Source organism: Rutidosis leptorrhynchoides, chromosome 11 (assembly GCF_046630445.1).
Source record: "Rutidosis leptorrhynchoides isolate AG116_Rl617_1_P2 chromosome 11, CSIRO_AGI_Rlap_v1, whole genome shotgun sequence".
Taxonomy (NCBI): Eukaryota; Viridiplantae; Streptophyta; class Magnoliopsida; order Asterales; family Asteraceae; genus Rutidosis; species Rutidosis leptorrhynchoides.
Genome location: NC_092343.1, coordinates 104443986 through 104516074, shown reverse-complemented (window position 1 = coordinate 104516074; position 72089 = coordinate 104443986). Strand labels below are relative to the sequence as shown.

The window sequence follows — 72089 nt, the reverse complement described above, 5'->3', positions numbered from 1 at the left end:
TATTAATAATGAGTTATATACATTTAAACAAGACTACTAACTTAAGGATTTCGAAACGAGACATATATGTAACGATTATCGTTGTAACGACATTTAAATGTATATATATCATATTAAGATATATTAATATATCATAATATCATGATAATATAATAATTTAACATCTCATTAGATATAATAAACAATGGGTTAACAACATTAATTGAGATCGTTAACTTAAAGGTTTCAAAACAACACTTACATGTAACGACTAACGATGACTTAACGACTCAGTTAAAATGTATATACATGTAGTGTATTTAGATGTATTAAAATACTTTTGGAAGACTTCAAGACATATATCAAAACACTCATACTTAACGAAAATGGTTACAGTTATTTTTCCATTCTTTTCTTTCATCAAGAATTCTAGTCGTATTCTTACCCGTATTATACACAGCTTCAAAACGTACTTACTATGAGTATATACCAATAGGAACTAGCATGGGATTCCACTATTGATTATTTCATGTATGACTAATCAATTTTAACTTCTACCATGAGCTAGTCAACTAACTAGAACTCCTTTTAACCCCACTCACCACTCACCAATTACCACTCATCATTCACTTCATTTCACTTCCAATTCTCTTTCTAATTCTCTCTCAACACACACACACACTATTATGAACGTATTTTTCCAGTAGTTAATCATTATCTTCATCAAAAATCACTTCAAGAATCAAGCTATAATCATCATAGGAAGAACACTTCAAGAACACTTCAAAAATCCCTTCAAGTTTACTAATTTACTTCCAAGCTTTATAATCCATTCCAAGTAATCATCTAAGATCAAGAAACCTTTGTTATATACAGTAGGTTATCTTTCTTATTCAAGGTAATATTCATATTCAAACTTTGATTCAATTTCTATAACTATAAACTATCTTAATTCGAGTAAAAATCTTACTTGAACTTGTTTTTGTGTCATGATCCTACTTCAAGAACTTTCAAGCCATCCAAGATCCTTTGAAGCTAGATCATTTCTTGTCACTTCCAGTAGGTTTACCTACTAAACTTGAGGTAGTAATGATGTTCATAATATCATTCGATTCATATATATAAAACTATCTTATTCGAAGGTTTAAACTCGTAATCACTAGAACATAGTTTAGTTAATTCTAAACTTGTTCGCAAACAAAAGTTAATTCTTCTAACTTGACTTTTAAAATTAACTACACACATGTTCTATATCTATATTATATGCTAACTTAATGATTTAAAACCTGGAAACACGAAAAACACCGTAAAACCGGATTTACGCCGTCGTAGTAACACCGCGGGCTGTTTTGGGTTAGTTAATTAAAAACTATGATAAACTTTGATTTAAAAGTTGTTATTCTGAGAAAATGATTTTTATTATGAACATGAAACTATATCCAAAAATTATGGTTAAACTCAAAGTGGAAGTATGTTTTCTAAAATGGTCATCTAGACGTCGTTCTTTTGACTGAAATGACTACCTTTACAAAAACGACTTGTAACTTATTTTTCCGACTATAAACCTATACTTTTCTGTTTAGATTCATAAAATAGAGTTCAATATGAAACCATAGCAATTTGATTCACTCAAAACGGATTTAAAATGAAGAAGTTATGGGTAAAACAAGATTGGATAATTTTTCTCATTTTAGCTACGTGAAAATTGGTAACAAATCTATTCCAACCATAACTTAATCAACTTGTATTGTACATTATGTAATCTTGAGATACCATAGACACGTATACAATGTTTCGACCTATCATGTCGACACATCTATATATATTTCGAAACAACCATAGACACTCTATATGTGAATGTTGGAGTTAGCTATACAGGGTTGAGGTTGATTCCAAAATATATATAGTTTGAGTTGTGATCAATACTGAGATACGTATACACTGGGTCGTGGATTGATTCAAGATAATATTTATCGATTTATTTCTGTACATCTAACTGTGGACAACTAGTTGTAGGTTACTAACGAGGACAGCTGACTTAATAAACTTAAAACATCAAAATATATTAAAAGTGTTGTAAATATATTTTAAACATACTTTGATATATATGTATATATTGTTATAGGTTCGTGAATCAACCAGTGGCCAAGTCTTACTTCCTGACGAAGTAAAAATCTGTGAAAGTGAGTTATAGTCCCACTTTTAAAATCTAATATTTTTGGGATGAGAATACATGCAGGTTTTATAAATGATTTACAAAATAGACACAAGTACGTGAAACTACATTCTATGGTTGAATTATCGAAATTGAATATGCCCCTTTTTATTAAGTCTGGTAATCTAAGAATTAGGAAACAGACACCCTAATTGACGCGAATCCTAAAGATAGATCTATTGTGCCTAACAAACCCCATCCAAAGTACCGGATGCTTTAGTACTTCGAAATTTATATCATATCCGAAGGGTGTCCCGGAATGATGGGGATATTCTTATATATATGCATCTTGTTAATGTCGGTTACCAGGTGTTCACCATATGAATGATTTTTATCTCTATGTATGGGATGTGTATTGAAATATAAAATCTTGTGGTCTATTGTTACGATTTGATATATATAGGTTAAACCTATAACTCACCAACATTTTTGTTGACGTTTAAAGCATGTTTATTCTCAGGTGAATACTAAGAGCTTCCGCTGTTGCATACTAAAATAAGGACAAGATTTGGAGTCCATGTTTGTATGATATTGTGTAAAAACTGCATTCAAGAAACTGATTTCGATGTAACATATTTGTATTGTAAACCATTATGTAATGGTCGTGTGTAAACAGGATATTTTAGATTATCATTATTTGATAATCTATGTAAAGCTTTTTAAACCTTTATTTATGAAATAAAGGTTATGGTTTGTTTTAAAAATGAATGCAGTCTTTGAAAAACGTCTCATATAGAGGTCAAAACCTCGCAACGAAATCAATTAATATGGAACGTTTTTAATCAATAAGAACGGGACATTTCACTATGCATGTTGAATAAACGTACCCAATCGTTAAAAGTAGAATTACCATACCTCTGTGTAAGTAATTCCCTAATTGGCCCGGCTAATTCTACAGCTTCTAACGGTGCCCATTCTTTTACCCTAGGTACTTCAACAGCTTTAAAATGAAGAGTATGCAAACCCCTTTGGTATATTGGATAATCTATCCAACGTCTGTCAAATCTCAAGTTCGGGTACAAATCTTCCAAGTGCATATCTGAAAATGTCATGACTGGATGAGGTATATCTTGTTTGTAGTAGTTATCCACCTCCTATTGTTCCGTATTCTCAGCAGGAGCATTGCGAGCTTGGGATGAAGATTCACCCCTTTCAGTCGTTTTTCTTGAGTAATTCCTTGATAGCATCCTTCTCAACATGATTTTAGTAAAAGATTTGATGAAAAACGGTGAAAAATTTCGATTTTTGGAGGTTTTAGTGTGTGTTTTTCGGGTGTTTTGTTCGCAGTTTTTGTGTGTGGTGTGTGGACTGATCAGTTCCAGCGATTTTATTTTTTTTCTGTATTTTGGTCTCTCCGCGAGTCGCGGCGTTTGGCAGTTTCAAATACCGCGAGTAGCGGTGTTTGGTTTTTTTTTTTTTTTTTTTTTATATAAGCCTTAACTTATAAAACAAATATAAAATAAATTTAAAATTTGGTTTTCCTTTGTTTTAGGACGAGGTCGTTTCGGATCGATGTCCTAGTCCGTCCTTCGACAAAATTTTAAAATTTGTCTTTTTGTAGCGATTGTTTTAAAAGCTAAGATTTTTGGGTTTTTTTTTTAATGTTTTTGGCATACTTTAATTCAATAAGTTTAAAAATAATGATAATAAAAGTTCTCGTCCCTCCCTCGGGTAAAGCAATTTCGGTTCAAAGACTTAGTTTTCAACTCACGACGAATTTTAAAAATCATATTTTTAACTTAGCGAAATAAAGTAAATTTTTGTTTTTAAATTCACACCAAACTTAAATTTAAAATGCATAAAATTAAGAATTCATATAATAAAAATTAAAAATTCACACCAAACTTATATTATATTTTTGTTTTTAAACATACAAACTTATATTAAAAAGATTAATTTTTCAAATATTTACATTTTTAAATATATTAATTTTAAAAAGTTTACAATATTATTTTAATTTTTATATATTAATTTTTTAAAACATGGTAAAATTAAAAATCTTTTTGGCTTTTATCCCACTTTAATCAATCAAATATTATCAAAAATATACGCCCCTCTTTTCGGTAAAGTAATTTCGGTTCCATGACCTAATTTAACTCATGACGAATTTTTGAAATATTTTGGGTTGATTGATTAAAGATATTTATACCTTAAGAATAAACGTTAAATTTCGCAGTGATGTAATAAATTTTTGAATGATATCAATAATTTCGGTCGCCAAACCTAATTTTATTCAATACCAATTTAATACTTTATAGCGAACAAATTAGCGTTTATTATCAAAAGGTTAAAAATAAAAATAAAAAAATAAAAACTGTACAGACTTACCTGTGAGATAGTATTCTTAGTTATACGATCTATCCCATTCATAAGATAGTCGGTTTAATTGGTTTTCCATGGCTACATAGGCGTAACCTCGAGCATTCAGTGTTTTTTCTTCTAAACATATGAACGGTCCGTCTCTGAATAAAGTAACAAATTCGGTGTTTGAATAGGTTTGATTATTTGAACATTTACCTCCATGTGACCATTTTCTGCATTTGTGACATCTTTCTAGGTGTCGTGCTCTTCTTTTCGCTGCGGATTTTGATTTTCCTTTACCAAAATGTAACTTATTATCTTCGCATCTGGATTCTTTTTTTACTCCGTCCAATCTTTCTCTGATTACTGATACTATTTCACTCGAAAGTGTGTCATTATTACGTTTAGTGATCAAAGCGTGTAGCATTAGACCATGATTTAGTTCACAGGCAGTCTTCATTTCCTAAAAAAATAAAAATTCAGAATGGGGGGAGAAGACTAGTTCTTTAGGGTCTGCTAGGGAAAGACCATTCGGGTTCCATTTTCGAGAACTACACGAAAACAGACAATCTAACTCTAACAGAAATACATATTATCCTTTAAAAGACTTGATTCTCCTCACACTTAGTTAGCTGTGGTATCGAAATTGTGATTAACTTCATTGTCAACTTCCATTGGACTATCTATGTACTGTTTAACTCTGTGACTATTAACCTTAAATTCAATCCCATTTGAATTTATTAATTCTATCGTTCCGTATGGGAAAACTCTTTTGACTATGAATGGTCCAGACCATCTTGATTTCAATTTTCCAGGAAATAGCTTGAATCGTGAATTGTAAAGAAGAACTCTGTCTCTTTCTTTAAATTCTTTTAAACTTCTGATTCTTTTATCATGCCATTTCTTCATTCTTTCCTTATAGATTAACGAATTTTCGTATGCTTCATGTCTTAATTCTTCTAATTCGTTTAGTTGACTTAATCGTAGACGTCCGGCTTCATGTAAATCAAGATTACATGTCTTCAAAGCCCAAAATGCTTTGTGTTCAATTTCTACTGGAAGATGACATGCTTTTTCGTAGACGAGTCTGAAAGGTGTGGTTCCAATTGGAATTTTGTAGGCTGTTCTAAAAGCCCAGAGTGCATCCTCCAATTTAATGGACCATTCCTTCGGATTTGATCCTACGGTTTTTTCTAGAATACGTTTTAAAGCTCGGTTGGTATTTTCAACTTGTCCACTTGTTTGTGGATGATATGCGGTGGAGATTTTATGAGTTACTCCATATCTTTTAAGAACTTTCTCAAGTTGATTATTACATAAATGAGTTCCCCGATCACTTATTAAAGCTTTCGGTGTTCCAAACCTTGCAAAAAGACGTTTTAAAAAGTTGACTACAACTCGTGCATCGTTAGTTGGGAGAGCTTGTGCTTCCGCCCATTTAGATACATAATCAATGGCTACGAGAATATAGAGATTATTATGAGATTTTGGAAATGGACCCATAAAGTCAATACCCCAAATGTCAAATACTTCACATACTTGAATGACATTTTGTGGCATTTCATCACGTTGACTTATTTTTTCGGCCCTTTGACAAGCATCACAGGATTTGCAAAGAAGGTGTGCGTCTTTGTAAATTGTAGGCCAATAGAATCCAGCATCATAAACTTTTCTTGCTGTTAGTTGAGGCCCATAATGCCCTCCTGTTGGTCCTGTGTGACAATGGTGTAAAATTTTACTAGCTTCATCTCCGAATACACATCGGCGTATTATTCCATCTGGACAACTTTTAAATAGATGTGGATCTTCCCAAAAATAGTGTTTTATATCACTGAAGAATTTCTTTCGTTTTTGGTACGATAATCCTTTTTCAAAGAATCCACATACTAAATAGTTTGCATAGTCTGCAAACCATGGAATTTCATTATAATCTATATTCAATAGATATTCATCAGGAAAGTTGTCTTGTATGGCCGATTCATTTAGAACTTCTAATTCGGGATTTTCAAGATGATCAGCGGCGAGATTTTCTGCTCCTCTTTTATCTCGGATTTCAATATCAAACTCTTGTAAGAGTAAGATCCAACGGATTAATCTTGGTTTGGCATCTTGTTTCGAAAATAGGTATCTAAGAGCAGAATGGTCGGTATATACCACCGTTTTTGCTAGAACGAGATATGAACGAAATTTGTCAAAAGCAAAGACAATAGCAAGGAGTTCTTTTTCAGTAGTTGTATAGTTCGTTTGTGATCCTTGTAACGTCTTACTAGCATAATATATAGGTTGAAATCATTTTTCAATCCTTTGTCCTAAAACGGCTCCCATTGCAAAATCACTTGCATCGCACATTAGTTCAAACGGTAGATTCCAATTTGGTGTTATCATGATCGGCGCATTAGTAAGTTTCTCTTTAAGAATATTAAAAGATTTGATACATTCATCTGAAAAGATGAATGGAGCATCCTTTTCTAGGAGTTTATTCATAGGAGTGGCAATTTTAGAAAAATCTTTTATGAAACGTCGGTAAAAACCGGCATGCCCTAGAAAACTCCTAAATCCTCTAACATTGGTCGGATGTGGAAGTTTAGCAATTACATCTACTTTAGCTCTATCCACTTCAATTCCTTCTTTTGAAATTTTATGTCCAAGAACGATGCCTTCTTTAACCATGAAATGGCATTTCTCCCAATTAAGTACTAGATTTGATTGTTCGCATCTAATCAGCATTCGTTCAAGATTAGCTAGACATGATTCAAATGTATCACCGAAGATTGAAAAGTCATCCATGAAAACTTCCATGCATTCTTCTATCATGTCGTGAAAAATCGCCATCATACACCTTTGAAAGGTTGCAGGGGCGTTGCAAAGTCCAAATGTCATGCGTTTGTAAGCAAAAGTACCATAAGGGCACATGAACGTGGTTTTCTCTTGATCTTCGGGTGCTATTGGAATTTGAAAATATCCGGAAAATCCATCAAGAAAACAATAGTAACTATTTCCGGCTAATCTTTCCAATATTTGATCAATGAAAGGTAAGGGAAAGTGATCTTTTCTGGTGGCGTCATTTAATTTTCTATAATCAATACATACACGCCATCCTGTTACAGTCCTAGTAGGAATAAGCTCATTTTTTTCATTTGTAATGACAGTCATGCCACCCTTCTTAGGCACGCATTGAACTGGGCTTACCCATGGACTATCAGAGATTGGATAAATTAAACCTGCATCTAGCAGTTTAATTATTTCTTTTTTAACAACATCTTGCATATTCGGATTTAGTCTTCGTTGGCGTTGCACATACGTTTTATGACCTTCTTCCATAAGGATTTTATGTGTGCAATACGAAGGACTTATTCCTTTAATATCATGAATCTTCCATTTAATGGCTGGTTTATGAGCTTTCAACACAGAAATGAGTTGTGATTTCTCATTTTCAGTAAGAGAAGACGATATTATTACAGGTAATTCAGATTTACCATGTAAATAAGCGTATTCCAAATGGTTTGGAAGTGGCTTTAACTCTAATTTTGGTTGTTCTTCTATTGATGATTTATATCGATATCTGTCTTCTTCTTTTAGCATTTGAATTTCTTCTGTTGTTGGTTCATATCCATTAGCTATTAGTGTAGCTAACATTTCAGCTTCATCAATTGGTTCAGTTCCTTCTCCTAAAGAACATTCTCCTGTTCCTTGTAATTCTGGAAATTCTTTCAAACAATTCTGCATGTGAATCTATAGTTTGAATATAATAACATGTATCATCTGCAGATTGCGGTTGTTGCATTGCTCTATCAACTGAAAAGGTAACTCTCTCATCCTCTATACTTAGGGTCAATTTCTTACCGAACACATCTATCATTGCTTTAGCCGTGTTTAAGAATGGTCTTCCTAATATGAGAGGAACTTGAGAATCTTCTTCCATGTCCAGAACAACAAAATCTACTGGAAATACTAAAGTACCAACTTTAACTAGCATGTTCTCCATTATCCCTCTAGGATATTTTATTGATCGATCGGCTAGTTGTATGCTTATTCTTGTTGGTTTCAATTCTCCAAGGTCTAGTTTAGCGTATAGTGAATACGGCATTAAATTTATACTAGCACCTAAGTCTGCCAATGCTTCTATTGAACTAAGACTACCCAGAAAACATGGAATTGTGAAACTTCCTGGATCAGATAATTTTTCTGGTATCTTATTCAACAGCACTGCTGAACAATTAGCATTCATAGTAACGGCCGAGAGTTCTTCCATTTTCTTTCTATTTGAGATTAGATCTTTCAGAAATTTAGCATATCTAGGCATTCCTGAAATCACATCAATGAAAGGAAGATTTACATTTATCTGTTTAAACATATCCAAGAATTTGGATTGCTCGGCTTCAAGTTTCTCTTTCTTCATTTTACTCGGGTAAGGAAGTGGTGGTTGGTATGGTTTAACATAAGGTTTATCCTTAGCTGTGTTATCTTCATTAACCTTTTCAACTACCGGTTCTTTTTCCTTATCTTGATCAGGTTGTGGTTCTTGTGGAGTAGGAATAGCTTCATCAGAAGTTACAGGTATTTCAGGTGGTTTAAGTGTTGTACCACTTCTTGTGGTAATGGCTTTAGCTGTTTCTTTCCGGGGGTTAGTATTTGTATCACTAGGTAAACTTCCCGGTTTTCTTTCACCTATTAACCTTGCTAGGTTACTTACTTCTTGTTCCAAGTTTTGAATAGAAGCTTGTTGATTTCTAAATGCTTGAGCATTTTGTTCATTAGTTTGTTTCTGAGATGTGAAAAACTGCGTTTGAGTTTCAACTAGCTTCGTCATCATATCTTCTAAATTCGGCTTTTTATCATCGATTTGTGGTGGTTTATTTTGAAAATTAGGTCTTTGCTGGTTGTAAGTATTATTGGATACTTGTTGATTGCTAGGACCTTGTTGGTTGTTGTATGGAATATTTCGATTATAATTCTGGTTTTGATTGTAGATCGGTCTTGGCGGTTGATAATTATTCTGATAATTATTTCCAGGCCTTTGGTTTATGTATGAAATATTCTCTCTTTGTTCCATTGTTAATTCAATACTGAGACAATCTTTTGTCAAATGTGGTCCTCCACACTGCTCACAACTAATTCATATTGAGTGAATATCCTTAGATATCTTTTCCATTCGTCTCTCGACAGCATCTATCTTTGCAGAAATGGAATCTAAGTCATGGCTAGAATCGGCTCTAGCTGTTTTAGATAATCTAATGATATCTTTTTCTTGGTGCCACTCATGTGAGTGGGAAGCAGTGTTATCAATAATTTTGTAAGCATCAGTTTCGGTTTTCTTCATAATAGAACCACCAGCTGCTATATCTATGTCTTTTCTTGTAGCGATGTCGCATCCTTGGTAGAATATTTGTACTATTTGACAGGTGTCTAAACCATGTTGCGGACATCCTCTTAATAATTTTCCAAATCTTGGCCACGCCTCATATAGAGTTTCATTCGGTTTCTGTGTGAACGTAACAATTTCTCCTTGAAGTCTTACGGCTTTAGATGCTGGAAAGAATTGTTTAAGAAATTTTTCAACTAAAACGTCCCATGTATCAATCGCCCCTTCAGGTAACGATTCCAACCAATCTTTGGCTTCTCCCTTTAAAGTCCAGGGAAATAACATGAGATATATCTGTTCATCCTCAACTTCTCTTATTTTAAATAGTGTGCAGATCCTATTAAAGGTACGAAGATGTTCATTTGGATCTTCCTTCGGCGCACCACTAAATTGGCATTGATTAGTCACCATGTGTAGAATTTGTCCTTTGATTTCATAATCTGGCGCATTAATGTCTGGATGAGTAATTGCGTGACCTTGGCCAGTGCGTTTAGCTCTCATTCGGCCTTCCATACTTAAAGGTTCCATTACTTCCATAATTGAATTTGTTGAATCGGAATCACTAGAGGATTCTGATTTAATGGTTCGTTCCTCAACAATCTCTGTTTGAATGATTGGTGGTTCCGGAGGAAAATTTAATGGTTCAGGATCTATGAATTGTCCCTGAATATTCTCCGAATTCTCAATTGTGAGGTCGGGTTCAAAAAATGGATTATCGGAAATTTGAATTGGAGTACTTGGTCGACTGGATGACGATTCTAAAGAAAAATCAACGGCGGTAATATTTGCTAAATGTCTTGATCTAGTTACAGGTGGTGAACGTACAAAAGGTTGTGAACGTCTTGCTCGGTGCATTCACTGAATATCCTATTAGTTTTTAAAAGGAAAGAAAAATTATATAAGTTATCCAATTAATAGACTTTTCTGATTTTGCCCACGTTTCGAATAGCCAAAAGATGCAGCAGAGGGGCAGGATTCGTTTGGTCTCAATATAATTGAGGACTGTTTGGCTCCAATAACCCGGTCCACGTACAAATCCAACTATTACTACGAACCAGAAAATTTTGATGTCTATCAATTTAACCACTTAAAATAAATTTTCGTAATTTTAAAAAATTTAGATAAGAAGTAGAAAAAAAATCTATGTTCTAAAACTAGAATAGCAAGAAATAAGAAAGAAAAAGAGTGCGTCGAAAAAGAAAAAGAAAAAGAAAAATAAAAGGGTTGAAAAATAAAAGGCGTCGGAAAATAAGAAATAAAAAGAAATGACTTATAGAACTTAAAAACACTCGACTAACCCAACCTTATTACTATCACTAACTTAAAATTATAATCGCTAATTGAGATTACTAATTGGAATGATAATTGATACATAGGTAAAAGGTGTCTAAAAATATTAAAGCTTACAAGTAAAACTATATCCAAATGGCAATAACTTAAAAAAAAAAAAAAACACTAAAATTTAAAAAGGCGTCGCAAAATTCTAAAGCACCCAGATCTTAGTCTAAAGAAAAAGCACTTAAGGGATTTTACGACAAAGCCTAAAAATCTATAAGTAAAAATAACTATTGCAAAAACTATGTTTAAAACTAAATATGAACGAAAAACACAAATATTACGCTAAAATAATTAAAAAGGGACAAAATATAAAAATATACTAAAAGTTGTAAAAATTACAATTTTTATAAAAATATTATTTTTATATTATTTATTTTATAAAACTATTAATTTTAAATTTTAATTAAACTAATTTAACTAAAAATACAAAATAATAAATAAACTAAACTAAATTAATTAAAATAATTAAACCTAATTAGGGTTAAATTTAATAATAATAATAATTACCCCGTATTTAATGCCTGATTAGGGTTCTGTGTACCCGTGTCAGGGTTCCTCCGCGAGTCGCGGTTCCACGTGGCAAAAACCTCCGCGAGTCGCGGGGTTCGAAATTCCGGATGACAGGCTGTTTCGGTTGACACGTTTCGACGTAATTAAATTTTTTTTTTTAAATTATATTTTTCTGTTTTTAATTTAATTAAAATATTTATATAAATTTAATAAAACTTATATTTTAAAAACTAAAATAGAAATAAAAATATGTTTCAATTTTATAAATAAAAATCTTAAAACTAGATTTATATATAAATTTTTTTTTCGGTTTTTGATTTTATCTTTTAAATAAAAACAAAATATTTAAATAAAACTTATATTTTTTTTATAAAATAAAAATAAAGAAACTTTATAAAACTTAAATATTTAACAAACTCTTAAAAATATTTATATTTTTGTTTTCTTTTTATATTTTGGAATATTTAAAACGTATTTTTACAAAAGCGTATATTTTTATAAAAGTAAACTAAAAAAAATCTTTTTTTTATATATTTATTAGCGTTGCGCCTCCAGCTTTTAAGCTAGAAATTGAGTTCCCCGGCAGTGGCGCCAAAAATACTTGATGTCAAAGCTAAGGGGTATAAAATACTATTAAATTTTACAAGGAAATACTATTAAATACGATACAATTTTACACAAGATATTTATTTATTTATTGAATGGATATACTTAAACCTTGCTACAACACTTATAAGCAGTGTACCTAATCGTACAGTAGTGTAGTTTTTAGTAAGTCCGGTTCGTTCCACAGGGAATCTTTTTCATAAAGCTTAACGCTATATTAGTTTAAATTTATAAAAATACAAATATATATATAAGTAATATTATTATTATAAAGGGGGTTTTTACCGTTTAATGACCAGTTTGTCGATTTTAAAACCTTAGTCGCAGTTAAAACCAAATGTAAAATATTAAATAAATAAAAGACTTAATTTAAAGCGTAAAGTAAATAACGATAATGAAATTGCGATAAAATAAACTTGCGATAATTAAAAAGTACGATAATTAAAAGTGCAATTAAATACAATAACAATAAATAAAAATGCGATAATTAGAAGTGCAATTAAATATAAAATAAAGGAAATTAAATATGAAATAAAAGAATTATGCTTATTTAAACTTTCCGTAATCATGATGTTTGACGTGTTGATTTTAGTTTTATGCCCATGGGTTAATTGTCCTTTGTCCTGGATTATTTAATATGTCCGTCTGGTTTTTGTCCATAACAGTCCATCAGTCATAAATATAAAGTGCGAGTGTCCTCGTCAAATTATCCTTATACCCGAAGTCAAATATTCCAACTAATTGGGGACTTAAACTGTAACAAGATTTTAATACTTTGTTTAATAATTACACCAGGATGTCAACTGAGTGTAACCCAAGGTTTTAATACTTTGTTAACAATTATACCAAGTGTCCTTGTACATAATTTCACCCCTGTTTTAATAATTCTAGTGGCTATTAATTCATTCCCGTGTCCGGTTAAATGAACGATTATTCGTACATATAAATACCCCGCCCATCGTGTTCGATTGAGTGTATATGGTTATTTATAGGGATGTCCAATTGTAAATCTTTATATTAAAATTAACAAACTATCATTTAGTTAAACAAATATAAAGCCCATTAATAGCCCATAGTCTAATTTCCACAAGTGTCGTTCTTTTATCCAAACCCCAATTATGGTACAAAGCCCAATTACCCAATTTTAATATTTTTAGCCCAACATCATGATTACTTGGGATTAAATAAGCATAATAATAACTTAGCTACGAGACATTAATGTAAAAAGGTTGAACATAACTTACAATGATTAAAAATAGCGTAGCGTTACACGGACAGAATTTTGACTTACACCCTTACAACATTCGCTAACATACCCTTATTATTAGAATTAAAATTAAAATTAAATATATATATATATATATATATATATATATATATATATATATATATATATATATATATATATATATATTACGTATATATTGAGAGAGAGATAGATTATATGATATTTTTACGATCAAACTGCGTTTGCTTTTATAGGCATTTTCATTTTTTGGGGCTCCACGAGTCGCGGCCCTCTCGTTCCTCAAACTCCGTGAGTCGCGGAGATATCAAATCCAGCTCACAAAGCCTTGGCTCCTAGCTTGCCGACGGATTTAAATATAAATATAATATATAAATAATTATAAGAATTATTTAAATATTATATTATATTTATGTGCATAGTTGACTTGTAATTTTTAGTCCGTTGCGTCGAGCGTTGAGAGTTGACTTATGTCCCGGTTCCGGATTTTCGAACGTCCTTGCGTACTATTTTATATCTTGTACTTTGCGTTTTGAATCTTGTACTCTTGTAATTTCGAGACGTTTCTTATCAATAATTGGAACCTCTTTGATTGTATTTTGTACTTTTGAGCTTTTTGACCCTTTGCGTCTTCAATTCGTCGAGTCTGTCTTTTGTCTTCACCTTTTATTATTTAAACGAATATCACTTGTAAATAGAACAATTGCAACTAAAAGCTTGTCTTTCTTGAGGAATAATGTTATGAAATATATGTTCGTTTTTAGCATTATCAGCAGTCGAAGGTCAATTGAATATATGAAACAGTTCAATCTTTTTGAGACTCGGCCTTACAGACTTTGCTTATCGTGTCGAAATCATTTAAGATTTAAGTTTAAATTTGGTCAGAAATTTCCGGGTTGTCACAATCACCATGCTCGGTTTTGGTTGTAAAGTGAACTAGCCGGGTCATGAACTATATTTTGGATACGTCAAATGGGTCTCGGGTTGCATTCCCGTTTTGTAAACCTAATTTATATATTGTATGTTTTAAAGATGTTTAAACTTAACATTGTAATGATTATGTTTTCAGAAACGTACATGGACTAATGTTGCATATATTATTATGATATAAATGAAAAAAAATTATGGGCCGGAATTACGACGGGTTGGGTCGTTTCAGTTGAAAATAACCGAAAAAGTGTTATTTATAAGTCTTATATGTAAAAGTTTCAAAGTCTGAATCAAAACTTAAAAATTGTAGCAACTCAAAAAATACACGTAAGTCAGTTTTCCTTTCATCACAGCACGTGCATTTTGTGACGACCCGGAAATTTCCGACCAAATTTAAACTTAATCTTTATATGTTTCGACACGATAAGCAAAGTCTGTAATGTTGACTCTACAAAATTTTAGAACGATGTTCATATGTTCAAATGACCTTTGACTATTACCGAAGATTCATGAATAATTGTGTGTAAATAAATACGTAAATATATATATATATATATATATATATATATATATATATATATATATATATATATATATATATATATATATATATATATATATATATATATATATATATATTCTATACATATGAAATATTAAATATAAATAATAAGTAAATACTAAAGATTCAATATATTGTATTATTACTAAAAATGATAAAATTGATAAATTGTAACATATTAAAGTTAATTATAATTTTAAGTGTAAATACTATGCTAATATTATTATCAGTACTCTCATTATTAATAATATTATTGTTGTCATTTTATTAAGATTAGTATTAAACTTATTCAAATAATTAATTTTATGATTATTAGTTTTATTATTAATTACTATTATTAATGTCATCATTAGAATTATTAATATTATTATTTATCCTTTATTATTACTATTTCCTTTATCAAGAACATTAATAATATTAAGTGATATAATTATTAGTAATAATATAGATATAATTTTGTTAATTTCCAAAAAATTATAAATTTTACACAAATATATGAAAACGAATATATAAATAAATATACTGAAGATTTGCATATACAGTGCATGTTAGGAATCAGTACAAATACATATTTTATACAGATATATACTAAATATACATACAACTACTAGATATACATCTATGCGAACAGAATGGAATGTATCCCGTTTGTTAATCGTTTTCAAACTATTGATAACTTTGATTTTCTGTCCTCCAAACAAACACAAAACTTTAAATTTGGTTAGAAATCCTTTTCTCCTTTTACTTGTTTATAATTTTTTGTGTAACTGTCCACATCAAATTCCTATCTACTCCATTCCAGTGGATAAACGAAACTAATTCACCTATAATATTAACTATCATGTACACTCACCTATATCACCACCTGCAAATTTTACTACTATACTTGAACTACTACAAATGTACATCTCCTTTTTGTGCCATTACTTACTTCTGTTTTCACTTGAAAAGTGAACCGACACACCACCATCTGGTGTTGCTGAACAGACAAGAGCCATCATCATTATTAAAAATTTGAATCACCATAACAACTATCATTAAGCTGTACCTACTATTACTGCTACTATAATACTTCTGTTTCAGACCGAAAGTCACAACCACAAACACCCACACCACCCACAAACCACAACCATCGGTCAACACCTTTCATCACCCATACCATCTTGATCACCACTATCTCTCTCATCTTTTGCTATCTTAAAATAAGACCATCACTTGCAATTGCTCTATCTCATGAACTGTCACAATTAAACCAAACGTAAACTAATCAACTCAAAATTATGCTACTGCCATCTGTACCTGTTTCAAATACCATATACACCACAAACTCACCATAACTGATATTGCATTTTCTGCTGTGTTTCTTTTCGATTACCACCATATTTCACCCAGCATCACAAGCCATCATATTGGAATCACCACACTGCCACGATCCTATTTAACCACCCAAACAACTACCATTTCCTTTTCTGATGTACCTACAATGAAAATAACTCATAAAGAATCATCAATTAACCATCAATCAATTATCAGGAACAATGGAAATACTTGATACTAGTATTAACATTACTTGTCGAAACACCCATATAGTAGTAGTGGTAACAAGAAGTAAGGATTAATAGAAATACACCTGTGACCTTCAAATATTCACAATAGCATCACCACAAACCTGCAACAATTGTCTATGCCTCCTGTTTTGGTTAAGATACTACTATCTGTCGAGCTACTTGATATCACCTCTTTGCTACAACCAACAACTCCATACCCTTCCCTTTCCACTTTCTTTCTTGTTCATAAACCATCAAACCTTGTTACACGAATTGAACCTGTTCTCAAATCGAATCAAACCTGTTTTCAAATAAACAAAAGAACACAAAATACTCCAATCTTTCACCTATGAATCGAGCAAATAAATTACATCACAGTAAAGCTGGGAGAATTGATTAATAAATTACAAGGAACAAGGATGACTGATAAATATATATTTATTTATATAAATAAATAAATAAATAAAGAGAAATCGATTACTGATTCTGTTCTCCCTTGTTACACGGTGATGATAACAATCAAGATAACTGATACAGTACCTGTAATTACACTACTACGATTAGTGTTTTCTTTCTAGTGAACAAACCTTAACTTTTGCTTCGATTCCTTCTGTTAACGTCGATGATTAAGATAGATGAGGACAATTACACGATGATGATGATGAATTGTCGATGATGGTTATGATCGATTGATCTAATGATGATGAAGACGATCATCGATTGAAGGAAAGAGGATGGTATAGTGATGATGAGAGACGATGTTAAGGAAACAAAGAGGGACTCGTTGGTGGTTGCTACCTGGGTTCAGAAAAGAAAAAAAAACCTCGATTGACACAGATGAAGCAAGAGGGTTTTAATTGGGTTGTTAAGTGGATTTGTCAATTGGGCTTGTTAAATAAGATGGACCAAAATTTAGCCTAATTGATTAATAATGGTAAGATACTAAATTTTTTGTTATTATTATTAATGTTTTTAATATATTATTATTATTATTTTTATTATTATTATTATTATTATTATTATTATTATTATAATTTTGAAAACAATACAAATTATGATTATTTTCATTAGTATTAGTATCATTTTTATTATTATTATTAGTATTATTATTATAGATATTATAGTTATTATTGTTATTACTATTATTATTATAAAAATACAACCTTTTATTATTAGTAGTAATTTTACCAAATAAAATATTAGTTACATAAAAATATATTTAGTATATATAACATAAATATATTAATATGTTATAATAAATAATAATTTTTATATTTAAAGTATATATAAAATAAATGTACTTAATTAATTAATAAAACCTATAAATTATTAAACATAACAATTATATTATTATATCACTAATAATATATAAATTTGTTCGATTACCATTATATGTATTAATATATATATATATACACCTGATCTAGGTTCATGAATCCAAGGTCAACCCTACACTTGTTAAATGACGTCATATGTATTTTTACTACAAAATACAGTATAGTGAGTTTCATTACTCCCTTTTTATATATATTTTTGGGCTGAGAATACATGCGCTGTTTTATAAATGTTTTATGAAATAGGCACAAGTACTAAAACTAATTCTATGTGGGTTTAAACCAGAAATATACCCTTAGCTTGGTAACATTAAACTACTTGTCTATGTACGGTAGGCACGAATCCTAAAGATAGATCTATTGGGCCTGACAAACCCTATCCTAACTATGGGATGCTTTAGTACTTCGAGGTTATTTTAAACACACCTGATCTGGTGTACTTCAGAGGGTAAAACATGAATGTTAAGGCTTGTTACCGGGTGCCTACAACTTATAGAATACTTTTATACACTTGCGAGTGTACATATATTTATAAACGGAAATCTTGTGGTCTATTAATATATTGAAATGATTATTACGATAAACCTATGAACTCACCAACCTTTTGGTTGACACTTTTAAGCATGTTTATTCTCAGGTACGAATTAAATCTTCCGCTGTGCATTTGCTCATTTTAAAGATATTACTTGGAGTCCTTCATGCCATATTTAGGACAGCACCTCGCAATGGGACCAGATGTTGATGACTTCGTCCAGGTGGGTAAGGACGGGTCTTCACATGTGGTATCAGAGCTGGTTTAATGCCGTTTATTAGTGGGTTAATCGTAGAGGGGGTTCTCACAGTGTTACCTGTGACGAAGCATTGGCTCTTACTCCTCGCGGTCCCTATTAGGGTTGGCTGTACGTTGTCGAGAGGCGGGCCGTAAAATCAGTGTCTGAGGTACGCTCAGTGGTCACCAGGCGGTTAGCTGGGAAGGCACTGAGTGGGATGCGTCCCCACTATTCACAGGTGGTATCAGAGCGGTGGTCGTAGCGAACCAGGTCTTACATTAGTGTGTCTAACTAGTAGTTGTTAGGATGCATTAGTGAGTCTGGACTTCGACCTAGTAGTTGTTAGGTTATATTAGTAAGTCTGGACTTGAACCTGGTCTGCATGTTAAAAGTTTTTTCTTACCACCATTTGTCGAAAAATATCTACTTATCATTGTCAGTCTCGACACGTCTTATTGCAATTATTGCATAGATGATGTACAGACAAATTCATATCCCATCACATTAAATCTTGTCTGACAAGTTTCCTTAGTTCCCTCCGTAATCTACGAAATCTTATGTACTATATACAGATAGTCTATGTAATTAGGATATCATCCAATATTCAGTCCTCAATTCATATCAAGAATCATTTCATAACTTTCTGCAATCGCGTAAGATGGCCTCTTCGAATAGACTAAGTTCCTCCAGCTCCGAAGACAGCGTGACTAGAGCGCACCACCCGATCAACTACCGTGATTATTGGAGAAAATGGGGGTGGGTTCGTGACATACTCACCCTATGGAGAAGGGAAGAAGGTACTCCATATCATGAGCCGAATCTACCGCCTAATGTCGGAGTACTCGACCCGCTCACCGGCGAACCTGTTCGTAACACTGTTTATACCTTCTTTGCGAGAATTTTGCGTCTTGAGGCTACCATTTACAGAACTAGAGAAGATATCCAACCTCCACCTCACACTGATAACCAGCCAGGGTTAGTAGAAGAAGTCAACGAACTTCGTGCTCGAGTAGTAGCTTTGGAGAATATGGTGCAAAACTTACCAGCTTCAGCAGCATCACCAGCACCAACAGTACCACCAGTATCAACAGCTGTACCATCAACAATACAAGCCTCAACATCTCATTCTGTACCTCGAGCATAATTTTCATTCTACGTATCGTTCCACACCGACTATCTTTGTTCTACATATTGTTCTATATCAATTACCTTTGTTCTACATGACGATTATGTAATCTCTAATGTTTTAGAGATTATGTATTCTAGTTCTAACGGTAAATCAAATGAGTTTAATATCATATTAACTCATTAAATCCATAATTATATCTGAAGAAAATATATATGTATATATTTTTTCATAAAGATTGTAATTAAAAATTCTTTTGTACAAACTGTTAATGGTGAAAATATTTTAACGGGTAGGTAATACCCGAGGAATATTTAGATTTCACATTAATCAGTTACACCGTACATTCTTCAAATTTGAATTCAATGATCATTTACTACTCTGTTTACATTCACCGATATACGAATTTGTTCACCACAGAATAACCATTTTCATTCAATTTCATATTTAGATTTTAACCTATCAGAATCCAACAAGTGGCATAATGAAGAAAACATTGGATAAAATAAAATTTGTTAGAAACAAACAAATTAATTATAAAGAATTTTGTTAAGAATCCACGCTAACTGTTCCTAGCTAACTGCTCCTAGCTAATTGGTTACATTTTATTTACCGCAATTTAATTATCGTAATTTATATTCTCACAATTTTATTTATCGTCATTTAATTTCTGTTATTTAATTTACGCACTTTAAATATCGGGACACGTATACAAAGGTAATTGTATATATGTATAATAATATTCTTGGTACATCCTAACACAATAAGTATACAATACGTTTTGATAAATCCTAAGACAATACGTATACAATACGTCACTGGGTTGATGCAAAGACAATACATATACAATACGTCGTTGGGTAATTCTAAGATTATATATATATATATATAAACCAATTATTGGACTATCAACTAAGGACTGCCATTATTGGACAATTTAAATGGATTAAAATATTGATTATAACATATGGAACTAAACAATTCTTCAAGTTTGCCACTTGATTTCATCTTAAACCTCATTTGAATCTTGACGATTCCAATCCATGTTCAAATCTTTCATGATTCTCGAAAACACCTCGACCGAGAGGATGAACCAGCCGCACTTCATCTACGAAAGAAAAGATTTATGCATATAGTTATGCACCTGAAAAACTCTCGGAAACTGAGTAAACGTTTAACACATATCCGTGCTAGCTCCTTTGGCGTTATTATTACCCAAAATAACTTTGCAATTCCTTTCCAAATTAACCAATTTTTGTCACAGCCCCAGCAAGTTGATTTCGATTTTTCATTCAAAACAACCTTATTATAACCTCGGAATATATACGTGCTTATTTATTGTTACCGGAGAACCTTTTATATTCCACCACATTACCATCAGCGTTTAATAATCTAAAAACACAATTCTCTTAAAACCCCTAGGTTTGATAACCAATGATCCGGATCCGGAACTTTAAAAATGCTGACGAAGCAGCATGTAGTAAATGGTCTTAATGGCCAAAAGTTGATGATAAAGGAGGAAGTGTTAGGAACGCTCGATAGAAAATTTGGTACTGAAAATCGGATTGAGCTAACCATGAAGGAGACCATGGACAAATACAAGGACCAAACCCTATATTCATGAATCCAGGTAATTCTGGATCCGATGAAATCTTTAGAGAATATCATGCTTTCTTCATCAACTTTCGAACTTAGAAATTCCAAAATATTATCATAAATATCTTCGATATTTCGAAAGATATTTTCATAAATATTTTTGTCCGAAATTATATACCTCTTCGTGTTATCTGTATTCCATTAAATTGAAAACTTTTGTAAAGTCTAAGTATAAATTATGAATGAATTGTGGAGAAGTGTTGGGAACTGATGCATGAGTTAGTATAATATAATGCGCTTGGCTAACGTGATTATATTACAGTAAATCATGCTGAGTTTCTAATGGAATGTGATGATGCACAGATCACACCCTCATCATGAACCATGTTACACGACTCTTTCATTCTATTTAACCTCTAAACATATCAAGAAAATATTCTCTTGATATTTCTATCCTTTCCATAATTCTAACAATTGCTAATGAATCGTGCTATTAAATTTTCTTTCTGATTAGAAGATTTTCCTTAAATTCCTTGAATTCCGGAAATCCACCATGACTACGTCAAAAGTTAAGACGAAACTATTCACTCTTTTGTGATAGCTTCACACGTACGCTTCATATGATCGAATTATTTTATCTATAATAATCAATAATGATAAAACCCTAATTATCAACTCATATTCGTCATGAAAACATTTTTATTGTTAGCCATGACGACCTCGATCAAATTTCGGGATGAAATTTTTTTAACGGGTAGGTACTGTGACGACCCGGAAATTTCCGACCAAATTTAAACTTAATCTTTATATGTTTCGACACGATAAGCAAAGTCTGTAATGTTGAGTCTACAAAATTTTAGAACGATGTTCATATGTTCAAATGACCTTTGACTATTACCGAAGATTCACGAATAATTGTGTGTAAATAAATACGTAAATATATATATATATATATATATATATATATATATATATATATATATATATATATATATATATATATATATATATATATATATATATATATATATATATATATATATATATATATATATATATATATATATAAATTCTATACATATGAAATATTAAATATAAATAATAAGTAAATACTAAAGATTCAATATATTGTATTATTACTAAAAATGATAAAATTGATAAATTGTAACATATTAAAGTTAATTATAATTTTAAGTGTAAATACTATGCTAATATTATTATCAGTACTCTCATTATTAATAATATTATTGTTGTCATTTTATTAAGATTAGTATTAAACATATTCAAATAATTAATTTTATGATTATTAGTTTTATTATTAATTACTATTATTAATTTCATCATTAGAATTATTAATATTATTATTTATCCTTTATTATTACTATTTCCTTTATCAAGAACATTAATAATATTAAGTGATATAATTATTAGTAATAATATAGATATAATTTTGTTAATTTCCAAAAAATTATAAATTTTACATAAATATATGAAAACGAATATATAAATAAATATACTGAAGATTTACATATACAGTGCATGTTAGGAATCAGTACAAATACATATTTTATACAGATATATACTAAATATACATACAACTACTAGATATACATCTATGCGAACAGAATGGAATGTATCCCGTTTGTTAATCGTTTTCAAACTATTGATAACTTTGATTTTCTGTCCTCCAAACAAACACAAAACTTTAAATTTGGTTAGAAATCCTTTTCTCCTTTTACTTGTTTATAATTTTTTGTGTAACTGTCCACATCAAATTCCTATCTACTCCATTCCAGTGGATAAACGAAACTAATTCACCTATAATATTAACTATCATGTACACTCACCTATATCACCACCTGCAAATTTTACTACTATACTTGAACTACTACAACTGTACGTCTCCTTTTTGTGCCATTACTTACTTTTGTTTTCACTTGAAAAGTGAACCGACACACCACCATCTGGTGTTGCTGAACAGACAAGAGCCATCATCATCATTAAACCTTTGAATCACCATAACAACTATCACTAAGCTGTACCTACTGTTACTGCTACTATAATACTTCTGTTTCAGACCGAAAGTCACAACCACAAACACCCACACCACCCACAAACCACAACCATCGGTCAACACCTTTCATCACCCATACCATCTTGATCACCACTATCTCTCTCATCTTTTGCTATCTTAAAATAAGACCATCACTTGCAATTGCTCCATCTCATGAACTATCACAATTAAACCAAACGTAAACTAATCAACTCAAAATTATGCTACTGCCATCTGTACCTGTTTCAAATCCCATATACACCACAAACTCACCATAACTGATATTGCATTTTCTGCTGTGTTTCTTTTCGATTACCACCATATTTCACCAAGTGTCACAAGCCATCATATTGGAATCACCACACTGCCACGATCCTCTTTAACCACCCAAACAACTACCATTTCCTTTTCTGATGTACCTACAATGAAAATAACTCATAAAGAATCATCAATTAACCATCAATCAATTATCAGGAACAATGGAAATACTTGATACTAGTATTAACATTACTTGTCGAAACACACATATAGTAGTAGTGGTAACAATAAGTAAGGATTAATAGAAATACACCTGTGACCTTCAAATATTCACAATAGCATCACCACAAACCTGCAACAATTGTCTATGCCTCCTGTTTTGGTTAAGATACTACTATCTGTCGAGCTACTTGATATCACCTCTTTGCTACAACCAACAACTCCATACCCTTCCCTTTCCACTTTCTTTCTTGTTTATAAACCATCAAACCTTGTTACACGAATTGAACCTGTTCTCAAATCGAATCAAACCTATTTACAAATAAACAAAAGAACACAAAATACTCCAATCTTTCACCTATAAATCGAGCAAATAAATTACATCACAGTAAAGCTGGGAGAATTGATTAATAAATTACAAGGAACAAGGATGACTGATAAATATATATTTATTTATATAAATAAATAAATAAAGAGAAATCGATTACTGATTCTGTTCTCCCTTGTTGCACGGTGATGATAACAATCAAGATAACTGATACAGTACCTGTAATTACACTACTACGATTAGTGTTTTCTTTCTAGTGAACAAACCTTAACTTTTGCTTCGATTCCTTCTGTTAACGTCAATGATTAAGATAGATGAGGACGATTACACGATGATGATGATGAATTGTCGATGATGGTTATGATCGATTGATCTAATGATGATGAAGACGATCATCGATTGAAGAAAAGAGGATGGTACAGTGATGATGAGAGACGATGTTAAGGAAACAAAGAGGGACTCGTTGGTGGTTGCTACCTGGGTTCAGAAAAAAAAAAAAAAAAAAACTCGATTGACACAGATGAAGCAAGAGGGTTTTAATTGGGTTGTTAAGTGGATTTGTCAATTGGGCTTGTTAAATAAGATGGACCAAAATTTAGCCTAATTGATTAATAATGGTAAGATACTAAATTTTTTGTTATTATTATTAATGTTTTTAATATATTATTATTATTATTATTATTATTATTATTATTATTATTATTATTATTATTATTATTATTATTATTATTATTATTATTTTGAAAACAATACAAATTATGATTATTTTCATTAGTATTAGTATCATTTTTATTATTATTATTAGTATTATTATTATAGATATTATAGTTATTATTGTTATTACTATTATTATTATAAAAATACAACCTTTTATTATTAGTAGTAATTTTACCAAATAAAATATTAGTTACATAAAAATATATTTAGTATATATAACATAAATATATTAATATGTTATAATAAATAATAATTTTTATATTTAAAGTATATATAAAATAAATGTACTTAATTAATTAATAAAACCTATAAATTATTAAACATAACAATTATATTATTATATCACTAATAATATATAAATTTGTTCGATTACCATTATATGTATTAATATATATATATATATATATATATATATATATATATATATATATATATATATATATATATATATATATATATATATATACACACACCTAATATAGGTTCATGAATCCAAGGTCAACCCTACACTTGTTAAATGACGTCATATGTATTTTTACTACAAAATACAGTATGGTGAGCTTCATTACTCCCTTTTTATATATATTTTTGGGCTAATAATACATGCGTTGTTTTATAAATGTTTTATGAAATAGGCACAAGTACTAAAACTAATTCTATGTGGGTTTAAACCAGAAATATACCCTTAGCTTGGTAACATTAAACTACTTTTCTATGTACGGTAGGCGCGAATCCTAAAGATAGATCTATTGGGCCTGACAAACCCCATCCTAACTATGGGATGCTTTAGTACTTCGAGGTTATTTTAAACACACCTGATCTGGTGTACTTCAGAGGGTAAAACATGAATGTTAAGGCTTGTTACCGGGTGCTTACAACTTATAGAATACTTTTATACACTTGCGAGTGTACATATATTTATAAATGGAAATCTTGTGGTCTATTAATATATTGAAATGATTATTACGATAAACCTATGAACTCACCAACCTTTTGGTTGACACTTTTAATCATGTTTATTCTCAGGTACGAATTAAGTCTTCCGCTGTGCATTTTCTCATTTTAAAGATATTACTTGGAGTCCTTCATGCCATATTTAGGACAGCACCTCGCAATGGGACCAGATGTTGATGACTTCGTCCAGGTGGGTAAGGACGGGTCTTCACACATTTAAGTAACGGTCGTTAATTATTTAACGTAGAAATCGAGGTCGTTAAAGGACATATCCACCATCTCAAACATGGGGTATGTCCTCCATCTCCGTAACGTCCCCATAAAACTACTATGATGTGGCATGGTAATAAGAGGTCATAAAGTATGGTCAACGCCCTCTATATGAGATGTTTTTAACAAAATTCGCATTTATTTATTAAAAAAAATTGGGATTATCACTTTTTTGCCCTTTTTCACCCTTTTTTGCCTCGGAGCCCAAAAAAAATTGCCAGAATGCTCGCGCAAGGCGCAAATTTGCGACCTTACGCCTTGCGTCCTTGCGACCTTATCTGATCAGATTTTCTGGATTTTCTGGATAAGATTTCGTCAGATTTCCTAGATTTTTTCAGATAAGATTATATCAGTTAATACATAATGGCCCTGGAAGAGTTCATACACACTCTCATATTCCATTATTTCAAATTCATTTCAGAGATTATTGGCACGTAAAGGTACACATTTAAGCATTTTTGCAATTATTTTAATGTTAATGAATTGTCGTAATGATGATATTTTTGTTGTTCATCTATGTTGTGGGGTTTTTTCCAGTTTATTAACAACATTCCCATATATTTACCCCTATATTGTTTTGATAGTTTGGATGTAATGAGTTGACCACGTTGGACTTTGGGATGTTTTAAAAGTGAAATTGGACTACGTAAGGTAAACTGTCGAGTTTGAAGGGGGTTTGTCGCGTTCTGGTGTGTCGCGATCCGTGACAAACATGGTCAAAACGCCACAACTTCTGAAGATGACTTCTGTCCCTTTTGTCACGTTTGAGTGTTGAGTATCGCGTCCTGGTGTCGTGAAACGCGATGAAGTGTCGCGTAACGCGGCAGTTGTCGCTGTAATGACATTTTAACCCATTTTAATGGAATCTTTTGAGGGTGTTTTGGTAATTTCACACATGGACGGTTTTAGATCCTAAGAACTGATACAATCTTATCCCTAACACATTTATCACTTCTTCATCTACTCACATTCATTTTAGAGAGAGATGGAGTGTTAGTGAGAGAAAACTTACTTTGGGGAAGAAGAAGACCAAATCTCGCCCGAGCCCGAGTTTTAAAGTTGTTCCCTACGCCTCTAGCTATGTTGTGATAGTGTTGGTAAGTCTTAACTCTGTTTTTTGAGTTTAATTTGATTTATGGCTAGGGTTTGTTCATCTAAGGCTTGTAAGACCCATTTGGGGGGTAAATGGGTGAATTTGGGTTAAATTGATGTAAGGAAACCCTAAGGTTTTGTAATCTAGGGTTTGGTCTTATAATTTGGTGTTTGTAAGTATTAATTTTGTTGTAAATCACTAATACACTTGTGAGTTAGAGAAAGGTGGTTAATGGGTTCAAGTTTGACCAAATTATAAGTCTAAGTGTTAAAATGGGTCAAATGGGTGATGGTTGACCTAGTTGGATAAGATGGGTATGATATACCCTAAGTTTGAGTTAATTGGTGTTATTAGACTTTAATCACAAGCTTTTAGTGGTTAATGATAAGTATTGACCATGAATGGGCAGTTTTGGGGTGAACGGTCATTTAATGCAAATGGGTCATTAAATGCGCAAGTGTTAAATGTTGATGTCTAGTCCAACTATTTTGTGTATTGAATGTGTACTTAATGTATTAGGTACCTTGCATTGAAGCTTGTGGATTTGTAAAATCGTCACCTAGGCGATAAGGTGAGTGGAATATTTATACACGTATGTATGTAGTTTATTTACTCGTACGCGATGTGGGCCTTAGGTGCCACATCGTGAGTATTGGTGTTATGTCAAAAGACGGTGACTTATTGATGGTATGGGTGATGAGAACTACGGGTCGGTAGTGTCTTGATAGGTGACTCACAAGCCGGTGACACCTCATGGTGGTTTACAAGTCGGTGACCCCTTTTGTAGTGGCGGGTGATTCACAAGTCGATGACACCCTATAGTGCTTCAAAAGTTGGTGACACTTAATGGCGTTTCACAAGTCGGTGACGCCACATGGCATTCACAAGTCAGTGACCCATATGTGTTGGTGGGTGATTCACAAGTCAGTGACACCCTTTGGTGATTCACAAGTTGGTGACACCTTATGATGATTCACAAGTCGGTGACATCATACGAGTGAGACTCGACGTTATTGGTCGTCTACAAGTCGGTAGTGCCCTATCGGGGAATGGTTTGGTATGTTTATGCATTGTTATGATTTAGTATATTATTGTGGCGGTTTATATACTAATGTTGTTGATTGTTGTACGTGGTAATGCTACATTGCTTATACGTGTGTACGTGTTATGTGTTGGCTATGCGTGTAGGAAAACTATATATGTATGTGTATAAATGTTTTATTCACTAAGCAATTAGCTTACCCTCTCATTGTTTATATTTTTATAGGTTGCAAGTGGCAGCTCGGGTTTGCTTGGGGACTAGTGCTTATGGATTGCTTTATACTTTTGATTAGGATTGGGTAGCGTTCCCAATCACCATGCTCGGTTTTGGTTGTAAAGTGAACTAGTCGGGTCATGAACTATATTTTGGATACGTCAAATGGGTCCCGGGTTGCATTCCCGTTTTGTAAACCTAATTTATATATTGTATGTTTTAAAGATGTTTAAACTTAACATTGTAATGATGATGTTTTCAGAAACGTACATAGACTAATGTTGCATATATTATTATGATATAAAGGAAAAAAAATTTATGGGCCGGAATTACGACGGGTTGGGTCGTTTCAGTTGAAACTAACCGAAAAAGTGTTATTTATAAGTCTTATATGTAAAAGTTTCAAAGTCTAAATCAAAACTTAAAAATTGCAGCAACTCCAAAAATACACGTAAGTCAGTTTTCCTTTCATCACAGCGCGTGCATTTAAGTAACGGTCGTTAATTATTTAACATAGAAATCGAGGTCGTTAAAGGACATATCCACCATCTCGAACATGGGGTATGTCCTCCATCTCCGTAACGTCCCCGTAAAACTACTATGACGTGGCATGTAACAAGAGGTCATAAAGTGTGGTCAACGCCCTCTATATGAGACGTTTTTAACAAAATCCGCATTCATTTATTAAAAAAAAAATGGGATTATCACTTTTTTGCCCTTTTTCACTTTTTTTTTTCCTCGGAGCCCAAAAAACAAAATAGCCCGAATGCCCGCGCAAGTCGCAAGAAACCTTGCGACTTGACCCGCACTAGGCGCAAATTTGCGCCTTGCGCCTTGCGTCCTTACGACCTTATCTGATCAGATTTTCTGTATTTTCTGGATAAGATTTCGTCAGATTTCCTAGATTTTTTCGGATAAGATTATATCAGTTAATACTTAATGGCCCTGGAAGAGTTCATACACACTCTCATATTCCATTATTTCAAATTCATTTCAGAGATTATCAGCACGTAAAGGTACACATTTAAGCATTTTTACAATTATTTTAATATTAATGAATTGTCGTAATGATGATATTTTTGTTGTTCATCTATGTTGTGGGGTTCTTTCCAGTTTATTAACAACATTCCCATATATTTACCCCTAGATTGTTTTAGAATTCGGTTAAAACTCCCAATTGCACCCGAAAACCCCATGAATCAAAGAATATTGTTGAAAAATGTTCTTAATAAGCATAATATCCCACTCAATGCACCTGCTTCAATGAGATATTTGGTAGATAATCATGTTTTTGATATTACGGATGACTATGAAGACTTTCATAAGTTTTTACAATACGCGATTGCAAACGCCCCTATTGATATTTATATTGTCGATAGAGTACGAATGCACCAGCTTCAATGAAACCCAGAAACACACGAGCTACAACAAAACCCAGAAACACACCACCCACAACCAAACCCAAAAATACACCGCCCACAACCAAACCAAGATACACACCATCACCAACAAAACCCAGAAACACACCTTCTAGAACCACCTCCAAACGTCTATAATAACAATTTAGAAGAGGATCTACGTGAAATACCACCTCCAACACAGAAGAGTTTATTTTTTTAACCATGGTGTTGAGAACATATGTAAAATTAAAAAACAGACCACTCGTTCCAATCTGTTGTCGCATCTAGTGATTCTGATGACGCAAAAGACGGAGAAGATGAAGATGAAGATGAAGAAGAAATGCAAGATTTAATCTGGAATATGCCACGTCTTTTGAGTCAGCAAGAGGAAGAGCCTGAATTTACCACCCAAATACCAACCACGTATCAGGTATCTGATTTAATTAGTGTTCGTCAGACATTTTTTGAATAAGGATGATTTTTTAAACAAGCTGTTTAGAAAATCCCTTGAAGAAAACTTCCAAATCAAGCCGGTAAATTCAGACAAATCTCGATACACAACTAAATGTGTGTTGCCAAACTGAGATTGGAGATGTAGTTCTTACAAAATAAGACACACTGTGAACTTTATGATTAAAAAATTGCATGACGTACACACTTGTTCACACACACAAATTATGGGAAACAATAAACATGCAAGCAAAAAAGTGTTGGGTAGTATTCTTATGGATTCATTCAAATCTGCAAATCGAGAATATAAACGAAAGATATACGCGACGATATAGGCAACCGGTTTGGTGTGAGCATATCTTATAATCAAGCATGGAGGGCCAAATGTCATACATTACAAATGCTTCATGGCAGTAGTGCTGACTCGTTCTGAATGTTTCCAATTTACCTATATAACATCAGGATTGATATGGCCGAAACGGACGGTTTTTATTGCGCGGTGTCGTTAGGCCGCGGCTCGCCAGGATCAGCCACTCGTGGGAGAGGGTACTATTTTAAATTTATATTTAGCGGGGCCTAAATCTTACGACTCCTTATAAGCAAGGGAAGTATGACCTAGAGTCGTATTTTTGAGATATCAATAACATCGAACCTATATTTTAGCCTAAGATAGTTACGGAGTAGTGGATATTTATTTTAAGGATTTTCTAATTTAATAAGACAGATAAAGTAAATGCGATAAAATTTGTAATTCAGATAAGGTTAAAGTAAGTGCATACTATGATTTCGTCAGTTATGTTGCCGAGATTAAGGAATGTTGGCTCATGAATAGGCAGAGGCCCTGTATTCATTACACTGGTCCTAAACGCCCCTATCATAAGACATGTCACTGGGTACTGCGTTAGGCTTGAAGATTCTGAATAAACAGCAATGTCCCTTACCCCCAACGCCCGTGCAGTCTGACTACAGGCATACACGTTCAGACGGCTCATCCAATTGAGCGACTCTGTTGGGTGATGTGCCTCAATGCTTTCGTTAATGATTGGTAAAAGATAGTTAGGCCCTTAAAAAGAGTTCAACCATAAAGAACACCATGGCCAAGTCAAGTCGACTTCCATGAACACGTTCGATTATCCTAACGGTCCAATCCTTTATGTGTCTAAACAAACATTTCCTTAATTAACTAAGAATCCCTCAAGTGGGGTGCAATGCTTGAGACCGCGTTATGTGTGACGACCCGCCCAAATCCATCTGGACGAACACGTCATTCATTGATTTCATTGCGAGGTATTTGACCTCTATATGATACGTTTTGTAAACATTGCATTCTTTTCAAAAGGTACACAATAAATGAATATCAATTTCTAAGGTTTTCAACGTTTGATGATTTCTACATATAGACAATCACCATAAATAATAGTTTACCATAATACATCCATTGAAAATGAAGTCAAAATAAGATACACGGTGATGATTTTGTGAAAGCAAAGCTTTCTTGAATAAAGCATGTATGACTCCATGCACATAGCTTGTATCACATATAAGCAAACAGCGGAAGACTTCTAGAAACCTGAGAATAAACATGCTTAAAAGTGTCAACACAAAGGTTGGTGAGTTCATAGTTTTAATGTTGCGCATAATCTGTATATAAAGGTGAATCACAAGTTTTCAGTTGTTTCATCCAGAAACGTTTATCAAAATATTCTACGAAATTGAGCACCCTGGTAACTAAACTTAACGTATATATATTTTATACCCTTTGTATAATCATCTTAATAATACACGTAAACCAACGTGTACGCTTCTCAAATAGCATACGTCCGTTAAAAGGCTAGTGCTCTAGCTCGGACGGGGATATCAAGCCTTATGGATCCATATACTACTACTCGCGCCCACCAGTTCTTATAGCTGGCAGTTACTAGTTACCAAAGCTAAGGGATTTTCGGTTCAAACTCAGTGTAGAATTTAGTATGTACTTGTATCCATTGTGTTTAAAATAAAGTGCATGTATTCTCAGCCCAAAAATATATATTGCAAAAGCAATTAAAAAGGGAGCATATGAAACTCACCTTAGCAGCACATAAGATCATTTACCAAAAAGTGACCGAAACTCGGAATGCAAAATTAACCGTAGATGTCAACCTAGAGAACATATGTTGGTCAATACATGTCTAATAAGCTAGGTTGGGTCATAGTGTATCACAATCCTAATGCTCGATATCGACATACAAAAGTTATCCAAAGTCGTTTCAAAAAGTCAATTTTGATAATAGTTCAACAAAACGAGATGTGCCTTATATAAGAATTCATTTACTCGGCTGGTAATATTCAAAAATCCAATTTATCAATCTTACAAACAAGTTTTTTAAATATTAATTGTAGATTCAAAATCAATTCCAATTAACGTTAATCATAATTCAGTTGACCATATCTTTTAATTCGTTCATCGAAATTACGCGATTTCTAAATGAAAAGTTATTGATTTTTCGTCAGCTTTTCAAAAACATGCATATCATATACCTTTTATCAGTAATATATGTATTTAATTTCGGGATTCATCATAAACTGTTTAACGACGAAATTAAAGCATACAAGCATGCATAAACATATATACTCGAGCACTAGACATGGATACACTATTAATATTTAAAAAAATAAGATATGAATACTCACGTATTAATATTGTGATTCAATATTGTAGAAAAGTACGTAGACGCAACGGAGATGATAAACACTAGTTTGACTCACGAGCAAAACCCTCAAATCATACCCATAACCTCCAAGGCTATAACCCATAATTTCCTTAGCTTTATCCCGCTCGAAAACCCATTTTGAAATTGTTTGGCCATAACCTCGTCGTAATATTTTATGTAAAATACTAATAATAACGGTAACGATATCTGATAATACTAATACTAATAATAATAAGATTAATATTATTAATCTTAATAATAATAATAATAATAATAATAATAATAATAATAATATAAATAATAATAATATAAATAATAATAATACAAAGAGAGTAGATGGAAAGATATATGTTCGATCAAAACAGGAAATGAATGAATTTATAGGACCTGGCCTGAAAAAGTACCCCATGCGATCGCATGAGGTTTGCACTGGTTTGCCATGCGATCGCATGGCTGAAAAATCCAGCTCACATCTGTTATGTCCTACGCTTGTCGACATATTTATTAATTACATTTATAATATATAATTTATATAATTAATTATATATTATATTAAATTCACGTGCATAGTTGACTTGTAATTTTTGTTCCGATAAGTCGTACGTCATTGATGTTATGCGAGGTGTATACAAAATAGTATTAATTTTTACTACAAAATACTATTAAATACGTTACAATTTTACACAAGATATTTATTTATTTATAGAATGGATATACCTAAACCTTACTACAACACTTATAGGCAGTGTACCTAATCGTACAGTAGTGTAGTTTTTAGTAAGTCCGGTTCGTTCCACAGGGATCTTAGCCAAGTTTAACGCTATATTTTTAAAACTATATTTGTAAATATATAAATATATATAAGTAGTATTATTATTATAAAAGGGGGTTTTTACTGTTTAATGACCAGTTTGTCGATTTTAAAACTTTAGTCGCAGTTAAAACCTAATGTAAAATATTAAAAATAAATATAACTTAATTTTAAGCGTAAAGTAAATAACGATAATGAAATTGTGATAAATAAAAGTGCGATAAATAAAATGAAAATAAATAAAATTGCGATAATTAAAAAGTACGATAATTAAAATGACAATAAATTAAAGTGCAATAATTAAAAGTGCAATTAAATATGAAATAAAGGAATTATGCTTATTTAAACTTCCGTAATTATGATGTTTGACGTGTTGATTTTAGTTTATTACCATGGGTTAATTGTCCTTTGTCCTAGATTATTCAATATGTCCGTCTGGTTTTTGTCCATAACAGTCCATCAGTCATAAATATAAAGTGCGAGTGTCCTCGTCAAATTATCCTTATATCCGAAGTCAAATATTCCAACTAATTGGGGACTTAAACTATAATTACACCAAGTGTCCTTGTATATAATTCACCCCTGTTTTAATAAGTCCATTGACTATTAATCCATTCCCGTGTCCGGTTAAATGAACGATTATTAGTACTTATAAATATCCCTCCCATCGTGTCCGATCGAGTGTATATGGTTATTTATAGGTACGTCCAATTGTAAATATTTATATTAAATTAACAAACTATCATTTAATTAAACAAATATAAAGCTCATTAATAGCCCATAGTCTAATTTCCACAAGTGTCTTTCTTTTGTCCAAACCCCAATTATGGTACAAAGCCCAATTACCCAATTTTAATATTTTAGCCCAATATCACGATTACTTCGGCTTAAATAAGCATAATAATAACTTAGCTACGAGACATTAATTTAAAAAGGTTGAACATAACTTACAATGATTAATAATAGCGTAGCGTTACACGGACAGAATTTCGACTTACACCCTTACAACATTCGCTAATATACCCTTATTATTATTAAAATTAAAATTAAAATTATAATATATATATATATATATATATATATATATTTACGTGAGAGATAGAGAAAGAAAAAGATGCGTTAAAAAATGGCCAGAACACGCGAAATTTATAGGATGTCTGCTGCTACAGGACACCATGCGATCGCATGGTTTTTGACCTTCCTGGACATGCGATCGCATGGTCTAATTTTTCATCTCACATGTCTTTGTTTTCTTCTTTGCCGACGATTTATATATATAATATAATATATATATATATATAATTTTAAGAATTATTTATATATTATATTATATTTATGTGCATAGTTGACTTGTAATTTTTAGTCCGTTGCGTCGAGCGTTGAGAGTTGACTTTGGTCCCGATTTTGGATTTTCGAACGTCCTTGCGTACAATTTAATATCTTGTATATTGCGTTTTGCGGCTCGTACTCTTGTAATTATGAGACGTTTCTCATCAATAATTTGAACCACTTTGATTGTACTTTGTACTTTTGGGCTTTTTGGTCGTTTGCGTCTTCAATTCGTCGAATCTGTCTTTTGTCTTCACCTTTTATTATTTAAACGAATATCACTTGTAAATAGAACAATTGCAACTAAAAGCTTGACTTTCTTGAGGGATAATGCTATGAAATATATGTTCGTATTTAGCATTATCAGTCATCACGCGACTTATGTCCCAGTTCTGGTTTTTCGAGTGTCACTTCGTATGCTGTGAAAACTTGTAATTTACATTTTGGGATACGTACCTTTGTCAAAATATAGCCTTAAATTATCCCTAAATTATATCACTCGAAATATAATTTACACATTTGAGTGTTTTGGTCATTTACTTCTTTAAATCATCGTCTCGCTATTTATTAATATATATTTAATAATATTATTTTAAATCAAATCGTTTTAAGATTAAGTTAATATTTTATTTTATCACCTTGTAAAATATATATATACATTTTCATTTTGAAATAGTATTTTACTGTAGCAAAGTTATTGTAGCAAATAGTGATTTTCGAAAACACTGTAGCATTTTGGGTACTGTAGCAATTCGAAAATACTGTAGCAAATTAGTGTTTTACTTGTTCATCTTAAACGTTTTAGTTCACTTATCTAAATATCAATCGAATTAACAAACGAATGTTACTATCGTTTACTAAATAACTTGAAATCCTATCTATCTATATATATATATATATATATATATATATATATATATATATATATATATATATATATATATATATATATATATATATATATATATATATATATATATATATATATATGCACATTAAGTTTTATATATATATATATATATATTGTTCGTGAATCGTCGAGAACAGTCAAAGAATAATTGATTATATGAATATAGTTCCAAAACTTTCGTGACTCAACATTGCAGACTTTGCTTATCGTGTCGGAAACGTTAATCATACAAAGATTAAGTTTAAATTTGGTCAGAAATTTCCGGGTCATCACAGTACCTACCCGTTAAAGAAATTTCGTCCCGAAATTTGAGTGAGGTCGTCATGACTAACAATAAAAATGTTTTCATGACGTATATGAGTTGATAAATAGAGTTTTATCACCGTTGGATAATATGGATAAAATAATCCGATTATTCGAAGCGTATGAGGGAAGTTATCGTAATAGAGTGAAATGAAGAATAAAGATTCGTCTTAACTTTTGACGTAGTAACGATTGATTTCCGGAATTTAAGGAATAGAAGATCTTCATAATTTAAATAGGATTTGATTCTTCGGGAATTAAGGAAATTATGATTTCCTTTGATTAAATGCGTAATCTGCCTCGATTGCTATGTCTGATATTTCACTATAAATTGACCTCTTTCGTTTCATTTATTTTCACCACTCCTATAATCTTCTTTCATATTTCATACTTCCAAAAGATTGTGAAAATGCTTCATCCAGTTCTGATTCTTGATATATTCCTAACTTTCATATCTGTCATTCTTCTTTTTCATCTACCACCAGAGAAAGTTATTTTCTTCTACCATTACCTTGGGGTTATAGTGTTTTTCATTCTCCCGTGTCTTTATATTGCTATACGCATTGATATACACAGTTTGTAATTTCGAGTTTGTTATCGGGCTTTATATCTCCCCTTATATTTCAATGTCCCTACTTCTGTCTTCTATAATCATTGTCATTCACAGTTAATACTCCCTCCTATTTTCTACGATTTATACTCCAATTTCTATTTTGGAGCTTTGTCCCTTCGTTTCTTCTTCTTGCGATTAGGCATCTCTTGTAATGGTCCAGAATTCGTAGGTATGGAGTTTTGGATGAACATAGTTAATGTTCTGAGAAGGTAATCGTAATGGCACGATCTTGATTTGTCAAATTACCATAATATCCGGAAAAGACCGAATCATCAAGAAAAATATTTTCTTGATATGTTTAGAGGTTAAATAGAATAAAAGAGTTATGTAACATGGTTCATGATGAGGGTGTGATTTGTGAACCTTTATCAAGTTCCATTAGAAACTCAGCATGACTTACTGTAATATAATCACGTTGATCAAGTGTTATTATATTATACTAACTCATACTTCAACTCCCAACACCACTTCAAAAATATTCATATTTTAAACTCGAAGGTTTCAGAATTTAGAAACTAAAATAGTTTCTTTTATGATGTTACACAGATATCGCAAGGAGAAAATTGATTTCCGATAAGAATGATTATGGAATTATCTCCAGAAATATGGAGGATATTTATAATGAAAGATACGATGATATCTTAGAATTTCTAATATCAGAGGATGATGAAGAATATTGTCCGCAAGGGTTTAGATTCGTAAGCAAGGTATTCGTTAATAGCTTCAGCAGATATTGAATCATTTGGATTCTTTGAAGGCAGGTTTAGTCTTTGTGATATATCCACAGCCTCCTTCATACTTTGCTCAATCCGTTTTCCAGTTCCAAACCTTCTCTTTTTCTGAGCTTTGCCAACACCCTATTCTTTATCATCAAACTTTTGGCTGTTAAGGTCGTTTACAGTTTTTGCTGCTTCATCAGTATTCAAAGTTATCATAACCGAATCGTCGGTTATCAATCCGAGGTGTTTTCAAAAGTTTGAAGGGTTTGCATGAAGATTGTAATTGTCAAGATACATGTGATGTTCTAGAATTTTGAATGATAAAAATATATATTTTTTTTTTTTGGGTTTATGAATAGAAGTGATGTTCTAGCACAATTTTGAAGTCAAAGTATAGCATTTGAAAGATGTAAGAATCTAAGAGTGATGTTTTCTGTTAAATCTTGGCTTGGATTCTGATTTTTCAAAATCAGAATATGTAATTGAATTTGTATGGAAACGATTGTATATCGTTGTGAGCATAGTTAATAATTTTTGAATCAAAGTTGAAGAATGTACAGTATAATATATTAATTGTGAACTTATATATTTCCCGAGTATTACCTACCCGTTAAAGATTTCACAATTAATACTTTTTACAAAAGAATTTTTATTACCGTCTTTATGAAAATATATGTATGTATATTTTCTTCGGATGTAATATAGATTTGATGAGTTAATATCATATTAAGCTCATTTAATCTTTGACTTGAATGAATAATCTCTAAAACATTAAGGATTATATAATCTTCGCGGAGTATTTCACTAATGAAATCAATACTTCATTATTTATTCTTATTCCTTGGTGAAGGATGTTGATGCTCGTGGAATTTTTGTGAACCTTACAAGGCATAGATGATGTTTTCTAGAAAGTTTTGAGTATGTCGAAAATGAAAATGTAAAATCAATTATGTAATTGAATAATACACTTGGTTTATTAGGAATGGAATTCATTGAGTTGAAACATAGATTTGTAGTTAACGATGGTTAAGTTGTTAACAAAGGATGTACATCATAGCATATTAGTAATATGAATTAATCGAGTAGTATCTACCCCTTAAAATTCACACGTAATAGCTTAGTACGAAAAAATTCATGATGGTTTTAAAATTTATAAGATATACATATAAATTCTTTAGATGAATTGAGTTATTACTTCATAACTCATTGATACAATATACTCGTTGTTGACTCGTAATGATGTCCACGGTGCTTTCTTGAACTAACAGAGCTTGTGATGTTAGAGGTGCTGCTGATTCTGACGATGTTGACAGCACTGACTGTGCTGGTGAGGCTAAGGGTACTGTTGATGTTGTTGGTAAAACAAGTCTAGCTTGTATCTTACACCATTCTGATAAGGGTTTCTACTCTATCTGATTTAGGGTTAAGGCTAGAATAGATAATCTCTAAACTTTTAGAAATTACATAATCACCGTAGAATGTTTCTTCGATGAAATTATGAATCCATACTTCATCGTTTGTTATTGCTGGTACTTCTTGGTATCTATGGTGCATATGATATTGATATCCGAGGTACAGATTGTGATGTGGAGGCATGTGATGCGGATGTGGTTGTTGGTGGTGGTAATGATCCTGTTGGTGTTGATGATGGTCGTACCGGTTATGCTGCTGGTGCTGCTGCTGGTGTTCGTAACCCTTGTACCATATTCTCCAAAGCCACTACCCGAGCACGAAGCTCGTTGACTTCTTCTATTATACCGAGATGATCGGTGGTTCGGACGATCGGATAAATAAGATTTATAATATGGGATAGTATATAATCATGATGAGATACTCTGGAAATGAGAGAGAAAATAGTATTACAAATAGGTTCGCTGGTAAGTGCTTCAGGTTCTTCACCAAGAGGTGAATGTGGTGGATGGAAGGGATCACCTTCTTCTTGTCTCCAATGATTAAGTAGGCTACGAACCCATCCCTAATTCATCCAGAATAGATGATGGCTAATTGTTTGATCCATTCCGGTCACACTGCCTTCGGAGCTCGAGTGGAAATCCATATCGGAATAGCTGTCGGAATCTGAGGAATTTGAACTAGACACAGGATCCATTTTGTGTAATCAAGGAAAAGATTTTTGGAATGAATAGATTATAGGACTAATTTGGTATTCCTCCATACATAGTTTACATATGTATTTGTAATACTAGAATCCCATAAGTTACGGAGGATTTTACGGAAGATGTCAGTCAAAATAAACTGTAATAGATATGCCAAGATATGAATTTTGTCTATACACTATCTATGCAATCAATGCAATAAGACGCGTTTAGACTTAAGATGATAGACATGTAATTTCTGACAAGAAATGATAAGCAAAACTTTTGACATGCAGACACAGTCGAAGTCCAGACTTACTAATGCATTCTAACAACTATCAGTTAGACACACTTATGCAAGACCTGGTTCACTAGGACCAACGCTCTGATACCAACTGTGACGACCCGTCCAAATCCATCTGGACGAACACGTCATTCATTGATTTCATTGTGAGGTATTTGACCTCTATATGATACGTTTTGTAAACATTTCATTCTTTTCAAAAGGTACACAATAAATGAATATCAATTTCTAAGGTTTTCAACGTTTGATGATTTCTACATATAGACAATCACCATAAATAATAGTTTACCATAATACATCCGTTGACAATGAAGTCAAAATAAGATACACGGTGATGATTTTGTGAATGCAAAGTTTTCTTGAATAAAGCATGTATGACTCCATGCACATAGTGTCATAACCCGACCTTAACCATAAGGACGAATACAATAACATATGATTTTATCGCGAGGTATTGACCTCTATATGCGACGTTTTTCAAAAACTGCATTCGTTTTTACAATACAAACCATAACTTTTATTACAAATACAAGGTTTAAACAAGATAATAATGATTATCATTTAGCGATAATCTTAGACTTACAAACTTTACATGTGATAATAACAATACGACTTCCAACATATTTTACATTACAAATCCTCCGATATGCAGTTTTATTTTTGACACAAATATGCATACTCAAGATCTTGCTTAAATTCAACATGTTGCAGCGGAAGCTTATAGTTATCACCTGAGAATAAACATGCTTAAAACGTCAACATAAAGTTGGTGAGATATAGGTTTAATGCCGGCAGCGTTATCAATATAGACCACAAGATTTCATATATAAACGTTTTAATAAAAATATTCTAAGTTGTGGAGCACTTGATAACCATACTTAACATTTAATCAACGTCGCATATTCCCTTTATTATGAAATCTTACTACACCGTACCAAGTGTAGTCACCGAAACGAAGTACTGTGCAACCGTTGAATACTGGTCGTCCAGTCCGGTTGGGGTTGTCAGGCCCGATAGATCTATCAACAGGATTCGCGTTTACAATACAGCATGTAAATAGTAGTTACTAAGTTACAGGGAGATATGCCAGTGGTACAACTCAACGTAGAATATATAATTTTAATCACTTGTGTCCATAACGTAAATCATAAAATGCATGTATTCTCATCCCGAAATATTTAGAGTTTAAAAGTGGGACTATATACTCACCTTTTCCTTGAAGGTATTTAACTCGACTTGGTCTCCGATAGATATCACGAACCTAACCATATATATAATATATCAACATATTTTCTTTTCAAGTAATCGTTACATATATATATATATATATATATATATATATATATATATATATATATATATATATATATATATATATATATATATACTTATAATACTTTTAATATTTTCTTAGTCCGTAGTTAGCAGTCTGTTGTTAATGGTCCACAATTAGTTGCTCAATAAAATAAATAAAGACCCCATCGTATTCGTATTGATCAGAATTAATCTCGACCCATGGTACCATGTTGTCAAATGACGTGTTGCGTACATAAAGTACCATGTTGTCAGATGACGTGTTGCGTACAATCTTGAGGTCTTATGATTAATCTTCTCGTGTTGTTTATAGGTGGTCCTGAAATATATAAAATCAAATCATAAGTAAATATATATTAAATATTATGTTAATTAGCCAAGATATGATTAATCCGATTTTGTCATAATATGATATGTTACAGGTTTTGAAGTGTTTTAAAAATCAAATTAGAATGATCTATTTAGTTTGCGAACAGGTTTGAAATCATTCAAACTATGTTCTTGTTGTTAAAAATTTTATAACACAAAATAAGATAGCTATATAAATATGAATAGAATAAGATTACGAATAAGGTTACTACCTCAAGTTACTTGGATAAAGCTACTGGAAAAGATAGAAAATAATCTTGATCAAACTTTCTTATGATGATTATAGGTTGTTCATGAAGCTAGTTCTTCATGAGTATTTGCTGAAATTGTAAAGAACACTTAGAGTTCCTAAGAGTGTGTTTTTGGTTAGAGAAAGATGGTTGTAAGAATGAAATGAAAAACCAAGGTGATGGTGATACTTATAGGACAGTCTGGTTGTTGAGGGAACAAGGACAAATTATTGTGTTGAATTTTTGAGTAATAATGTATGCTAGCTTACAAATAAGATTCCCTCTTATCTAGGGCAGATCTAAGGCTGATAAGGATATTGATTTGATGTGTATTTACCAATAGTAAATACGTATAGATGATGGGTATGATACGGTAAAAGAAGCTCAAAATCGGGCTTTTATTTTGGGTCCAACTGGGCCAAAAATAAAATTTTAAGACATTTTTAATAAAGCAATGTTGCCACCCCTTGGACCCCGCTTATCGGGGGCGCTGCCCCCGAACCCCTTTCATAATCAAGATAAGTTCAAACAAATGTGCACTCCACACTTCCCCAAACTTGTTCGATATTTATCAAGATTATTTTGGTTACAAATTAATCCCATTACACTTAAATCATATTGGTGACATAAATCACAACACATTATAGATTGTAAGTATATATGTCAAAGAACGTTACATATAGTTATCGTTTTGAAAACTTAATTTAGTGGTGTCAAAGTATACTTATAACTCATTGTTGTTAGTTCACAATGAAATGTTAAACCATCCTAAAATCATGTTAAATATGTATAGATATGTACATATACATAATCGTATAATTATCGTGTGTTATATAGTTCGTGATATCATTGGTCAAATTGGACGGTCAAACGTTGTGTAAAACTCTTTTCAAAAATATAAGTCTCAACAGTTTGGATTGCTTATCATGTTGGTAAGGTTTAATTTATGTAAATATTAATCTCATAAGTATAGAACGATCGGAAAATTCCGGGTCGTTACACATAGCTTGTATCACATATAAGCAAACAGCGGAAGACTTCTAGAAACCTGAGAATAAACATGCTTAAAAGTGTCAACACAAAGGTTGGTGAGTTCATAGTTTTAATGTTGCGCATAATCTGTATATAAAGGTGAATCACAAGTTTTCAGTTGTTTCATCCAGAAATGTTTATCAAAATATTCTACGAAATTGAGCACCCTGGTAACTAAACTTAACGTATATATATTTTATACCCTTTGTATAATCATCTTAATAATACACGCAAACCAACATGTACGCTTCTCAAATAGCATACATCCGTTAAAAGGCTAGTGCTCTAGCTCGGACGGGAATATCAAGCCCTATGGATCCATATACTACTACTCGCGCCCACCAGTTCTTATAACTGGCAGTTACTAGTTACCAAAGCTAATGGATTTTCGGTTCAAACTCAGTGTAGAATTTAGTATGTACATGTATCCATTGTGTTTAAAATAAAGTGCATGTATTCTCAGCCCAAAAATATATATTGCAAAAGCAATTAAAAAGGGAGCATATGAAACTCACCTTAGCAGCACATAAGATCATTCACCAAAAAGTGACCAAAACTCGGAATGCAAAATTAACCGTAGATCTCAACCTAGAGAACATATGTTGGTCAATACATGTCTAATAAGCTAGGTTGGGTCATAGTGTATCACAATCCTAATGCTCGATATCGACATACAAAAGTTATCCAAAGTCGTTTCAAAAAGTCAATTTTGATAATAGTTCAACAAAACGAGATGTGCCTTATATAAGAATTCATTTACTCGGCTGGTAATATTCAAAAATCCAATTTATCAATCTTACAAACAAGTTATTTAAATATTAAGTGTAGATTCAAAAGCAATTCCAATTAACGTTAATCATAAACATATATACTCGAGCACTAGACATGGATACACTATTAATATTTAAAAAAATAAGATATGAATACTCACGTATTAATATAGTGATTCAATATTGTAGGAAAGTACTCACGTATTAACCATGTTCCATGGACTTACTTAGCAGAGGTACAGTTTACAACAACCGCTGTGCTTCAGCGTGCACGTACGAAGTTTATATGCTTGGTGACTGTAGTGACCCGAACTTTTCCATGTTTATATATATATTAAATGAAATTGTTATTTACATGATTAAGTGTTTACAACATGTTAAGCAATCAAACTTGTTAAGACTTGATTAATTGAAATAGGTTTCATATAGACAATTGACCACCCAAGTTGACCGGTGATTCACGAACGTTAAAACTTGTAAAAACTATATGATGACATATATATATGGATATATATATAGTTAACATGATATTATGATAAGTAAACATATCATTAAGTATATTAACACTGAACTACATATGTAAAAACAAGACTACTAACTTAATGATTTTGAAACGAGACATATATGTAACGATTATCGTTGTAATGACATTTAATGTATATATATCATATTAAGAGATATTTATACATCATAATATCATGATAATATAATAATTTAAAATTTCATTTGATATTATAAACATTGGGTTAACAACACTTAACAAGATCGTTAACCTAAAGGTTTCAAAACAACACTTACATGTAACGACTAACGATGACTTAACGACTCAGTTAAAATGTATATACATGTAGTGTTTTAATATGTATTCATACACTTTTGAAAGACTTCAATACACTTATCAAAATACTTCTACTTAACAAAAATGCTTACAATTACATCCTCGTTCAGTTTCATCAACAATTCTACTCGTATGCACCCGTATTTGTACTCGTACAATACACAGCTTTTAGATGTATGTACTATTGGTATATACACTCCAATTATCAACTCTTAGCAGCCCATGTGAGTCACCTAACACATGTGGGAACCATCATTTGGCAACTAGAATGAAATATCTCATAAAATTACAAAAATATGAGTAATCATTCATGACTTATTTACATGAAAACAAAATTACATATCCTTTATATCTAATCCATACACCAACGACCAAAAACACCTACAAACACTTTCATTCTTCAATTTTATTCATCTAATTAATCTCTCTCAAGTTCTATCTTCAAGTTCTAAGTGTTCTTCATAAATTCCAAAAGTTCTAGTTTCATAAAATCAAGAATACTTCCAAGATTGCAAGTTTACTTCCAAGTTTTCTAAATCCATTCCAAGTAATCATCCAAGATCAAGAAACCTTTGTTACTTACAGTAGGTTATCTTTCTAATACAAGGTAATAATCATATTCAAACTTTAATTCAATTTCTATAACTATAACAATCTTATTTCGAGTGGAAATCTTACTTGAAATTGTTTTCGTGTCATGATTCTGCTTCAAGAACTTTCAAGCCATCCAAGGATCCTTTGAAGCTAGATCTATTTTTCTCATTTCCAGTAGGTTTATCGAAGGAACTTGAGGTAGTAATGATGTTCATAACATCATTCGATTCATACATATAAAGCTATCTTATTCGAAGGTTTAAACTTGTAATCACTAGAACATAGTTTAGTTAATTCTAAACTTGTTCGCAAATAAAAGTTAATCCTTCTAACTTTACTTTTAAAATCAACTAAACACATGTTCTATATATATATGATATGCTAACTTAATGATTTAAAACCTGGAAACACGAAAAACACCGTAAAATCGGATTTACGCCGTCGTAGTAACACCGCGGGCTGTTTTGGGTTAGTTAATTAAAAACTATGATAAACTTTGATTTAAAAGTTGTTATTCTGGGAAAATGATTTTTATTATGAACATGAAACTATATCCAAAAATTATGGTTAAACTCAAAGTGGAAGTATGTTTTCTAAAATGGTCATCTAGACGTCGTTCTTTCGACTGAAATGACTACCTTTACAAAAATGACTTGTAACTTATTTTTCCGACTATAAACCTATACTTTTTCTGTTTAGATTCATAAAATAGAGTTCAATATGAAACCATAGCAATTTGATTCACTCAAAACGGATTTAAAATGAAGAAGTTATGGGTAAAACAAGATTGGATAATTTTTCTCATTTTAGCTACGTGAAAATTGGTAACAAATCTATTCCAACCATAACTTAATCAACTTGTATTGTATATTATGTAATCTTGAGATACCATAGACACGTATACAATGTTTCGACCTATCATGTCGACACATCTATATATATTTCGGAACAACCATATACACTCTATATGTGAATGTTGGAGTTAGCTATACAGGGTTGAGGTTGATTCCAAAATATATATAGTTTGAGTTGTGATCAATACTGAGATACGTATACACTGGGTCGTGGATTGATTCAAGATAATATTTATCGATTTATTTCTGTACATCTAACTGTGGACAACTAGTTGTAGGTTACTAACGAGGACAGCTGACTTAATAAACTTAAAACATCAAAATATATTAAAAGTGTTGTAAATATATTTTGAATATACTTTGATATATATGTATATATTGTTATAGGTTCGTGAATCAACCAGTGGCCAAGTCTTACTTCCCGACGAAGTAAAAATCTGTGAAAGTGAGTTATAGTCCCACTTTTAAAATCTAATATTTTTGGGATGAGAATACATGCAGGTTTTATAAATGATTTACAAAATAGACACAAGTACGTGAAACTACATTCTATGGTTGAATTATCGAACTCGAATATGCCCCTTTTTATTAAGTCTGGTAATCTAAGAATTAGGGAACAGACACCCTAATTGACGCGAATCCTAAAGATAGATCATTTGGGCCTAACAAACCCCATCCAAAATACCGGATGCTTTAGTACTTCAAAATTTATATCATATCCGAAGGGTGTCCCGGAATGATGGGGATATTCTTATATATGCATCTTGTTAATGTCGGTTACCAGGTGTTCACCATATGAATGATTTTTATCTCTATGTATGGGATGTGTATTGAAATATGAAATCTTGTGGTCTATTGTTACGATTTGATATATATAGGTTAAACCTATAACTCACCAACATTTTTGTTGACGTTTAAAGCATGTTTATTCTCAGGAGAATACTAAGAGCTTCCGCTGTTGCATACTAAAATAAGGACAAGATTTGGAGTCCATGTTTGTATGATATTGTAAAAACTGCATTCAAGAAACTGATTTCGATGTAACATATTTGTATTGTAAACCATTATGTAATGGTCGTGTGTAAACAGGATATTTTAGATTATCATTATTTGATAATCTACGTAAAGCTTTTTAAACCTTTATTTATGAAATAAAGGTTATGGTTTGTTTTAAAATGAATGCAGTCTTTGAAAAACGTCTCATATAGAGGTCAAAACTTCGCAACGAGATCAATTAATATGGAATGTTTTTAATCAATAAGAACGGGACATTTCAGTGACTATACTAGCATGGTCTAGGACCGACAATGTACTAAGGGTCTAGTCAGATGTTCCACTACGAAAGAATCCTCAGTCGGAATCCAAAGCTCGATAGACTTACTACAACCGGTGTGCCTCGGTCGAGCTTACGTTGCATTCGATAGACTTCTCTTACCAAGGGGTGACACAGATAGTGTACTCTGGATCGGGGTTCGCGACTTCCCAATAACAGATCCTATAACTACGTTCTATTAGTTGGAAAAGCGATTGAGTTTAAAGCATAATCAGAAAGCATTTCGACAGCATACACAAACCATAATATTATTTCGGCATTATAACTGCTTACATCATAGCATACACTAAAGATAACTACTCGCTAATCATGGCAATAATATCATAAAACATTATATAAGATAAAGGATAGAAGTACCAGTAGATTAAACGATTTCTGAATACAAAAGTGACAACTTCAAGACTCCAGACCGCTCCTAATACAACCTTCAGCGTTCTTCTCCAGGTACTAGGTTTCCCGCACGGAGTCGAAGGCCTTGAGAGTATGACTAATATTGTACAAGAGAGAGAAAGAAGTGAATTGAAGTATGTGTTAGAATGAATGACAAAGACCCTTTAAATAGACTTGGAAATTACCAGCATACGCCTGGTAGGCCGCATGGCAGGGCGTATGGCAAGGCGTATTTGGCAGGCCGTATGGCTGGCAGACCGCATGGTGGGCCGTTCGTTGGCACGTATCTGGCAGGCCATTTCCATACTGGTAAGCCATATGGCAGGCCGTATGGCAAGCCGTATGGTGTGCTGGTCAGCCTTGATTCCCTGGATCGTAACTTGATTTCTTGTCTTTCACTGTTTTTGCTCTAGAATCTTCGTTTTAGCTCCGATTCTCTTGATTCTTTTTGCACCGCCTTCGTAATTACCTGTTCTTAAATTCTAACCAACGAAGTGGGTATTTTGTCGATAAAGTTCGAATCTTTCTTGTTTTGGGCCTTAATACCGGGGTGAAAACGTGACTTTTTAGCCGATATCAAATATCCCACACTTAGACTTTGCTTGTCCTCAAGCAAACTCTCATTTTTTTAAGAATCTTTTCGGTGTTTCTTTTCTAATAGCCTAAGCGGTTTGCTTTTATTATAAGAGCAAAAAGATAAGGTGAGTCATCTATGTTAGAATTTAAATTATCTCTGCAAGCATGCGAGGAGGTTACATGACATAGGCTAGCTTTCACGGGTCACTCAAATCACTCAAGTGTTTAGGGTTCCCTATAGATCTAAGAAATGAAGTACGCTCATAGCCAGTCATGCTGCACCCATCATCATAGGCTTGATAAAGACTCAAATCTTTGCTGCTAACGCGAGAACGGTAGTAATCTCAGCTTAATAGGTCATTTGTCAATGATGGAAAAGGAATTTTGGAGTGGTAGTGAAGTTGTTTTTGAAGGGTGAGATAAAAAGGGTAATGTAGTCTTTATACAGACTTTTATTTGGATAGATAGGAGTGGTGAAGTATTTTGAGAAGAACTTTTGAACTTTTTCTTCATTTGATAATCATTTTCGGTCGAGTTCTCTTCGGCATTTCTCTTATTTAGTTCTGCTCCTTTTTTCATAACTTCATCATTTTTTTTTTGAGCCTTCATCTCGAGAAACTTTTTGCTGGCAAACTTTTTCAAGACCTTTGCCATGATACTTGAGAGGTTTATAACATCGGGTTTTCGAAAGGAATCTCATTTTCTGGATTTTTCGAGAGATGGTAAAGGTGATATGGATGTGGTGGTGAAGTAGAAACAGTGGAGGTACGGAAGGTTTATGTTTGATAAATGGCTAGCTATTTACAACCGAATCGCATTTCGCTGCTTGGAGATGTAGATCTAAAGCAAGTTCTGATTCTGAGCACAGACATCGACACTCTCAACGGAAAATAGTGAAGTATTAAAGATGAATGCTGGTCTTATTTGGGGTGCCTCACCATAATCAATTTAGGTCGATAATGCCTTAGTCATGCAATGCTCTATTAGAGATTTCAATCTAACAAGAATAACACCTTACTTAAGCCTTATTTTTATTGACAAACGTTTTAGGTTTTCAAAAATACTCTTTCGAAAAGGGTTTTGAAATTTGGCTTAAGGACTTGGAATCTTCGTAATGATTTATTATAATACAGCATAAAAAGATACCAACATCCCACACTTAGACGAACATTGTCCTCCATGTTCCTAGTGTATCACACTTAGGAGTTGAAGATTTGGGAGTATTTGTCTACTGTTTTTATTGGGTGTTATCCCACACTTAGTGAAAAGCTAGGATGTGGCATATTTTGAATCTTAAGCTAGTAGCGAAAAGAAAGAAATACCCCTAGCAGATGCGGCTGGCTTCCTTGCTTCTTTATCAGCTCATTTGTCATCCTTTATTCTTCTACTCTACTTTATTGCACGGGTTGCCTCCCGAGAAGCGCTTTTCTTTAAGGTCGTTGGCTCGACCGTAGTGATGTTTCAAAAAGGAAACATTCCTCGCTGATGGTTGTGATCTTGTTCTTCTCGAGGGAATGTAAGTCTTGGTGGATAAGTCCTGAGAAAGTGTCGGACCAATAGTGGTAACTAGTCCGGTACTTCTCTTGAAGATCTTCTGAAACATAAGTAGTGCGCAGTTTCGGCTCTTGATAAGTCTTGAAGTCCGATGAGAATATGATCCACAGCCCTGCTGGTTGACCCATGAATGTCAATCATAGAAGCAGTGCTGGTGTTGATGATTTCTCTGATGGGATGCTCATTTCGGAGGTCTTCAAACAATGTTAGAAACTGTATCTTTAGAATCTCGAAGTCTTCGGAACGGTGATCTCCATAGTAGGAGTCGGTAGCTTTGCACATATTAGTTAAGAGATGAAGCTGTAAAGAAGTGAACAGCAATCCTGATCCGAGCATTAGTTTCACCGTCTTTGAGTATATCTCCCGACATCCAGCTTTAAATGTGAAACTAGGATCTGTGAACTTGTGGAAGATACGTGATAGCAGCTTCGTAACATAGGTGGCAATGTTGACTCGATCTGGTTCAAGATGAGAGAACGGATTGTTTCGCCTTGCTTCCTCCATAACAGCGTCTTGTAACTCTTTGATAATCAGATCAGCGTAGTGATCAATTGTTACGTAAATCACTAGTCTGTCTGGTGTGCTTTCGAAATTATCTCTATCCAGAAGGGCGAAAAAGCTGTGAATATCCTCGATCATTTGCAAATCAGAGTGATAAGTCGGGCGTCCGGTGGAAAGATCCATATGCTTTCGGATGAGAGTCAGTAGTGCTCGTTGGTTTCGTGAGAATGGAAGTGCAGATCCGGCTAAGGCATTGTAAACCCTAGAGTAAATGATCTTCTGATCTCGACAGAATCTTGTCTCAAGAATAGTGCGAACCACTGAATTATGCTCTCGTTGCCTTTCTTCGTGATAGATATGATCGTGAAGAGAATTGATAAAGTCTTGAATGCGTTCTTCTAGGATTTCAACATCATTGTCTTCTCTTCAGAGATAGAGGTGGTGTTCTTATCTGATAGCCATAATTCGTTCTGTTAAGCGTAGCGAAAAGTCAATGGTTGACTTCCGGATGGCTTCGAGAATGTCTTCAAATTCATCGGCATCATTGATGAAGGTGATCATGTCTGCATGTGTGGATATAACCGGAATTTGATCTGAAGAAGAGTCCGACTCCCCTTGATCTGCTTCGGTTGGAGAGTGTGAGTTAGTCAGAATGTCTTCATGATGCTCTTCCTCGTCATCATCGGTATCTGGTTCCTCTGAGGATGCGTCCGATGAATGGGTTTCTTCAGTATTCTGATTCTCCACGTTGATACTTACAGGATCAATTTCTATATCCTTAACCTCAGCCTTGTTGGTCTTCTTCTTGAAGCGAATCATTAAACTGTGATCTTCCGTCTCAAGCCTCATTATTTCTTCATGACACTCAGTGCTTGGAATGGGTACTGTCGCAGTTTCTTTTACGTCTTCCATTTCCTCTTCCTCCTCAGATTCTTCCTCTTCCTCTATTTCTTCGCTGGGCCCCTCTTCTTCCATTTCTGTATCGTTTACAGACTGTGATTCGACACCCATTTTGATATCATCAGCTGGTGGTGACTCGTCATCGGAAGTGATCCGTCTAGTGGAAATTTCAAACATCTCTGCCTGTCCAGAAAGATCGGTTGGTCGGTCAATTTTGAAGGTAACGCTCTCCCCATGTGATCGTAAGATCAAGGTTTGATTGTACACATCAATGACAATCCTAGCCGTATTCATGAAAGGTCTCCCTACCACTATTGGGGTGTGTAGGTCTTCCTTGATATCCATCACTACGAAATCCATAGGATACAAGAATTTGTCGACTTTCACCAAGACGTTCTCAACTATGCCCTTAGGATACCGAATTGTATGATCAGCAAGTTGGATTGTCATTTTGGTTGGTGACAAGTCTCCTAACTCTAATCTCTTATAGAGAGAGTGGGGGATTAGGTTGATACTTGCTCCTAAATCTGCTAGCGCATGAATGGTTCCAGATTGGTAGATTGAACACGGGAAAATGAATCGGCCCGTATCTCCTAGTTTGGTGGTAGAGAGTTTCTGAGTAATGCAGAACATTCTTCACTCAGTGGAATTTTGTTAGAGTCTGGTATCCTCTCCTTTGTAGAAAGAAGCCTTCGGATGTATATCTTCTGGTTGGGAACTTTGGACATGGTGTCCAAGAATCTGCCATCTAGTTTGAAAGAATCAAGCTTGGATGGTTTTTCTTGTAGCCTTCCAGGATAAGGTACGTGAACTGGAGTTTCAGGGGTCAGCTTCTGAGTATATGTCGATTTGTTCTTGAGCCTAGTTGATCTTCTCCTTTGTTCTTCCTCTGGGATTATGGAATCCATTTTCTTTGCCTCTTCTATGTGGGGATTCTGATTAGTATTACTTGGCAATCTTCCGTGTGGTCGGGTTTTAAGGCGTTGTGATAACTGTCCGAGCTGCGTTTCCAAAATTTTGAGCAGAGCCAATTGATTTCTCAATAGTATCTTCGTCTGATCTTATCTGGTTGCAGTTCTCTGATTTAGCTGTTGTTGTCCTTGAATGAACTGAGTTAACTGATCATCAGCTCCGAGAGTGGGGTTAGCTGCTTTTGTAATCTGGGTGGTAGGGGAATTTTCCTCAACTGGGGGACCATCGAGTGAAAGTGGTTGATCGTAGGTCAATTGAGATTGCTGGGCTGGGTAAGGTGGATAGCGATAGCGGAAAGGTTGATTGCTTCGCTGAAATTGATTAACCCTAGGTGGTTGATTGAATTCGGGATTTGGTGGACGAGCTGGGTATTGGACGTAACAGACTGAACCGTCAGGGTTTTAGTACTCAACTTGATAATCTTCAGTAGGTTGCGGGTTGGTACAATTAACACAAGCCTGAGCTTGGTTAACCTGCTGCGGCTGCGTCTTCAATTCTCCGAGTTGTTTAGCAAGGGATTCCATCTTGTCCGTGAGGGATTCGATAGCCGTCGTTTGATTGTTAAGTGCAGAGAGTGGGGCAGATGATGAAGTTGTTTCACCACTATTCCAGTCATGATGATGCATTGTCATGTTTTCGAGCAATTCCTATGCTTCGTCTGCGGTTTGGTTCATCAGATTCCCTTGAGCTGCTGCATCGATCATCGTCCTATGATTTACCGTAAGACCATTGTAGAAGGTACAGATTTGGACTGTCCGTTCTAGCTGGTGATTAGGGCATTTCTTCAGCAGGGTTTTGAATCGCTCACATGCGGTGTAAAGAGATTCATCATAACTTTGTTTGAAGTTAATGATGTCATTCTTTAGTTTGGTTTGTTTAGAAGGGGGAAATATTTGGTTAGGAATTTAGTAGCCATCTCTGTCCATGACGTGATGGAATCTTTTTCCAATCCTTCAAACCAAATTTGAGCATGATGAGTGAGAGAATAGGGGAACAAGTATAGCCTGACTATATCTTGTCCTATCCCTGGCTGTTTGTAGGAGTTCGAAAGAGATATGAATTTATCAAGGTGAGAATTAGGATCGTCATTCGGTAATCCATGAAACTGACAGCTATTCTGAATGAGCTGGATGATGTGATGTTTTAACTCGAATGAGTGTCCTTGAATCTCTGGAAATCGGATTGGTCCTCCTCGACCTTCAATCGAGAGTTTGGTATTTTCTGCTAAAGTAACGCGTAACGCCATTTGATTTTTGATTCGTGCTTCCTTGCGTGCTTTAGAGATTATTGCGTCTGGATCAGGTACGAATAACAACGGCCCTGGTCTAGATTGGGTTTGGGTTATACACTAGGTATGTCTTTTTGTTTTTAATTTTTCGCAAATAAACTAAAATTATAATAAGCTAAACTAAACTAATCTAATCTAATTCTAAGGTAATCTAATTTAATCTAACGTAATCTAAGGTAATCTAATCTAAGGTAGTCTAAAGTAATCTAAAGTAATTCAATTAATTAACTAACTATCCTATGGTGGAATATGTTTTTGGTTCTGGCTACTGATTCCCTGGTATTTCGGTAACGGAGCTTCGCACAAACTATTCAACAAACCAAGTGGCCAGGCCGACTACGGAGAGGCAGGATCCTTTTGGTCCCAATATAATTGGCGACTGTTCGGAAAATCCAATAACCAAGTCCGTGTATAATTGTGTTTCTTAGACACCACTAAATGCTTGTGAATAAGTTTGATAGAGAGCAGTATTGTCTGATACCAGTTCCCCGGCAGTGGCACTAAAAACTATAGTCTCTCTCTTAATATGGCCGAAACGGACGGTTTTTATTGCGCGGTGTCGTTAGGCCTCGGCTCGCCAGGATCATCCACTCGTGGGAGAGGGTACTGTTTTAAATTTATATTTAGCGGGGCCTAAATCTTACTACTCCTTATAAGTAAGGGAAGTATGACCTAGAGTCGTATTTTTGAGATATCAGTAACATCGAACCTATATTTTAGCCTAAGATAGTTAGGGAGTAGTGGATATTTATTTTTAGGATTTTCTAATTTAATAAGACAGATAAAGTAAATGCGATAAAATTTGTAATTTAGATAAGGTTAAAGTAAGTGCATATTATGATTTCGTCAGTTAAGTTCCCGAGATTATGGAATGCTGGCTCATGAATAGGCAGATGCCCTGTATTCATTACACTGGTCCTAAACACCCATGTCATAAGACATGTCACTGGGTACTGCGTTAGGCTTGAAGATTCTGAATAGACAGCAACGTCCCTTACCCCCGACGCCCGTGCAGTCTGACTACAGGCATACACGTTCAGACGGCTCATCCAATTGAGCGACTCGGTTGGGTGACGTATTAACATTCCAAAATGGTCTAAACTTTCTTAAGCATAATAGAATACATGGTTTACCATATCCGAGAGACGTGACGTGCCTCAATGCTTTCGTTAATGATTGGTAAAAGATAGTTAGGCCCTTAAAAACAGTTCAACCATAAAGAACACCATGGCCAAGTCAAGTCGACTTCCATGAACATGTTCGGTTATCCTAACGCTCCAATCATTTATGTGTCTAAACAAACATTTCCTTAATTAACTAAGACTCACTCAAGCGGGGTGAAATGCTTGAGACCGCGTTATGGTGCAGTGTACTGGTCAACACTAACCGTGTTCCATGGACTTACTTAGCAGAGGTACAGTTTACAACAACCGTTGTGCTTCAGCGTGCACGTACGAAGTTTATATGCTTGGTGACTACACTATCATGGTCTAGGACCGACAATGTACTAAGGATCTAGTCAGATGTTTCACTACGAAAGAGTCCTCAGTCAGAATCCAAAGCTCGATAGACTTACTACAACCGGTGTGCCTCGGTCGATCTTACATTGTATCTGATAGACTTCTCTTACCAAGGGGTGACACAGATAGTGTACTCTGGATCGGGGTTCGCGACTTCCGAATAACAGAGCCTATAACTACGTTCTATTAGTTGAAAAAGCAATTGAGTTTAAAGCATAATCAGAAAGCATTTCGATAGCATACACAAACCATAATATTATTTCGGCATTATAACTGCTTACATCATAGCATACACTAAAGATAACTACTCGCTAATCATGGCAATAATATCATAAAACATTATATAAGATAAAGGATAGAAGTACCAGTAGATTAAACGAGTTCCGAATACAAAAGTGACAACTTCAAGACTCTAAACCGCTCCTAATACAACCTTCAGCGTTCTTCTCCGGGTACTAGGTTTCCCGCACGGAGTCGAAGGCCTTGAGAGTATGACTAATATTGTACAAGAGAGAGAAAGAAGCGAATTGAAGTGTGTATTGGAATGAATGACAAAGACCCTTTAAATAGACTTGGAAATTGCCAGCATACGCCTGGCAGGCCGCATGGCAGGGAGTATGGCAAGGCGTATTTGGCAGGCCGTATGGCTGGCAGACCGCATGGTGGGCCATTTGTTGGCACGTATCTGGCAGGCCGTTTCCATACTGGCAAGCCATATGGCAGGCCCTATGGCAAGCCGTATGGTGTGCTGGTCAGCCTTGATTCCCCGGATCGTAACTTGATTTCTTTTCTTTCACCGTTTTTGCTCTAGAATCTTCGTTTTAGCTCCGATTCTCTTGATTCTTTTTGCACCGCCTTCGTAATTACTTGTTCTTCAATTCTAACTGACGAAGTGGGTATTTTTCCAATAAAGTTCGAATCTTTCTTGTTTTTGGGCCTTAATACCGGGGTGAAAACGTGACTTTTTAGCCGATACCAAGGATCCACAATCCGGAAAGCGTAACTAATGTGATCACTGACAACGAAAATAAATTTCTGATGTGTTACTATTCTCTTGGCGTAGTTGTAAGTATTAAAAGAATTTTTGCTTTTATTTATCATTTTGTAGATGGCAAGGTAAAACATAGATATTAGTGTTTCTGTTTAGGCGCAAGGTAAAACTTGGTCCCTTGCGTATGCCTTGAAACCATACGCAGTTTTGCCTTGCGCCCTAACGTAAAGGTTGCAACCATACGTAAGCTACCACTTACGCCTTTGCGTAAAGGTTGTGACCATATGCAAGGTACCCCATGCGTCTTCCAAACCATGCGCAAGAGCGCAAGGGAACTTGCGTATGGTGTGCAACCATACACAAGAACCCCTTTGCCTCCTTACGTCTTTCATTTTTTTTTTATTCATTTTTTAAAATCTACCATACAGGTTCGATCATTTGTTCAATGTTGTCGTCTGATAATCATAGTTGATGCTGCGCATTTGAAGTCAGGGTATTTGGGGACTAATTTAGTTGTTGTCGCAATGGATGGTAATTATGGAATTTTGCCATTGGCATATGGAATTGGTGAAGGCGAGACAAACGAGGTTTGGTCATGGTTTTTTAGCAACCTAAGATATCATTTAACGCTTTGTGGTATGGGTGATCGTATGTCAGAGCTTACTTTTATATTTGATCGTGCCCCTTCAATAGCACATGGTATTTCAAATGTCTTTCCCGAAGCGGTTTATGCATTTTGCGCACGTCATTTGTTCATGAACGTTAAGTCAATATCCAGCAAATTAAAGTATTTCAAATGGCGCTATTGGAAAATGGTTAAGGCTTACCGTGCGTCGGATTTTCAGGATCATCTTAGTGTATTTCAAAGAAGATTGAAAGTGACTCACAAATATCTACAAGACGTTGGTTTCCAGAAATTTTGCAGAAATAGAGCTGAACATGTTAGGTTTTCATATCTTACTAGCAACAGTGTAGAGTCTATCAACTCACTAAGTAAACATGCTCGAAAACTACCTATTTGCATGTTATTGGAATTTTTCCGCGCTTCAGTACAAAATTGGTATTTCAAACATCACAACACATCAGTTAGTCTTACTTCCACGGTTACTCCATATGTTGAATGTAAACTAGCCAAAAGGACGAAAAAATCTAGAAGGTGGCAAGCAATCCCATCGACAAACAATTTAATAGAAGTTCGTGATGGACGAAAAAACAGGATGGTTAATCTAGAAGATAGAGTGTGTTCATGTGGCAAGTGAATTATCGGGCATACTATGCAGACATGTTATTGCAGCAGCACGACACTTCAAAGTAGAGGATGTTACTTGTTATGTATCACGTTGGTTCACGACCGAAACTTATATAAATACGTATGTGGAACATATCCTTCCTTTACCCCATCGGTCAGAATGGTCAAATTCGGGGCCCGACGTTTTACAAATTATAAACAACCCCAATCCACTAAAAAGAAAACCTGGAAGCCCGAAAAGTACAAATCATAAACCTTCACAAGGTGAAGAAACTTCTAAAACAGTAAGAACATGTACTCGTTATAAAGAACCAGGTTATGGTAGGAATACGTGCAGCGCACCTTTTGACCGAACAGGTGAATCTACTTCAAAAAGGGTAGTTAAACAATCAGCCTCAAAATCGAAGGGTAAAGATAAATTCGAAGAGTTTAATGCTTATCAGTCTCAGTTTTATTCAGCGTGCAATTTAGGGAGCGATTAGGATTATTAATGATTTTATGTGTGATTTTCCAAACTCATTTAGGGTTATTTAATGTATTTTATGTGTATTTTATGTGCAATCACAATTTAGGATTATTTAATGTATTTAATGTAATTTATGTGATTTTATGTGTATTTTATGTTGCAAAAAACCAATAATAAGGAAGTCGCGCAAGGACGCAAGAATCATCTTGCGCCTTCTAAATCATCAAACGCATGGAAGCAAAACAGTTCTTGCATCTCGGCAAAGGAAGGCGCAAGTATGCCTTTGCGCCTATAAAACCGGACGCAAGCACGCAAACATTAACTTGCACCTACAAAAAAATAATACTTGCGCCCACAAATAACAGGACGCAAGGACGCAAATAATAACTTGCGCTGCCAAAAAACGATACGCAAGGCGCAAGGACATTCTTGCGCCTATCCAGTTTGTCTACCCAACTTATACAGACAATATGTAATAGACCAAATATTCAGTTTTAGATACAAAAGGTATTTATCAACAACCTATTTACTTGTGGGTTCTTTAGTTGATGGTGGCGGATCAAGTGTATCAAACCGTGCCCGGAAGAACGTTCTCGCCATTCTCAATCTATAATCATGTGCAGCCTTTTTTGCATCTCCAATGTTTGGGATTTCATCCCAACCAAAAGCAACTCGCTCCATGTGGATGCACACCCAAACACCGTAATCCCCATTAATACCACACTGAGTTGGCGAGACCGGTGCATTTTCGATCATAAACTCTACGCTCTCCTTGTTCTCGTAGTAATCAACAATCTGGGAGTCTTGTACTTTGTTGTAATAGTCAATTGCCTTCAAGTAGATAGGCAAGTGAACTCCCAGATTTGTGTAGGCGGCTTGAATTTGTGTGTCTGCAATACTCGGTAAACTATCAAATATTCTAATCTTTTGATCCTCCAAACTCAACACAAACAGCACAAAGTCTTGAGGTTACTCAATGTGTACAGGGATCAATATCTGCAACATTTACAATCAAATACTTAGCAAAATCAAAAGGCACTAGATACGCAAGGACGCAAGGTAACCTTGTGTCTGTGCTACCCAAGAGGCACAAGGACGCAAGATTACCTTGCGTTCAGTTAACCATACAGACGCAAGTACGCAACGAGCCATACGCAAGGGCGCAAGTAGTATCTTGCGCCTTGGGCCATACGGATGCACACATATGCAAGGATGAAACAAAAACCTTGCGTCTTACTGCAAACCATACGCAAGGGCACAAGGTTTACAGAATCCTTTTAACCATACGCAAGGGTGCAAGACAAACCTTGCGTATGGTTAAAACATACGTGCAAGGGCGCAAGGTTTCCTTGCGCCCAAACAGAAACAGGCAAACTCATCTGGAAACAAGCAAACTCATCTGGAGAGTGACTAACCTTGTCACATTCTGCCCAAGATGGATAGAGCTCCTGACTACCATCCCCAAGTCCAATAAGATACATATAATCCGGAGAGTTTTGTCATGTGATCCTTACTTCTGAGTCAAAATTATCATTATCTTGTGCTTCTTTGTCCTTCTGGGTTTGAGTGGAATCGTAGAAAGATTGAAAGTTTGCAAGCTGATTTAGGAAACCCAATGGCATGATTGTCCACCGAGAACTACAAATATACGAGTCCCCTATCGGGTAATCAGGACTCAAAGCCATCTGGCTAGCTCTGGGGAGTACCCTCTGTCGATATCTCAGAAAGAATTTCGCCCATCCATCAGTATGCTATAATGTTTGATTAAATAAATACACAATGTCACAAAATTTTAAATTAATTAATGTTTAATTATTAAATTACGAAGGAAGTTACTTACTATGTTCTCCAAATAACCGGAATATCCATCTCCAAGTAATCAGATCCAAAACTCGGTGTTGATGTAAATAAAATGTTCATTCTGAAAAATGAACATGCATCGGGTTTCTTGCTTATTCTCGACCATAGTCTTCGGATCTTTTGATGGGCCGACATGCTTTCTCCCGTCTCTCCAAGCATTAGGTGGTGGTGGTGGTTGTAGAGTTCCTTGATCATTCACAAGCTTATCAACCATCGCCCATACTTCTTCGTCACTAACCCACTCCTTTTGAGATCTTACACGCTTAGCATTAGGTGGTGGTGGTGGTTTTAGAGTTTCCACAGGCACCTCAACTGTTTTCTGAGGATCGTTTTGTTCCTCGGTATCTAGATTCACAACTTGATCTTCCTGATGAACTTCATGATCTTTTGTCACCTTTATCCTTTTCAGTTTCCGTTCAACAACATCATCCAACTATGAAAATACAATAAATAGAAAGTCAGGAAGAAAGGTCGCAAGGACGCAAGACAATACTTGCGTCCACTAAACCAGACGCAAGGTCGTAAAACGAAACTTGCGCACAAATAAACGCACAAGCACGCAAATAGAACTTTGCACCTACTAACCAGCGACATGCAAACTCGCGAGGTTGGCCTTGTGCCCAGTAAAAACAAACTCACAAGGATGCAAGGTGAACCTTGCGTACACCTAGGAGATTAAACCGTAAATTTAACCCAACTAAATTCTGATAATTATCAGTTTATAAATATTTAGGAAATACACTAACCTTCTCAACGAGTTTTCTATACCCCGGAGTTGTGAATGGGGAGTTTAAGATATTAATTGGCCGTATTTCGCATTTACCACGTCTAACCCATGGAGCGGATTTGTCGTTCTCATTGTCAGAAAAAGATCGACCAATAATATCATCTTGCTCATCATGACGTTCTTCGAGATCGAATAACCGTTTTTCCTGAAGTGACAATCGTTTTTCTTGTTCGAACAATTGTTTCCTACACTCGGCCAACTCTTTTTCTTGAGTTTCCAAACGTTTCACCAATGACGAGTACAGGCGATGTAAATCGATCATGTCGGTAGAACGATCAAGCACAGGCTCCTCATTATCCACATCCTCATACACAGACTCATTGACAGGCTCATTAACAGGATCCTCGTCATCATTATTTTTGCCTTAAAAGTACGAGTCACTGTTTATCCACCATTGACACGCACTCTCAATCTCAGTGGGTTTCAAGCCACGAAGAGGTCTTTTATTCTTCGGAAAATTTTCCTGTTCCTAAAAAAGATTTGGTCAGAAAAGACAAAATTTAATAGTCGCAAGGACGCAAGAAGAGCCTTGCGCATCAATAACAACCGCGCAAGGTTGCACAATTGACCTTCGCAGTTAAAATCTCAACCGCGCAAGGACGCAAGACATACCTTGCGCTTGAATCACATTGACGCAAGGTTGCAGTAGTAACCTTGCGTAGTAAACAACTGAAGGCGCAAGGTCGCAAGGAAATACCTTACGTCCGTTAAATCAGGCGCAAGGTCGCAATACCTACCTTGCGCCTGGAGAGTCAGCTATTTTGTCACATTTATTTTATTAAAAAGATAGAAGTAACGTAAAAACAATAGATATATGATAATGCTAAAAACGAACATATATTTCATAGCATTATTCCTCAAGAAAGACAAGCTTTTAGTTGCAATTGTTCTATTTACAAGTGATATTCGTTTAAATAATAAAAGGTGAAGACAAAAGACAGATTCAACGAATTGAAGACGCAAACGACCAAAAAGCTCAAAAGTACAAAAGACAATCAAAGAGGTTCCAATTATTGATAAGAAACGTCTCGAAATTACAAGAGTACAAGATTCAAAACGCAAAGTACAAGATATTAAATTGTACGCAAGGACGTTCGAAAATCCGGAACCGGGACCAGAGTCAACTCTCAACGCTCGACGCAACGGACTAAAAATTACAAGTCAACTATGCACATAAATATAATATAATATTTAAATAATTCTTATAATTATTTAATATATTATATTTATTTAAAACCGTCGGTAAACAAAGAGCCAAACTCCTCTGAGCTGTAAAAGCAAACTCCGCGACTCGCGGAGTTTGAAGGCCAAAAAGGCCGCGAGTCGCGGAGCCCCAAAAGTCGAAAATCCCTATAAAAGCAAACGAATTCTGATCGCAAAAATCACAAAAAAAATCCATCCATCTCTCTATCTATATCGTATATATTTATATTTATATTTTAATTTTAATTTTAATTTTAATTTTAATCCTAATAATAAGGGTATGTTAGCGAATGTTGTAAGGGTGTAAGTCGAAATTCTGTCCGTGTAACGCTACGCTATTTTTAATCATTGTAAGTTATGTTCAACCTTTTTGCTTTAATGTCTCGTAGCTAAGTTATTATTATGCTTATTTAATCCGAAGTAATCATGATGTTGGGCTAATTACTAAAATTGGGTAATTGGGCTTTGTACCATAATTGGGGTTTGGACAAAAGAACGACACTTGTGGAAATTAGACTATGGGCTATTAATGGGTTTTATATTAACTAAACAATACCTTGTTAATTTAATATACAAACTTATAATTCGACGTATTTATATATAACCACATACGCTTGACTGGGTACGGTGGGCGGGATATCTATAAATACCAATAATTATTCATTTTACCGGATACGGAACTGGATTAATAGTTAATAGACTTGTTGAAACAGGGGTGAATTACATTCAAGGGTAATTGGTGTAATTGTTAATAAAGTAGTAAAACCTTGGTTTACACGCAGTCGATAACCTGGTGTATTCATTAAACAAAGTATTAAAACCTTGTTACAATTCGAATCACCAATTAGTTGGAATATTTGACTTCGGGAATAAGAATAATTTGACGAAGGCTTTCGCTCTTTATATTTATGACTGATGGACTATTATGGACAAATCCGTATAGACATATTAAATAATCCAGGACAAAGGACAATTAACCCATGGGCATAAAACTAAAATCAACACGTCAAACATCATGATTACGGAAGTTTAAATAAGCATAATTCTTTTATTTCATATTTAATTTCCTTTATTTTATATTTAATTGCACTTCTAATTATCGCATTTTTATTGTTATTGTATTTAATTGCACTTTTAATTATCGTACTTTTTAATTATCGCAAGTTTATTTTATCGCACTTTTAATTTAAGTCTTGTATTTATATTTATTATTTTACATTTGGTTTTAACTGCGACTAAAGCTTTAAAATCGACAAACCGGTCATTAAACGATAAAAACCCCCCTTTATAATAATAATATTACTTATATATATATATATATATATATTTGCATTTTTATAAAAGTAAACTAATATAGCGTTAAGCTTTGTTTAAAAAGATTCCCTGTGGAACGAACCGGACTTACTAAAAACTACACTACTGTACGATTAGGTACACTGCCTATAAGTGTTGTAGCAAGGTTTAAGTATATCCATTCTATAAATAAATAAATATCTTGTGTAAAATTGTATCGTATTTAATAGTATTTTCTGCTAAAATTTAATTGTATTTTATACCCCTTAGCTTTGACATCAAGTATTTTTGGCGCCGCTGCCGGGGAACCTCTTAAAAGCCGGAAGCGCAACGCTAATATAAAAAAAAAATTATGTATTTTTAAGATTTTGTTAAATATTTAAGTTTTATAAAGTTTCTTTATTTTTATATAAGTTTTATTTAAGTATTTTGTTTTTATTTAAAAACATATAAAAAATATATATATAAATCTAGTTTTAAGATTTTTATTTATAAAATTATAAAGTAATTCTATTTTTATTTAAGTTTTAAATATAAGTTTTTATTATACACACATTTTTTTTTATATAAACAGAAAAAATTAAAAACAGAAAATAAAAAAAAATAAATAAAGGAAAACGCGTCGAATTTAAATAACCTGTCAGTTGAAAACTGGAACCCCGCGACTCGCGGGGTTTGATGCCTTGAATACCGCAACTCGCGGAGGGTAACTGACACGCGACAGAACCCTAATTCTGCATTAATTACGGGTAATTAATTATTATTATTATTATTTAACCCTAATTATTATTATTATTATAATTAGTTTTATTTTAAGTTTTACTTTTTATTTAATTTGTTTTATTTAGTAAATTAGTTTAATTAAATTATAAAATTAATAGTTTTATAAAATAAATAATATAAAAATAATATTTTTATAAAAATTGTAATTTTTACAACTTTTTGTATATTTTTATATTTTGTCCCTTTTTAATTGTTTTAGCGTAATATTTGTATTTTTAGCTCATATTTAGTTTTAAACTTAGATTTTGCCATAGTTATTTTTACTTCTAGATTTTTAGGCTTTACCGTAGAATTCCTTAAGTGCTTTTTCTTTAGAATAAGATTTAGGTGCTTTAGAATTTTGTGACACCTTTTTAAGTTCTAGTTTCTTTTTAAGTTATTTCCATTTGGGATATAGTTTTACTTGTAAGCTTTAATATTTTTAGACGACTTTTACCTATGTATCAATTATCATTCCAATTAGTAATCTCAATTTGCGATTATAATTTTAAGTTAGTTGTAGTAATAAGGTTAGGTTAGTCAAGTATTTCTAAGTTTTATAAGTTTCTTTTATTTTTCCTTCACCTTTTATTTTTCAACCATTTTTCTTTTTTGACCTTTTTCCGACGAACTCTTTTTCTTTCTTATTTCTCGCTATTCTAGTTTTAGGACATAGATTTTTATTCTACTTCTTATCTTAATTTCTTAAAATTACGAAAATTTATTTTAAGTGGTTAAATTGATAGACATCAAAATTTTCTGGTTCGTAGTAATAGTTGGATTTGTACGTGGACCGGGTTATTGGAGCCAAACAGTCCTCAATTATATTGAGACCAAACGAATCCTGCCCCTCTGCTGCATCTTTTGGCTATTCGAAACATGGGCAAAATCAGAAAAGTCTATTGATTGGATAACTTATTATAATTTTTCTTTCCTTTTAAAAACTAATAGGATATTCAGTGAATGCACCGAGCAAGACGTTCACCACCTTTTGTACGTTCACCACCTGTAACTAGATCAAGACATTTAGCAAATATTACTGCCGTTGATTTTTCTTTAGAATCGTCATCCAGTCAACCAAGTACTTCAGTTCAAATTTCCAATAATCCATTTTTTGAACCCGGCCTCACAATTGAGAATCCGGAGAATATTCAGGAACGATTCGTAGATCCTGAACCACTAAACTTTTCTCCGGAACCACCAATCATTCAAACAGAGATTGTTGAGGAACGAACCATTAAATCAGAATCCTCTAGTGATTCCGATTCAACAAATTCAATTATGGAGAATCTGGAACCTTTAAGTATGGAAGACCGAATGAGAGCTAAACGCACTGGCCAAGGTCACGCAATTACTCATCCAGACATTAATGCGCCAGATTATGAAATCAAAGGATAAATTCTACACATGGTGACTAATCAATGCCAATTTAGTGGTGCGCCGAAGGAAGATCCAAATGAACATCTACGTACCTTTAATAGGATCTGCACACTATTTAAAATCCGAGAAGTGGAGGATGAACAGATATATCTCATGTTATTTCCCTGGACTTTAAAGGGAGAAGCCAAAGATTGGTTGGAATCGTTACCTGAAGGTGCAATCGATACATGGGACGTTTTAGTTGACAAATTTCTTAAATAATTCTTTCCGGCATCTAAAGCCGTAAGACTTCAAGCAGAAATTGTTACGTTCACACAGAAACCGAATGAAACTCTATATGAGGCATGGACTAGATATGGAAAGTTATTAAGAGGATGTCCGCAACATGGTTTAGACACCTGTCAAATAGTACAAATATTCTACCAAGGATGCGACATCACTACAAGGAAAGACATAGATATAGCAGCTGGTGGTTCTATTATGAAGAAAACCGAAACTGATGCTTACAAAATTATTGATAACACTGCTTCCCACTCACATGAGTGGCACCAAGAAAAAGATATCGTTAGATCATCTAAAGCAGCTAGATCCGATTCTAGCCACGACTTAGATTCCATTTCCGCAAAGATAGATGCTGTGGAGAGACGAATGGAAAAGATGACTAAAGATATTCACTCAATACGAATTAGTTGTGAGCAGTGTGGAGGACCACATTTGACAAAAGATTATCTCAGTATCGAATTAACAATGGAACAAAGAGAGAATATTTCATACATAAACCAAAGGCCTGGAAATAATTATCAGAATAATTATCAACCGCCAAGACCGATTTACAATCAAAACCAGAGTTATAACAGAAATATTCCATACAACAACCAACAAGGTCCTAGCAATCAACAAGTATCCAATAATACTTACAACCAGCAAAGACCTAATTTTCAAAACAAACCACCACAACAAACCGATGATAAAAAGCCGAATTTAGAAGATATGATGATGAAGCTAGTTGAAACTCAAACGCAGTTTTTCACATCTCAAAAACAAACTAATGAACAAAATGCTCAAGCATTTAGAAATCAACAAGCTTCTATTCAAAATCTGGAACAAGAAGTAAGTAACCTAGTAAGGTTAATAGGTGAAAGAAAACCGGGAAGTCTACCTAGTGATACAAATGCTAACCCCCGGAATGAAACAGCTAAAGCTATTACCACAAGAAGTGGTACAACACTTAAACCACCTGAAATACCTGTAATTTCTGATGAAGCTATTCCTACTCCACAAGAACCACAACCTGATCAAGATAAGGAAAAAGAACCGGTAGTTGAAAAGGTTAATGAAGATAACACAGTTAAGGCTAAACCTTATGTTAAACCATACCAACCACCACTTCCTTACCCGAGTAAAATGAAGAAAGAGAAACTTGAAGCCGAGCAATCCAAATTCTTGGATATGTTTAAACAGATAAATGTAAATCTTCCTTTCATTGATGTGATTTCAGGAATGCCTAGATATGCTAAATTCTTGAAAGATCTAATCTCAAATAGAAAGAAAATGGAAGAACTCTCGGCTGTTACCATGAATGCTAATTGTTCAGCAGTGTTGTTGAATAAGATACCAGAAAAACTATCTGATCCAAGAAGTTTCACAATTCCATGTTTTCTGGGTAGTCTCAGTTCAATAGAAGCATTGGCAGATTTAGGTGCTAGTATAAATCTAATGCCGTATTCACTATACGCTAAACTAGACCTTGGAGAATTGAAACCAACAAGAATAAGCATACAACTAGGGATAATGGAGAACATGCTAGTTAAAGTTGGTACTTTAGTATTTCCAGTAGATTTTGTTGTTCTGGACATGGAAGAAGATTCTCAAGTTCCTCTCATATTAGGAAGACCATTCTTAAACACGGCTAAAGCAATGATAGACGTGTTCGGTAAGAAACTGACCCTAAGTATAGAGGATGAGAGTGTTACCTTTTCAGTTGATAGAGCAATGCAACAACCACAATCTGCAGATGATACATGTTATTATATTCAAACTATAGATGCACATGCAGAATTATTAGAAGAATTTCCAGAATTACAAGGAACAGGAGAATGTTCTTTAGGAGAAGGTAATGAACCAATTGATGAAGCTGAAATGTTAGCTACACTTGTAGCTAATGGATATGAACCAACAACAGAAGAAATTCAAATGCTAAAAGAAGAAGACAGATATCGATACAAATCATCGATAGAAGAACCTCCGAAATTAGAGTTAAAGCCACTTCCAAACCATTTGGAATACGCTTATTTACATGGTGAATCTGAATTACCTGTAATAATATCGTCTTCTCTTACTGAAAATGAGAAATCACAACTCATTTCTGTGTTAAAAGCTCATAAACCAGCCATTGCATGGAAGATTCATGATATTAAAGGAATAAGTCCTTCGTATTGCACACATAAAATCCTTATGGAAGAAGGTCATAAAACGTATGTGCAACGCCAACGAAGACTAAATCCTAATATGCAAGATGTAGTTAAGAAAGAGATTATTAAACTGCTAGATGCAGGTCTAATTTATCCAATCTCTGATAGTCCATGGGTAAGCCCAGTTCAATGCGTACCTAAGAAGGGTGGCATGACTGTCATTACAAATGAGAAAAATGAGCTTATTCCTACTAGGACTGTAACAGGATGGCGTGTATGTATTGATTATTGAAAATTAAATGACGCCACCAGAAAAGATCACTTTCCCTTACCTTTCATTGATCAAATGTTGGAAAGATTAGCCGGAAATAGTTACTATTGTTTTCTAGATGGATTTTCTGGATATTTTCAAATTCCAATAGCACCCGAAGATCAAGAGAAAACCACATTCACGTGCCCTTATGGTACTTTTTCTTACAAACGCATGCCATTTGGACTTTGTAACGCCCCTGCAACCTTTCAAAGGTGTATGATGGCGATTTTTCATGACATGATAGAAGAATGCATGGAAGTATTCATAGATGACTTTTCAGTCTTCGGTGATACATTTGAATCATGTCTAGTTAATCTGGAACGAATGCTAATTAGATGCGAACAATCAAATCTAGTTCTTAATTAGGAGAAATGCCATTTCATGGTTAAAGAAGGCATCGTTCTTGGACATAAAATTTCAAAAGAAGGAATTGAAGTGGATAGAGCTAAAGTAGATGTAATTGCTAAACTTCCACATCCCACCAATGTTAGAGGAGTTAGGAGTTTTCTAGGGCATGCCGGTTTTTACCGACGTTTCATAAAAGATTTTTCTAAAATTGCAACTCCTATGAATAAACTCCTAGAAAAAGATGTTCCATTCATCTTTACAGATGAGTGTATCAAATCTTTTAATATTCTTAAAGAAAAACTAACTAATGCGCCGATCATGATAACACCAAATTGGAATCTACCATTTGAACTAATGTGCGATGCAAGTGATTTTGCAATGGGAGCCGTTTTAGGACAAAGGATTGAAAAACGATTTCAACCTATATATTATGCTAGTAAGACGTTACAAGGAGCACAAACGAACTATACAACTACTGAAAAAGAACTCCTTGCTATTGTCTTTGCTTTTGACAAATTTCGATCATATCTCGTTCTAGCAAAAACGGTGGTCTATACCGACCATTCTGCTCTTAGATACCTATTTTCAAAACAAGATGCTAAACCAAGATTAATCCGTTGGATCTTACTCTTACAAGAGTTTGATATTGAAATCCGAGATAAAAGAGGAGCAGAAAATCTCGCCGCTGATCATCTTTCTCGTCTTGAAAATCCCGAATTAGAAGTTCTAAATGAATCGGCCATACAAGACAACTTTCCTGATGAATATCTATTGAAGATAGATTATAAAGAAATCCCATGGTTTGCAGACTATGCAAACTACTTAGTTTGTGGATTCCTTGAAAAAGGATTATCGTACCAAAGACGAAAGAAATTCTTCAGTGATATAAAACACTATTTTTGGGAAGATCCACATCTGTTTAAAAGTTGTCCCGATGGAATAATACGCCGATGTGTATTTGGAGATGAAGCTAGTAAAATTTTAAACTATTGTCACACAGGACCAACAGGAGGGCATTATGGGCCTCAACTAACAGCAAGAAAAGTTTATGATGCTGGATTCTATTGGCCTACAATTTACAAAGACGCACACCTTCTTTGCAAATCTTGTGATGCTTGTCAAAGGGCCGGAAAAATAAGTCAACGTGATGAAATGCCACAAAATGTCATCCAAGTATGTGAAGTATTTGACATTTGGGGTATTGACTTTATGGGTCCATTTCCAAAATCTCATAATAATCTATATATACTCGTAGCCATTGATTATGTATCTAAATGGGCGGAAGCACAAGCTCTCCCAACTAACGATGCACGAGTTGTAGTCAACTTTTTAAAACGTCTTTTTGCAAGGTTTGGAACACCGAAAGCTTTAATAAGTGATCGGGGTACTCATTTCTGTAATAATCAACTTGAGAAAGTTCTTAAAAGATATGGAGTAACTCATAAAATCTCCACCGCATATCATCCACAAACAAGTGGACAAGTTGAAAATACCAACCGAGCTTTAAAACGTATTCTAGAGAAAACCATAGGATCAAATCCAAAGGAATGGTCCATTAAATTGGAGGATGCACTCTGGGCTTTTAGAACAGCCTACAAAACTCCAATTGGAACCACACCTTTTAGACTTGTTTATGGAAAAGCATGTCATCTTCCAGTAGAAATTGAACACAAAGCATTTTGGGCTTTGAAAACATGTAATCTTGATTTACATGAAGCTGGACGTCTACGATTAAGTCAACTAAATGAATTAGAAGAATTAAGACATGAAGCATACGAAAATTCGTTAATCTGTAAAGAAAGAACGAAGAAATGGCATGATAAAAGAATCAGAAGTTCAAAAGAATTTAAAGAAGGAGACAGAGTTCTTCTTTTCAATTCACGATTCAAGCTATTTCCTGGAAAATTGAAATCAAGATGGTCTGGGCCATTCATAGTCAAAAGAGTTTTCCCATACGGAACGATAGAATTGATAAATTCAAATGGGATTGAATTTAAAGTTAATGGTCACAGAGTTAAACATTACATACATGGTCCGATGGAAGTTGACAATGAAGTTAATCATAATTTCACCACCCAAGAAAACCTTCAAAATGAAAACATAAATATGTTATCAACAACATATGAAAAATCAAAACTGGAATATAGGGAGGATTCAAATTTGAGTGATGAAGAAGAATTCCTATACAAACCTCCCATTCCAAGAAACGAAGAAAAATGTGAACAAGAAATTCAAATAGAAATGAAAGAACCAAGGAAAGAACACCCGAAAAAGGTTTACAAACCAACTCGACTTACTAAAGCAGGAGACCCGGGTGAATTTATCATTTCTTGCTTACTTAATGATGGTGCTGTATATAATGGACTCGCAGATTTAGGAGCAAGTGCAAATATTATGCCTTTTTCCTTATACAAAAGATTAGGCATGGGTAAATTAAAACCAACCAAAATAGGTGTTCAATCATTTGACCAAACCATTAAACACCCGGTTGGAATAGCAAATAATTTACTTGTTAACGTGGGAAGTTTGACCTTTGTTACAAACTTCATAGTGATTAATATGGAGGAAAACCTTGATATTCCTCTAATTCTAGGTCGCCCATTTTTAGCAACCACCGAGGCATTCATTGATGTAAGAGAAGGTAGAATAACACTTAGGAATGGTGATACATCGATCACCTTTGTGAACCGAAAGTTTAGATCTCCACAAACCAAAACTGTTAGACCAATAAAAATGCATAAGTGTGGGGAAGATGAAGAAACACTTAATGATGATCCAATCACAAAGAATGCCGTTGATGATACAAAATTAGATGAATCCATTTTTAACAGTTCAACGAAGAAACTTTATAAACGGATTCACGATGCTAAGATTAAAGGAAACTTTACGTTATATAACCGATTAATATCCAATTTATCGTCAAAAGAAAAGGCAATGTTAGTTGAATTTGTGAAAATTACAGAGGAAATCAACAAATGGATTGAAGTAAAAGTCAAAGATATACAAGTTGTTGATGATTCAATTGAAAATAATGTTAATCACAATTTCGATACCACAGCCAACTAAGTGTGGGGAGAATCAAAGGGGTTTATGTATTTCTGTTAGAGTTAGATTGTCTGTTTTCGTGTAGTTCTCGAAAATGGAACCCGAATGATCTTTCCCTAGCAGACCCTAAAGAACTAGTCTTCTCCCCCCATTCTGAATTTTTATTTTTTTTTAGGTTTTTACGAAATGAAGACTGCCTGTGAACTAAACCATGGTCTAATGCTACATGCTTTGATCACTAAACGTAATAATGACATACTCCCGAGTGAATTAGTATCAGTAATCAGAGAAAGAATGGACGGAGTTAGAAAAGAATCCAGATGCGAAGATAATAAGTTACAATTTGGTAAAGGAAAATCAAAATCCGCAGCGAAAAGAAGAGCACGACACCTAGAAAGATGTCACAAATGTGGAAAATGGTCACATGGAGGTAAATGTTTAAATAATCAAACCTATTCAAATACCGAATTTGTTACTTTATGCAGAGACGGACCGTTCATATGTTTAGAAGAAAAGACACTGAATGCTCGAGGTTACGCCTATGTAGCTATGGAAAACCAATTAAACTGACTATCTTATGAATGGGATAGATCATATAACTAAGAAATCTATTTCACAGGTAAGTCTGTACAGTTTTTATATTTTTTTTTATTTTTTTAACCTTTTGATAATAAACGCTAATTTGTTCGCTATAAAGTATTAAATTGGTATTGAATAAAATTAGGTTTGGCGACCGAAATTATTGATATCAT

General features: G+C 33.8%; 1 protein-coding gene across 1 annotated transcript; it reads left to right on the top strand.

Moving 5' to 3' along the window:
• The first annotated feature begins 29169 nt into the window (after positions 1-29169).
• On the top strand, positions 29170-57479 carry LOC139874835 (uncharacterized). Its single transcript, XM_071862229.1, has 4 exons — positions 29170-29191; positions 30227-30399; positions 56649-56751; positions 56878-57479. The coding sequence occupies exons 1-4, from the start codon at positions 29170-29172 to the stop codon at positions 57477-57479; spliced, it is 900 nt and encodes a 299-aa protein (XP_071718330.1).
• The last annotated feature ends 14610 nt before the right edge of the window (positions 57480-72089 follow it).

Bases quoted from the DNA above. Each gene is read 5' to 3' on its own strand.
- LOC139874835 (XM_071862229.1), top strand. From the start codon at position 29,170: ATGACGTGGCATGTAACAAGAG. The intron at 29,192-30,226 runs GTCATAAAGTGT...ATTAAAAAACAG, and splicing joins GACGTGGCATGTAACAAGAG to ACCACTCGTTCCAATCTGTT. The intron at 30,400-56,648 runs GTATCTGATTTA...TCTACCATACAG, and splicing joins AAATACCAACCACGTATCAG to GTTCGATCATTTGTTCAATG.